General features: G+C 36.8%; 5 protein-coding genes across 7 annotated transcripts in view; 4 read left to right on the forward strand and 1 right to left on the reverse strand.

The window, feature by feature from the left end:
* Positions 1–7,898: 7,898 nt before the first annotated feature.
* Positions 7,899–36,397, reverse strand: LOC120425220 (uncharacterized). Of its 2 annotated transcripts, XM_039589652.2 has the most exons (8): positions 36,020–36,397; positions 35,196–35,960; positions 10,128–12,825; positions 9,480–9,693; positions 9,174–9,422; positions 8,811–9,110; positions 8,637–8,753; positions 7,907–8,037 (listed from the first exon to the last, which is right to left on the reverse strand). In XM_039589652.2, exons 1-8 carry the CDS (start codon positions 36,042–36,044, stop codon positions 7,909–7,911), a joined length of 4,497 nt encoding a protein of 1,498 aa, XP_039445586.1. In that variant the 5' UTR covers positions 36,045–36,397; the 3' UTR covers positions 7,907–7,908. The 2 variants fall into 2 exon arrangements, with proteins under 2 accessions (XP_039445585.1, XP_039445586.1); XM_039589651.2 differs by having other exon boundaries at positions 7,899–8,037; positions 9,174–9,693.
* LOC120425223 (aromatic-L-amino-acid decarboxylase-like) lies at positions 18,839–21,191 on the forward strand (the record flags this gene model as incomplete). Its single annotated transcript, XM_039589654.2, has 5 exons — positions 18,839–19,069; positions 19,148–20,070; positions 20,136–20,275; positions 20,400–20,592; positions 20,678–21,191. Coding segments are annotated over 5 exons (1,647 nt in total), but the record flags the coding sequence as incomplete, so codon positions are not given.
* On the forward strand, positions 25,070–26,097 carry LOC120425224 (peptidyl-prolyl cis-trans isomerase H-like). Its single transcript, XM_039589655.2, has 3 exons — positions 25,070–25,339; positions 25,409–25,585; positions 25,650–26,097. The coding sequence occupies exons 1-3, from the start codon at positions 25,256–25,258 to the stop codon at positions 25,941–25,943; spliced, it is 555 nt and encodes a 184-aa protein (XP_039445589.1). The 5' UTR covers positions 25,070–25,255; the 3' UTR covers positions 25,944–26,097.
* Positions 36,398–39,363: 2,966 nt separating the features above from the next.
* On the forward strand, positions 39,364–40,376 carry LOC120425217 (uncharacterized). Its single transcript, XM_039589648.2, has one exon. The coding sequence runs from the start codon at positions 39,481–39,483 to the stop codon at positions 40,099–40,101; it is 621 nt and encodes a 206-aa protein (XP_039445582.1). The 5' UTR covers positions 39,364–39,480; the 3' UTR covers positions 40,102–40,376.
* A 12,024-nt stretch (positions 40,377–52,400) lies between these two features.
* The window catches only part of LOC120425210 (adenylate cyclase type 6), a 283,171-nt gene continuing 263,482 nt past the window's right edge, over positions 52,401–72,089 (forward strand). Inside the window, exon 1 of one of the 2 annotated variants that reach the window (XM_052711139.1) lies at positions 52,401–52,892. The gene's annotated coding sequence lies outside the window, so the exon portion shown is untranslated. The remainder of the gene's footprint in view (positions 52,893–72,089) is intronic. The other variant, XM_052711138.1, reaches the window with a different exon arrangement.

Genomic DNA, 72,089 nt, shown 5'->3' on the forward strand with positions numbered 1-72,089 from the left:
GTTGAACAAATAACCAAAACTACTTGACAATAATTAAAATAAGTAGTGAGAAAGCTTTTTTTATGTGTTTTGGAAAAAGTTTGCTGCGGTGGAATATCACCTTAAGTGAAATCCATGACATGATTGACGTAGGACTAAATTTCAACTTTTATTGAAAATAAATCTCACTTTTTAACCAACGTTAAGCCAAAGTACCGGCGTTTGTTTATCACACACAGATACACGCACACACGCTAACATTTTTATATCCAGCAGCGAAAACGACGGTAAATGTACGTGTTTTATACGTACACAGAACGACGCTCTGACATTTGCGTGGCGGGCACACAGGCGTCGCGCGTTAGGAAGGGGTTTCGGGTTGACGAGCCCCTCGGCTAAAAATATACACGCGCAATGAAATGTCAAAGGGGAATCGGTAAATGCGGTCGAAAAGTTTCGTGTTTGAAATGTTTGACTCCTTTGAAAAAATAATATCGAATAGACAACAAATTCTCTTAATGTAAGAAATGAAAACAATGTAAATTATTATCGTTATTTTAAAATACAGTGGACTCTCTCGTTGTCGATATTGAAGGGACCGTCGAGAGCGAGGGTTATCAAATTATTGAATGAAAAATCAAAGCAATCTATTTGAAGGGACTGAAAATTTATTGACAGCTGGAGCAATATTGACATCGAGAAGATCGACAGCCAGAGAGTCCACCGTACCACTATTTTTTATCGCCACCTCAAAATTTCAACTTTTTCGCGGAAATTGGTAAAACCTCCTATTCAGTATATTTTTTAAACGATTTCGCAAATCAGTTGTTCTTTGATTTTTTTTCCAATTTGGATGACACTGACTTTGTCCATGCATTCCCTAAATCAAAAAATGCCATGAATCATTAGTTTTTCCATACATTTTTACGAGCTGGTCATACAAAATGGGCATGGGAATATTAAAAAATCTGTATCCTAAGGAGTAATTTTCCGATCTATTTGGTGTCTTTGACAATGTTTTAGGTAATGAAAAAAAGGAACCTGAAAAAGAACCATATTTTTTAATTTTACTTTTTATTACTTAAAGTTGAATTCCGAAAATATTTTTTTTTAAATTTTAGAAATAATAATTTAGGTTGATATGTTCAGGGCTGAAAAGTCATCTTTTGCGGTAGAGTTTAGGAGGATGATAAAGATTGTGAAATTTGTAAATTTCCCGGGAATTCCCGAAATTCAAGCGGAAGTTTACATTTTCTTAACTTCTTTGTCACATTATTTTTTAGATTTACAAGAAATTATTATGAAAAAACTCAATTTTATTTTATTCAATTCAATTTACCGTTCTTATAACTTCGAATTTTGTAAACCCGGGAAATTGGACGCTCTAGTTCGACCACAAAGAATTAGAAATTGATTTTTTTTCATGAATTTAAAAATTCTTTTAGGAGAACAAGATGCTGAAAAATTTCAGCATCTTAAAAAGCATTAATTTTGTGATAAATGTTTTTTTCACAGTGTCATCTATGTTATAAAATAAACCATTTATGAAATTTTCTAATCGTTTCTGTTAAAATAATTTCTTTATTTTGAATCAAATTTTGAAAAGGCTTACATTTATTTTGGACATTTTCCAATGTTGGGCTACATTTAAAAATTTAAAAATTATTTTTATTGAAAAGGTGAGAAAATTGAAAAAAATATAATACTCAAATAAGTAGTTTCCGAGAGATCGCGAGTTTAAAATGAGGGTTTATCCACGATACACTAATAAAAACTATTTTTTCACAAAAAATAAACTTTAAGATACTGTATTTGGGCTGTATATCAGCAACCAGCAGTCTCATCAACAAAGAAAAAAAAATGAAATTTCTGGAAATTTTCTCAGCCATTGAAAAACTATATTTATAAATGTTACCTCAAAATGCCTTTAACTTGAAAACAATTGCAATTTATTAAAAACTACAATCATTTTCGATTGGAAATTTGATTTTGCATCCCCTAAAACATAAAAAATATGAAAAATGCAGAAATAAATATTTTAAGAAAATAACTATTTGTGATTAAAATTAAATAAAAAAACCGGTTATTATTATACCTAGTACCTATTTTTCTAAAACTTTTCTAATAATAGCCTACAACTTTGCCGAAGATACCAAAATTCCAATACTCACACAGCCATTTTGTCTGACCAACTTAACAGAAAAAAAATGGTAATATTCATCAGGGAAAGGTGACTGTTTTGGTGTCAAAAAATGTATAAGATTACATTAGTTTCTGATGAATTTTCATCAGGTTTACATTTTTACACATTTTTTAGGTAAAATTACTCAGAAAAGCGTTGCTAATCGATGAAAATTATAGTCGATAATATTTATTTCGTTATTTCGATAATTCTATCGGCGATAATATTATAGCCGAAAATGGACGATTACTCATATTTTAAATCTATATAAAATCAACATAATCCATATTAGCATTAGCATTAGCATTAGCATTTGGAGGACGCCCCACCACCGGAAGGCTCCACAACGCTTATCCCACTGTTTGGTATGGTTGTGTAAGACCCTCATCCGGAACAATAATCCAACACGGGAGATACCATGTCTTCATCTTTTGATGAGTGTGTAATACAACCCAGGGCATAAGGGGGTCCACGCCGGGTCCAAGCTATCCTCGGGGAAATGAAGGAATGTTAGTAAACACCTATCTAAAGTGCGCAGGGACCCCTACGTCACCTTAGTGGTATAGATGTTTGTAGGGAGGTTTTGGACTCAATGTTAGTAGGAGAGGTAGAACCCTAGGATATACCCCGAAAGGTATTGCGGGCGAGTCAAGTAAATTTAGTTTTTTGGTTATTAAACTTATACAGATGATTGTACAGTGTAAAAGATGCATGATTTATATATATATTCGATTTAAAGTCACGGCAGATACAACGCGACGAAGCCGTGCATGATTAAATTGTCTGTAGTATTTCTAAATTTCCTCAGGTAAAACAATGCTGATTAAACACAGTTTTAACATGTCTGCTGTTAAACTCAAGCTATCGACTGTAAGAGTAAAGCGAAGTTTATATATTTTTCTATAAATTATTATGTGTTTAAGCGAAATTCGAGGCTAAAGATGATTTAACGCATAATTAGAATCTTGAATTTAAACTCTTACAGCGATGCGGAGGGAACATCAAATATTTATTTATTCATCTGTTTTATTTAAATGTGAGAGTTAGAACTTAAATTAAAACGACCGATTCATAAGCATTTAACTAGTTAGCATTTAATTTTTTTTGTGTAATGGGATTAATCAGCATATTTATTTTTTGTCTAATCTAATCTAGGGTGTGTCTAGTGTGCTGTTATTTAATAATACATAATGCAAATATAATAAATAATAAAATTTCATGTAATTGGAAAGTCCTCACCGAGATCCTTAAAGTTGCTGCTCTTCCAATTTGAGTCGAGTCGAGTCTCAAGAGAGGGAGACTCAAATAGATGAAGCGACGATTGCAACACCGGGCAATCAGTGTAACACCTACACACTTTGATCACTAGTTCACTTTTCTCACTCTTTTCCATTTATTGCGAAACAGTTGTCATCTTCCATTGAAAATCTCTTCTCCGGAAACCATCGCTGCCTAAACGACCGATCAACTGCCAACGTTTGCTGTGTTGCACGACAAACTCACAAGTATTGGGTGATGTTTTCACTGAGAAACAATTTCCAAAACACCGATACTTCACCGATACCGACACTTTTTCCTTTGGGAGCGAAGGGTGTAGCTAAGCTAAAATTGGACCAACTAGTTGAACACCTCTTCAGGAAGCCTTCTCCGTCTCATCACGACTCAACAACAAAACAGCTCAGAGCTCACTCAAAATTCCAAAAACCCTCCAATCAACATAATCCATATCATGTTAAATTTGCAATGCTTTTACTAAGAATATATTTTCTGAAATTGTAGTAAGTTCCAAATTATAAATACTCAATTTTTTTTTTACAAGTGTGCGTATTTTTTGGAAAGTACTCAAATTTGCAATATGAGTATCAAACCAAGCGAAATTTTGAATGCTTTTTACTTTATTAGAGTTGATTGAAAAAAAAATACTTATTTTTTTACAAAATATATTTTTTTACAAAATATATTTTTTTACCTTAATATTTTTTTTAAATACAAAAAAAATCGCAAAATACTGTATTTTTTTAGAAAATACAAAAATTTTCAAAATTTGCGCAGTGGGTGAAATTCCGTTTTTTTTTCAAAAACACAAAAAATTTCGATTTTCGAAAAAATAAAATAAATTGCAATATGGGTATCAAACGAAGCGAGATTTTGTATCCTTTTTTTATAAGAGTTGTTTGAAAAATACTGAATTTTTTTACAAAATATATATTTTTTCGAAAATTTTTAATTTTTCACATTTGAAAAATGCTTTTTACCTTAATATTTTTTTTTAAATTCAAAAATGTCACAAAATACCGTATTATTTCGAAAATACTAAAATTTTCTAAATTTGCAATATGGGTATCAAACGAAGCGAAATTTTGTATGTTTTTTCACTTTATAAGCGTTGTTTGAAAAATACTAAAACTTTCACAAAATATTTTATTTTTCCAAAATACTTGATTTTTTCTAATTTGCGATGTGCTTTATACCTTAATATTTTTTTTAAATACTAAAATTTTCGTAAAATACCGTTTTTTTTCAAAAAAAAAAAACAAAAAAAATCTAAATTTGCAATATTGGTATCTAACGTAGCGAAATTTGGTATCCTTTTTCACTTTATTAGAGTTGTTTGAAAAATACTATGTTTTTTACAAAATTCAAACTTAATTAATTTGCAATAAGCTTTTGACCTTAATTTTCTTGGAATACACCCATTTTAATTTTTTTCGAAAATACTATAATTTTCAAATTTGGATTTGCGACATTTTGTATCATTTTTCACTATATTAAAGTTTTTTTGAAAATACTTAAATTTTCACAAAATACCGTATTTTTACCAAAATACTCAAATTTTCAAAATATGCAATATGGGTATTGAACGAAGCAAAATTTCACATACTTCAAATGTACATTCAATTATTGTTTTTGAGAATGCATCCAAATTTTGCTTGAGTACATCAATAAAAACAAACTGTAATAATAAAAAGTGAAAATGCATACAAAATTTCGCTTTGTTTAATGATTGCAAATTATGGAAATTTGAGTTTTTCGAAAAAAATATGGTATGTTGTGAATAATTTTGAGTAGGTATTTATATTTTGAAACTCACTACATTTTCAAAAATTATATTCTAGGTGAAAGCATTGAAAATTTAACATGATATAATTAAGTTAACATTATCGGCGAAAATGTTATCTAGTGTTTAAAAAAATGTTTAAAATTATAATAAAAATATTAAAAATGTTAAAATTTGTTAAAATTTTATAAATTTAACAATGCAAAAAGAAACAAGATAAGGGGGTCGTTCAAAAATTACGTCCAAAGCTTTTTGGGACTTCAAAGAATTTCGGATCAGTGAAAAACGACTAAAGCATTTTCTCTTCTTCATTTGGTTGCTCTTTTATTTGTTGAGTCTTGCTTCACTTGATATATATCGTTTTTTGAGATACTTTTTTTTTGTTGTTATGCTTCTTTTGTTGACGGGTAACTTTTTGGATCTTTCATGGCTGGATAGTACTTATATTACGTGTTTCTATTTTGCTTGTAACATTGCAATTTGTGTGTTTATATGTTTTTTGTTGTTGTCCTTTACAAACTTCAATTTGTTTTATTGTTTATTTGTTTGTTATTGTTAGATATATTTGTTTACAAACATCAGAGTATAGAAATTATTGTTTCACTGTTTTTGTTTGTGTGATTTTTTTTTTTGCAAAGTAGTTTTCACAATCCAAGCGAAATTCTCCGTTTTCAAAAAGTCAGTCCTTATTGCAACGCGATTGTGCCATATCTTTTTTGTTTACGTTCTGGTTCAGGATTTTTTTAATCTTAATGGATACGACACAAATATCCTAACACCAAGATTCCATCACCGAGGAGAAGGGATAATCTGAAGCGTTTTTTGTTTTGGTGTAATTTATTTTAAAGTTAGATGCTGTTAGTGTTTGAGTTAGTGCGGAAACGAATTTAAAGTGTGACTAGTTTCGATCTCGATGGTTATAGGTTAGGATTTCGCCGTTAAAATATGGCTTTTTAAGGGTTTTCTTGTTTCCTCGTTTACAGCTTTTGCACTTAGAAAAAGAGTATTCAAAATTTCGTTCTCGAACTTTTAAATCGTAGGAAAGAGTGAGATTTTGGGTGCCAAGTAAACGCTTCCAGTACGAAAGTGAGGTTAAATATTATTATTTTTGTTTTGCCAACTGCAAAAGCAGCGATATTTGCGCTTTGTTTCAGTGTTTTGGTGGTAAGCAGCGTTACTTGCAATTTTGCCTGGTGTATTTATAATATTTGTGTGTGTGATTTTATTAGTTTTCAATCGATCTGCCACATTTTTAAGCCTTTAAGCTAAGCACATCAAGTTTTGAGTAAATATCGTTTTGCAAGATTTAACATCTTTTTTGTTGCATGATGATCTGTCAGATTTGTCAACATGGCGTACCGATTTTTGACAGCTGCCTCGCGCGCCAACTGTCAACCGTGACAGCGGCGCGCTGAGGCAAACGTCAAAGTCAAAGGCGCCATTTGTAATTTTGGAATGCCAAAGGGAATTCAAATATGAATTAGGTTTGCTTTTGCATTTTGTGTCACGATGGGAAATCTTGCTTGTAAACAGCAGCGTAAGCGAAAGACAGAAGCTCTTTAGTAGTAGTAGTGGAGTTTATAATGCTAGTGAAAAGATAAATGAAATCCAAACTGAAGGAACTGTTTTGTTTACCAAATGAGACTAAGTCCAACCCTGCGTTTGACAGTTGTTCCTCACCTTTAGGTTAGTTTGTATTGATGCGTAGCACATTAACCGAAGCACGAAGTTATTTGTTTACCTTTTTTTGGTACCTCCGCAAACGTCAAACCATACAAAATTGCTGCCGGATCTTTTCCTGGAGTGATCCGAAAAAAGATCCGGCAGCAATTTGTATTGATTTGACGTTTGCTGAGGGTGCCGAAAAGTTTGGTTATGTTCTGCTTGCACAAGACAATAACCAAGGCAAAAAAGGTAAGGTAAGCATCTGTCAAATGCAGGGCTGGGATCTCCTGCTTTCCAGGAGATGTTAATTTTTTCTAACGTAATAAATGAGATGTTATCGAAGGCAGAGAGATCAAATATTATTCGAAATTCGATAAAATGTTGAACCGATAAATGATGTGATGTTGGATGAGATTATTCCTGATCTTTGGGGTTCGGGTTTGTCCTGTGGCTTTAGCTTATTTTCCACCAAAAATATATAAATGTGTGTGTGTAAGTTAACCGTACAAAGCTACAGGTTGCTGCATATATGAATATAGCACACATTGACGAGTATATATAAAGCTAAACATTTTTGTCTTGCAAGAGTACGTTAATCATTTGAAAGTGGGCTTGGTTAATACTTTTTTAATTTTGATTATATTTCATAGTGTGTAAACATGTTTAAATTCATATTGTCTATACTTATTTCTAAAATTTGAGGATCTTAATTCATCAGTTTACGCGAAAATAACAAATAAATCACTTTATAAGCACCGAATAAAAGTAATTTTTACACAATCATAAAGTAAAAAATTGGCAAACTATAAAATTTTGCAATATACAACGTAATTTCGACATTGTCCTAAGTTTGGAACCAGCCCAAAACCAAAAAAAAAGTTTTCAATAAAGCACTTGTACAAAGACTATACTAGCTATATCTGGTATCCTATACACAATTATCACTGGTCTCCGTTTTTTTATCTACTAAGTCGTTCCTTTTGATAGTTTAGAAAAACGACACGGCGAAGAATCTCTTACTATCTTACTGCGGATAACCGAGGGCGGCCGTCAGCAGCGGTTCCCACGACCGGTTGATCTCGAGGAACAGCTTCGAACAGTGCTGGTACAGGTCGTCCCCGCTGGTCATGATGGACGCCGGGAAGGGGTCCTCCTATGTACGTAATTGACTGATTTAGATTTTTAATCAAGATTTTAGAAATTGTCATCAATTTTCCTTTTGACAGAATTTTGATCGGTTGATTGAATATTGATTTACTTTAAAAAAAACAAAACATTTAGATTTTACCCAAAAAGTGAGTAATCGCACCGTTAGCGTGTGCGCTTTTCGTGATGACAACAAAGAGCTGTCAAGAGTAAAAGTTGGAAAAATCATAGGAGGCGTTGGATTTGGCCGCATGGCAACCAAGTAAGACGTCAAAAAGTGAAGAAAAGTTAAACATTTCACATTAAATTAAGTTATTCATAAAAGTCAACACAAAATGCGTAAGTTCTACAAGAAACTCAGCAAATCCCGCAAAGGCTTAATGCCGCGAGCCGAAATGTGTCTGGATAAGGAGGGGGGAATCTTGACGGACGAACGTGGGGTGATCGAAAGGTGGAAGCATTACTGGGTGCCCTTTTAAGGGCCACTCCTCTGGCGGACAGGTCTTGCTGGAACTTTCCGGCAGTAACGGATGTGTTTTTGCACCAACTGGAAGGAGATTTGTGCGGAAGAGGTCGAAAACGCCACTTCCCGAAGGAGCCACTTACCTTCTTCGAGTGCCAGATGGACTCCAGCATCGACAGGAACCGTTCCTGCTCGGAACTGGTTGAGAAGAACACCACCAGGTCGTCCGAGTTCTCCCGCACCTCTTGGCATTCGAATTCCTGCAACAAGATTCGAAATTCGAGTCGATCCTAACCTCAATTAAGCACCCAACGTACCAGAATGCACCACCAATTCGACGAGATGGCCGGAATCTTGACGGCGCTCATCTCGTCGATGCTCGCGCACGTCAGCACCTCCACGCCCGAGTTCTTCCCGTAGAAGCTGCTCATGTTGGTGTGGCTCCGGTCGTCCCCGGCGGTCCCAATGATGGCGTCAATCGACGAGCCGGGCCGGTAGCTCCGCGCCGGGGACTGCAGGTTGGCGGCACCCCTGGTCGGCGTACTCGTCGTCGAGTTGGAGCGCCGGTCGCTGTTGAACCGCGTCGGCGTGCTGCCCGTCGAGCGGATCGAACTTATCTGAAACGACGAGTACGCGATTCGTTAGGGTTTGTGAAGGTTCAAGAAAGGCGTGGCGGTTACCTCCGACGACGTGTCCAGAACGTTGGAATTGCTGAGCTTTCTGGATGCTCCACCGGGAAGCTGCGCGTTCGGGTTGACGTTCTCCTTCGCCGGGGACAGCATCAAGCTGGAGTTGGCGCTGGAGTGACCTCCTGCGCCGGTTGACCGGCGCAGCGGAGCGCTAAAGTCCTCGCGCAGCGTGAGCAGGTGGTTCGAGGTCATGATGAGCGTGCAGCCGAGCGTCCGGCGGCGTTCCTGGAGCTCGAAGAGCTGGAAGGTTGGATGATTAGCGATTTTGAAAGGAGGGATTAAGGTTGAGGATCTTACCCCGCTTGCCGCTTGAACCAGCGCCTGGAGCCAGTCCGACGCGACGTACTCGTCGGGAGCGGCCAGCTGGAGTGCGCCGGTGCGCAGCAGCAGCTCGAAGCAGTACGGTCGGCCGGAGTTGAGCGAGCGGCGGGCGCCTTGGCACTCGGCGAGTGCGACGGCCCAGGTTGGAAGCTTCTGGCTGGCGTCCCCGAACAGGTACAGGACTCCGGCCCTAACGGGGAAGAGTTGATTGATTATTGATTTACATAAAAAAATAAAACATTAAGATTTTACCCAAAAAGTGAGTAATCGTACCTTCAGCGTGTACGCTTTTCTTAATGACAACAAAGAGCTGTCAACAGTAAAAGTTGAAAAAATCATAGGAGACGTTGAGTTTGGCTGCTTGGCGACCAAGCAAGACGTCAAAAAATAATAAAAAGTCAAATATTTCACTTCAAATAAGTCAATCATAAAAGTCAACATAAAATGCGTAAGTTCTACAAGAAACTCAGCAAATCCCGCAAAGGCATCATGCCGCGAGCCGAAAATTGTCCGGATAAAGAGGGAGGAATCTTGACGGACGCACGTGGGGTGATCGAAAGGTGGAAGCATTACTGGGTGCCCTTTTAAGGGCCATTCCCGGTGAAATATCTGAGGTGTACTTACTTGAGTAAAAAGTATCCGGCGGACCAGTGGTCCACGAAGCCGGCGTGGGACATCCGCCGGTGCATGAGAGGTCCCTTGATGTGCGGTCCCAGAGGTTCCTCCTCGCCACCAAGAGTTCCAGCGGGCACGTTGACCACGGCGTAGTACTTCCAGATGTCCTCTCGACTCACGTTGGAGTTATCCCGTACGAAGGCTTGCAGCGGGGCTAGATGGTCCAGGGTTAGTTGTCCGATAGCTGGTAAAACGGATCCTCCCCGTCGAGCGCACAGTTCCAAGCTGGAGACCAGGCCATCCGCCGGGTAGGGACCTCCGGCGAGCAGCACCTGCTGCATGTCTCGTGCAGAGTTGCTCAGCAGGACGGTATTTCCGTACGGACCAACCAGGATGACGTCCAGCTCCGAGTACGGCAGAACAAACTTGTTGCAGAGCCGGTTCTGCACCTGATCCGTCACGTAGAGCGTTTTGTCGGTTAGAAGAACCAGCACCGGCGTCATGTACCCCTCCCGGGAGTACCCGTTGTACAGCTTGAACGCCTTCATCAGCACCTCGTTCTCGTTCCGGAAGATGTGCAACCGGTTCCCGTTGAAGACGTCCACCGGAATTTCGCCTACCCCAACGCCACCCCCGTCGAACTTGATCTCCCCGAGCGACAGTCCGTACCCGCCCTGGTCCAGGTGGGCCTCGTTCAGCTGAACCCGGTCCAGCTGGCAAGCCGACGAGCTCAGCTCGATCTCCATCGCGATCTCCGCGTTCAGATCTTCAATCAGGTCCCGGTTCAGCGCCTTCACCCCCTTCGGCACGAGACTCTCAAACAGCTTCCGCTCGGTGCTCAACTTGCCCTGGAAGAAGCTGTTCTGCTTGATGGTCGCCTCCAGAATCTTCTTCTGGGTGACGTTCCGCAAGAACCGGTTGATCAACGAACTCTTCGACGTCGATGCCGAACTGGTGGACGCCGTCATCGGGTTGTACCGTCGCGACGACGGCACCACGAACGGACTGACTTTCTCCCCGGGAACCTCTCCGCCGTCAGGCGTCGGCGTGCTGCTCGTCGACGGGTAGTCCAGAATGACCAAGTCGTTCGAGCTGTCCTTGTCTGTCTCGTTGCTGGTGGTCACCGTCAAAATGTCGTCAAACTCGTCCGCCAGGGTCACCAGATGGTGGCGCCCTGCGGCCGCCGGGTTGAACAGGTCCGGACTCATGCGGGCCCGCGAGGAGTTCGGCTCGAGCCGCGTCGTGAGCGACTTCTTCCGCATCGGGGACGCCAGATGGCGGTTCTTGGAGGAACTCCGCGGCGAGCTGGGCTCGCGATTGCTGGTTTCACGCGAAGTTGTCCCACCTCCCTTGGACTCGGACAGCACCGACGAGCTGTGGTCACTTCCGCACGAAGAAATGGTGCTGCTCTCCATCCGGGTTGGCTGCTCGACCCCTTTCGGTTCTTCCAGCGCTCCATCGCCGCCGCTACGACTCAGCAGAGGAACCGGGGGCAACGGGGTCGGAGCCTGCGCCGCGGACGGCGACGGGGTCGTCGCGTTCGACCCAATTACGTTCATCTTCTGGAAAATGTTCGAAAGCTTCTTCTTGATTTGCGTTTTGCCGATGAAGGAACCGCTGGTAGATTCCCCGATCGGGAGGTCCTTCGGAGTTCCGATGCCGTCGTCGGTAGCCTGCGACTTGCCCTCTTCCTCGTCGTAGCAGTACGACACTCCGGTATGCTCAAACACGGTGCTCTCCCCGTTGATGATGTACTTGTTCCGGTACGCAGGTTTGGGCTGCTCCGCCAACGGCAACTCGCTCGGCTTCTGAACCACAACTTCCTCCTCCTCCTCCACCCGCTTCTCCTCCTCCTCAACGCTGTTCTTCCTGCTCGGCGCGTACAAATCCTCATCGTTCTTCCGACGCAGCTGCTGGTCCACGTTGTGCACGTACTTCTTGACGTTCCCCTTCGCCTTAGAACCCCCACCCCCAAACCCCCCGTCCAAACTCTTCGACAGGAAGTTCTTCGGCTTCTGCACCACGGTAAAGTCGTCAATCATCGGATCGTTCGACTCCGGAATGCACTCCCGCACCGTAGACAAATCTTCCGAACCCTCCGGAACCCCCCTCTCCGGCAGCGAAATCCCAAAGATATCCTTCAACGACCCGAAGATCATCTTGCTATTATCAATCACCGACCTATGGTGCACGTTAAACTTCTTCACCTTCTTCGTCAGATCGTACTCCGGTACCACCACGTTTGTGTACATCATGTTCCGCTTCGTCTTCTTCAAGCAGCTACTCTTCGGCTTCTTCTCCTTGCTCCAAACCGACTTGACGACCTTCTCCCCAGCCGCAGCCGCAGCCGCCCCCACCCCAACATTCCCATTAAACTCGTCCAGATGTTCAATGTTCGGCTCGCTGTAGTAGCAGTTGTCCGAAATGACATTGTTATTGTTCTGCTGACCACCCCCGCCGCCCCCAATGCACTCGCAGCTGTTGGACTTGCCCTGCTTGTAATTTGCGGCCGCTCCTTCGTTACTACTTCCCGAGTCCAAGCTGCTGTTCGAGTCCGAGCAGGCGCACTTGTAGAAATCTTTGCGCTGCTGTTGTTGTTGTTGTTGCTGCTGGCGATGTTCCGCGGCCGTTGGTGGGCCGTACTCGAACACGCCCGAGTTGTCGTACTTGACGTAGTGCTTTTCGTCCTCGATGTTCTCGAAGACGTCTGGAAAAAGGAGGTAGAGAGGAAGAGAACAGGCGAGTTAGTGAAACAAGTTCACGCTTCATAGTATCGGTGCTCGGAAGGCACGGTGACGAAATTAAACAAAAAATAAATCGGGTTCGGTTTGAGCTTGTGTGACGGCTCAAAAATTCTAAAATTAAAAACTCAGATTAAAAAAAAATAAAACCGCCATTTGAATGGTTTTTTGTTTTTTTTTTTTCATAAATTAAATTTAGTTGATGATTTCGATTATTTGTACCTCATCAACGAACAGAAACATTCTGTTTTTCACTAAGTTATAAAATCAAAATTTATTTGTTAAACCGTTAGAAATTAGGGGAAAGTGGGGCAAGTGTAACAAGCTAAGGAAATGCTCGTTATACTGCCCATGTTCGCATAAATGTCCCATATGCAAAAACAGCATGCTGAGAAAAACGCATTTGAAGTTTGTCCCATATATAAGGCTACGTGTTAAATTTTCGCGAAAAAACTGGATTTCCTCCTGATATCTAGAACAAAGTACTGGATGCATGGTGTCGATTCAAATCCCAAAATAAAATTCCCTGACTTTTCCCTGACCTCTCCAGACCACCAATTTTATTTTTATTTTCTATTTTTTACTAACATATTGTTTGGAGCGTTTTTATGGTTTCATGCATTTTTTGAATATTAGAAATTTATGATTTTAAAAAACATCAATTAATTTTTTATTTTATTTTTTTAACGACGGATTCTACAAAAACTTTAAAAAAAATTATTTTGTCAATAATTTTTTTCTTATCGAACATCCAAAATGAGCAACCATAAAGATGTCCTATGTTTTTTTATCTGGTGATGTCATTTTAAATGTTGCCCCTTACCAACAAATCTAGAGTATTTTTTTATTAGGTCCCATAAACATATTAAAACAATAGCTAACAGAACCTCTTTAAAAAAAACTCTAGAAATAATTAATAATTAAAATTGTTGCAAATTTTAAATTGCGATTAGTTAATTTAACTTCATTTTGTTGTTGCCTTTTGCCGAATTAGGCCTATGCTTTTTTTGATTGTGTTTTTATAAAAAAAAATACTAAAGGACAAAAACTTGAAAAAATGTAATTTTGCAGAACCTTAAGAAAGATAAAAAAAAACTGAAAAACTAAGAAAAATAAACAATTAAATGTGAAGTTTTCAAGCACATGTTCACGGTTTTAAAAAAGATCTAGGTCTTTTTCAACAATGTTTGCATTTAAAGTAAGACCGTTGCAAATATTTTTTGAAGTTTATGTCCCTCGACTCTGACCAAAGTCGAGGAGGGGGCAAAAAAATAAAAAAGTTTAAACATTGAATTTACGAGCCATGGTTTCAACATTTGAATGAACAAAGTGTTTAAAAATGCATTTTACACCTGCCCAGTTGTTTTGCAATCATTAGTTTCCAAAATACCTAAGTATTGACGAAAATTTATTTTTTTGCAAAAAAAAGTTTTTGCGGTGCTGTACATTGGAATTTCATAAAAAATCAAAATACTTTTAATCCAGCCCAAACATGCTAAATATGATTATAAATGCAGAAAAATGCGTTTTACATTGTTTTAAGTTGATTTGACTTCTATTTTCATTAAAATTTTGAAGATTTTAGAAAAAAAAAATGTTGTGTCCCCTGATTTTTCGGATCAATTTTGAAGGGGGGGCAACATAAACATTGAAAAATATTTGCAACACCCTAAACGGTTTCTGGATATTTTAAGAAAACATCTTCTTAAATAATTTTACAAAAAAAAATATGTTTGCTTTAAAATTTAAAAACAAAATCTACCTTGACCAGAGCATACAGACGATCATTCACACGATCAATACATTTTATAAAAATAAAACAAAATACAACCTGCTCGAAAAGTCATTAATTATCAAACTTAGATATTTAGGTGTTTTGGAATAGATTTCAAATTTAAGCTCGATCTGACCACGGGAACTCCTCCTTGTAAGCCCTTGAATGTTGTTTGTTAAAAATATGTAAGATGTAGTTGTACAATCACTATGAAATCTGGGATGCTGGATCTTAATTAAAGTTAAAACAACTTTTCCGAAGAGACCATATTTTATAAATTCTTGAACTCTCAAAATTCTTATTCAGGGTTGTTACGGAGGAATCGAAAAAAATCCGCGTCATTCTAAGAAAAATAATTTTGCGACAAATATACAAAAGGGTTTTATAATAAATTCAATTTTGTAATCTCAGAACGCAGAATCTTGAAACGCTGAAAATGTATTTTTGCTAGGATTAGGTAAACTAGAGGAAAAAGCCAAAACAAACATTTTGGCAAAAAAAATCAAAGTTTCAACACTTAGAAATTTAGATCTAAAAACTGTATCAAATCTAAAAATAGAAAAATAATAAAATTTAAAAAATGTTAAAAATACTCGATTTTGAGTTTTTAAATTTAAGATACAGTTCATACTCGATGATCTTACCAAAGCGTCACTTAGAAAAATCGAAGCAAATTTTCCTACATCTTCTTCTCAAAATTTCTCTAACCGAAAAAAATAACTCCAAAAATACTTAAAATTTTATCAAGTTTTCTGTAATCAAAGATAGTAACAAAAATGGCAGCATTCAAGATCCTAGGAATTTAAAAATTTAAAAATTTAAGAATTTATGAATTTAAGAATTTAAGAATTTAAGAATTTAGAATTTAAGAATTTAAGAATTTAAGAATTTAAGAATTTAAGAATTTAAGAATTTAAGAATTTAAGAATTTAAGAATTTAAGAATTTAAGAATTTTAGAGTTTTAGAGTTTTAGAATTTTACAATTTCAGAATTTAAAATTTTAGAATATTGAAATATTAAAATTATTTTTTTAGAATATTTGAATTTTAGCTGAGCTGAAAAATCGGAGCAGAATTCGGAAATTTGATTTTTTTTATTTTTTGAATATTTGAATTTTTAAGCTGAGGATCGCAACACTGTGAATCATGTATTTTTCAATTTTGAAATTTATGAATTCATTAATTACATAAATTTTAAATTGTATCCCACAATTTATATATTTTTAACATTCCAACGCCCAAGGCTCCAAAAAAGTTGGAACGGTAACTTCAACTCAATGGTTCTCGGGCATAACTAAACCAATCAAGATGATTCTTCTTTCCAGTGATTTGTTAGGATGTCTAGATGATTCTAGAGCTTTGCAGAACCTAATTTGATCAAATATGTAATTTTTGCGATCAAAAACATCGTTCCAATTTTTTTTTCGCGTGTAAAAAAAAATTCGCCATAAATTCCGCGGAGGCAGTCGTTTTAAAAAAGGTGGAACGATGTTTTCGGTCGCAGCAATTACAGATTTGATCAAATTAAGTTCTGCAAAGTTCTAGAATCATCTAGACATCCTAACAAATCACTGGAAACAACAATCGTCCCGATTGGTTGAGTAATGCCCGAGAACCAGCGAGTTGAAGTTACCGTTCCAACTTTTTTGGGAATTTCTACTTTTATTTTTTTTTACTTTTAAATTTTCGAACTATTAAATATCTAAATTTATTTGTTTTAGAATTTTCCCTCCGCACGGCTGGGACCTTGCCCCCATGGAAAGCATGGGACGGTCGGAGGGCTTGTAATGCACTTTACCAATACGGAAAGAGCAGGGGAGCATTTGTTCCCCATACTAGCGCCAGTCAAAGATGTTACACATTGATAGTGCGTCCATCCCGGGAATTCCCGGGACAAAATTCCCGGGATTTTTCCAAAACCGGGAATTCCCGAATCCCGGGATTTTTTGTATTTTGTCCCGGGAAATCCCGAAATTGGAAAAAATATCAAATTTTTGTCTGGAAATTCAGGTTTTGTTGTGGAAATAGATGAACAACAATAAAAAAATAAAAATAAAATATTAAGCATATATCCATGTTTTTTTTTTGTAAAGGTCCTATAAGCCTGTTTTCATATGTTTATAGGACCTATTTAAACTAGGTATCAGCATTGATTTGACTTATAAAAGAAATTTGTAAAAAAAAAATACCGATCCGTAAATTGCCTAGCGCTTTTAATATGTTTTAATAAATTTTATGTATTTTTGATAAGAGGTTTGCATATTTATGATTTTAATTTTTTTTTAAATATCATTTTAAATTATTTTTCATGAAACATTTTTACAAACCATGCGAATGTATCGAACTGAGACAGCTGTTTTAGTAATTTTTTTGCATGATGTTTTTTTTTTTTATTTCGGTTAAAACAGGAACAGAACAAAGCAAAACAAAAAAATGCTCAAGATAGTCAATTTTTTCCCTAGTTCCTAATGACCCTGAGATAATTTGTAAACTATTTTTTATGTAAAACATGAATTTCTTAACTTATCTAAAATTTAACTGGTATAATTTTATTTGTTGTTTTTTTAATTGATTATTTTACACCTTTAAACAGTTTTTTTTTGCTTTTCTAGTCATGAAATATAAAAAAATTAAAAATAAATGTATTTATAAGAGACATATTTAATTTGAATCACATTGGATTAGATATTAGATAAGAAACCAAAGCACAACAAAGAGCAAAATAAAATCTTTCAAGCTATCTTAACACTGCTATCCTTGTATAGATTAAATTGTAGATTACAACCAATCAAAGGTATTGAGCTAATTCTATGATTTTAAGCTTGAAAAACATGCTAATATAATGAAAATATAGATTTTATTACTGTTTTAAAATTTTCCCGGGATCCCGGGAATTCCCGGGATTTCAAAAATATTTTTCCCGTTTCCCGGGAAATTCAAAACCCGGGAAAATTGGACGCCCTAAACCTACCGTTTGTGACCTAGGGTGACCCGTTTTGCAAAAAATTTCAAGAATCGATTTAAGCTTGCCAAAAATACAGGCCCAAAACACAAAGCAATTTATTATTTCAAACATTTTTTTTTATTTTTTATTTCTAAAAGATGAACAGCAACCATTAGATTGTTGAGTTTTTGATAACATATTTTTCTTCAAAGTTATAAGTGTGATTTAGTGCGAAACAAAATTGATTTTAGCCTGAAATCACAATTTTTCTATAAAATCTGCTCTGCTGAATTTCCATCAGGTTATTGTTTTGATCTCCAAATGCCGTTCCCTTCAGTATCGACACAGAGAGAGTCCAATGTATAAAATAACTTTGATTGATGGTTTGATTGATTGATTGATTTTTTATTCGGTAGGAAAAGCCACCAACAGTGTATGTTGTTCACAATCATTGTTTATTTATCAAAATTGACAGTTCATTTGATGACATTTCACAGGTAGTTCACAATGTAGTAGCGATATCGAAATTTTGTCCTATAATCCTGAAGATGATTTTTTGAGTTTCTTTTAATCGATTTTAATCGATATTCGAATAACGAGAGAGAAGAGAGACATTTTCATTTGATTTTCTCTCTTTGTGAGCGTCAAAGGAAAATCTTTTGATGAGATTTTTACCATTACTGGTGCTGATAAGTCATTTTAAGAAAATACTTTAAAGCGTGTCGTTAAGTTCTTAAATAATCGTAAATTCAACAAATCATTGCATTTCACGTTTGATTTTGAAAGTGAAACACGAATTAGCTCATCAAAATTCAAACAAATTCAAGTTTACCGTTCCACAAATACCGCAAATATGATGTAACGCTGTTCAAACACCACGCGTCTCCTCCAACCACGTTTGCATAGCTGAGAAGACGTCGTGGAGTAGCTCGTGGCGATATTTACCGATTTGTGTTGTATAGTAACTTATCGCGACTCAACCAGGAGAACTTTGTCTCTTCAGATGCAGCGCGTCATCGCGGTGAGCTCGGCTGACCGGTCCGGTAGCAGAAGCGACGAACCCGGGGAATCACATAACCTTCCGAGATTTTTTTTGCTTCGTTCTGCTCTCTTTCAAACAAAGTATGACCACATTGCTGACCACGTCGACGGCTTGTCTAGTGTAAACATGAAAGTCGAACTGCGCGTTTCGGATGCTTTTGAAGTGGGATTTTGTTTCGCCGTCGGCGAAATTGTTTTCAGTTGTTTCTCGCTACAGTAATTAGCATATTTGAAACCATTTCTTTGTTTTTTTTTTTTTTTCGCAGATGAAGCACCGCAGAAGGGCGAAGACTTTAAGCGGATGCTCGAGGACGTCGAGGGCAAGATCATGCCCAATATGGTGCACTGGAACCATCCGCGGTTCTTCGCGTACTTCCCGTCTGGCAACTCGTACCCGTCGATCCTCGGAGAGATGCTGAGCAGTGCGATCGGGTCGATCGGTTTCTCATGGGTAAATATTTGCGACCACTTCAGGCGGAGTGTGTTGATTTGTGGACAGAACTCTTGATGATTTGGCTTCTTCTCACAGGCTTCATCACCGGCTGCTACCGAACTGGAGGGAATCGTAATGGATTGGTATGCCAAGGCGCTGGATTTGCCGACGTTCTTCCGGAGTGATTCGCCGGGGTCACGCGGTGGAGGGGTTTTGCAGGGATCGGCCTCGGAGTGTGCGCTGGTGTGCATGATGGCCGCGCGGTACCGGACAATCCAGAAGCTCCGTGGTTCGGATATTTCCGTGCACGAGAGTGTCTACTTGCCACAGTTGGTGGCGTACGCTTCAAAGGAGGCGCATTCATCGATTGAAAAGGCAGCCAAAATGGCCATTGTCAAGTTGAGGGTGCTGGAGACGGACTCTCGGGGTGTGTTCCGAGGGAATACCTTGCAAGAGGCTATTGAAAAGGACTTGCAGGCTGGATTGATGCCATTCTTCGTGGTGGCCACGGTTGGTACGACATCGGCTTGCGTCTTCGATAATCTGGTTGAAATTGGACAAGTTTGCAAATCGGTTCCGAGCATCTGGTTTCACGTGGACGGAGCCTACGCAGGTAACTCCTTCATTCTTCCCGAGATGCGACACTTCAAGGAAGGTTTGGAATATGCCGACTCGTTCAATACGAATCCAAACAAGTTGCTCCTCACAAACTTTGACTGTTCGGCCATGTGGGTCAAGGACACGAAGCTGCTAACCTCAGCGCTGGCCGTCGACCCGTTGTACCTGCAGCACGATCACAATGGAGCCGTTGACTACCGCCACTACAGCATACCGCTGAGCCGTCGCTTCCGGGCACTCAAGCTTTGGTTCGTATTCCGGTCGTACGGAATCGCCGGCCTGCAGAAGTACATCCGTAATCACATTACATTAGCGAAGCGATTCGAGGGACTCGTCAACAAGGATGAGCGCTTCGAAGTTCGCAACGACGTCAACCTGGGACTCGTCTGCTTCCGACTTAAGTGAGTTTCTTTACAGGGATTTCAAAAAATCTAAACATTAATACCAACACCCCCCTTCCAAACAGACACAACGACTACATCAACCGGGACCTGCTCGCTCGCATCAACAGCTCGGGCCGGTTCCACATGACCCCGGCCAAAGTGGGCGGCAAGTACATCATCCGGTTCTGCGTAACGTACGAGCATGCCACCGCCGAACACATTGGTAAGCGCGCTGATGCAACAATAACACGACACGTGTGCACGTGTCAAGCTCAATTCCTTCCACGTGGCCGCGGCCAAAATTTGCATAATCGGCTAATTAACCAACCCACCCCTTCATCTCTTAGACTACGCCTGGGAGGAAATCAAAAACTTTGCCGAAGAAACGCTCGCCGCCGAGGGACCGGCCGACGCCGACGTGGTCGTCAAGGTACCCATCATCGCCAAGAAGCCCCCGAAGAAGCTCACCCGCAGCATGTCCACCCGGTTCTCGTTCACGCGCAGCGTGTCCCGCGAGATCTACGAACGGCAAAACAGCCGGTAAGATCCACTACAAACCCTCCCCCTCCCCCAACAAGACTCGCTGGTCCTAATCCGTGTGTCCATTTCCTTTTCAAAACAAAAGGTCCCAGCTCACGGACGGTGCCACCCCGGTGGTCATCATGGACACCGACGAGATTCTGCAAAGTTTGCAGCGGGCGACGGTGTCAGCCCGGCTAAGCGGTGGCATCCAGAAGCAGCACGAGCTGTACGAAACGGATAGCACGGACGAGGCCAGCAACTGACTAGGTACGGCGCGCTTCTTTCGCCGGGGTTTGCGGCGCCACCACCAGCAGTGCAAATCCAAGAGCTGCTCCAGTATTAGACAAATGTGATTTTTATAAAACGTGCCTAGGATTTAGCTGCTCTCACTTCTCAGTGCTTTTGTACTTTATTTATTATGCTATGCCATTGAAATATATTTTATTCGCTAAATCATCAAGTATTATTAGATAATAAGGGACATTGCATGAATGTATTTAACATGTGCATTTCTAAGATTGCAGTACTATGATGACGGCTACCATGACCATCTACCCAATTGAAAAAGTAACCTACAAATGTGTATAAAGAGAATAGTTTGCAATAAAGTCATATTTATCTATAGAAATTGTTTTTATCATCAGTATGTTTCTAATTATACATAACCATAGAATAGGGACAGCTATTTTAACTATGCTTTCACTCAATAGATCATATTTTTAATTTGTTCATGTAAGAACGTAGGGGAGTTTGGGGCAATTTGGACACCCCTTCAAAAGTCATCTTGGACGATGTCTGAGATATGTTCGTATGAATATTGTGCATCTCTTGATTTTATTGTACGATCAGTACCTAGCTGGACTCGGTCACTGGAAACGACCGGCGACTCAGTGACCGACGAAATAGGCGGCGGGCCAGATGCGGGCATAAAAATGTCAAAATCTCTTCCCCCCTCACTTCGTCTCACCATCCAGCTGCAGATTTGTTGACAAACAAACGGAGCACGCGGTCGCATGATGGCGGCATCGAGCCAGAATTAGGGGTGATCATGTGATTAAAAATGAAAGTTTTTTCAAGAAAAATAATATTTTTCCGACCGATTAAAAAAATTGAGAGCATGTTCAAACAATTATTCCTGATGTCGGAGAAGTGATAAAAAAGCAAAATTTTAATCCATAATTTTTCTATAAATTGAATTTTTTCACTCCAACTGGGAACCCCTAGGTCTATCCACGACCGTTTCCAATGACCGTGAGAAGATGCCAGAAAATCCAGCTACGAGCTAAATCCACAATATTAAAAACGTTACTTAATCCACCCTAGGGTGGTTTGGTGCCTTCCTCACATTTAAAGGGTGCTATCCAAAATAGACACAAAAGGACGGTGATTTTCAGTGTTTTATTAATTTGACTCATTATTCATACCACTAGATCGGGTAGTCAGATCTTCATATTGCAAGACACTAGGGTAGTCAGATCTCCAATCCAATTCGAGCTCGTTGAAAAGGTCTTTTGATTACCTATCCAACGATAGGTTGCATGAGAGATCCGGACAACGTTTTCATCAAAATATCTGAGATCCGGCCTCCAAAAAGTGCATAAATAACACTCAAGTGCTTATAACTTTTGATAGTGTTGTCAGATTTTCAATGTCTTGGACGCGTTGGAAAGGTCTTTCGAATACCTTTCTAAAAATGTATAAAATGATGGGGTTTCTTACAAAAACCGCCCTTTTTACAATCTTCCGAACTTTAGTCAAAATCGTTTTTTTTAGCATAACTTTTGAAGTACTTAACTAAACTGCATAATTTTTCATAGCGACTTATGGGACCCCAAGACGGATCGAATGAAGCCAAAACGGACACAATCGGTTCAGCCAGTCTCGAGATAATCGAGTGACAATTTTTTGATCAACAACCCTTTACACACACAGACATTTGCTCAGAATTTGATTCTGAGTCGATAGGTATACATGAAGGTGGGTCTAGGAGGTCTAATTGAGAAGTTCTTTTTTCGAGTGATTTTATAGCCTTTCCTCAGTAAGGTGAGGAAGGCAAAAATGGTAATTTTTGTGTTTATAAAAATCACGCGTAATATGGGGGTAATTTGGACATGGCTTGTGGGGTAATTTGGACATAGCTGAAAGTCTACCTGCCAGGAAAAATAAGGAACTTTCATGGTTTAGGGGATTCAGATAAATTTAGTGGGATTTTAAATGTCAAAACACTCAAAAAGGAATGAGAGCAATGAGAACCATCACAAAAACCCTAATTTTTTCTAAATTTAGATAAATTTATTCCAATATTTGAATGGATGAAAATCTGAATACTGCACATTTGGCGTTCTAATGTTGATGGGTTTTACTTAATTTGTATGAAATTACTAATGCTGTTTTCAATTAATTTGTATGGAATTTCTTATGCTGGTCTACAATTATATTTCAATTTTAAGGGTTACGGTATGTTAAATTTAAAAAATGGATCGTTTCAGCTTAATTAGTTTTTTTTTAATAGAGATTGGTTTAGATAAATCTAAATGATACCCTAATCACTAAAAACTTTACTTGTGTCTAATCCAGAATCAATGTTTAAATCATTTCAGAATGAAAGATTATATTGTTTCTACTACACTAAACTATTTATTATCATCCTATTGTGTAGTGATTGTGGGTTGCAGGATTTAATATATAATAAATTATTAAATGAGTATTTATTATAAGATTGATATAATTCATAAATAAGAGTTTAGAGCGCAACAAAAAGTGCGCACCTTCATGAATATTGCCTTGTTAGCTGATTGCGGATTGAGTGCGAGAGCGCGCTAGCGAGCTGCGAGAGAGAACAACGAGCGAGAAAACAACGAGATGCGCGCGGCTGGCGAAAGAGAGAATGAAGATTGTCAAATCAGTTTTGTGGTTAATTTGTGTGGAATAAGACGTGTTGTTTGTTAATTGCAAAATATCTGTGTTTTTTTTATTTATAAAAATATTGTGAGCAAAATAACCCCTATCAATATATAAATCAATTATAAAACCAGGGTGAAGGATAAAAAAACATACTCAAAAAATCAAATGTTAAACTTATTCTTCAATATGTGTCCAAATTACCCCACAAAAGGTGTTAAAATTATCCCACAAGGTATGTCCATATTACCCCATAAGGGTGCCCATATTAACCCCAACAAAAAATGTGGGGATAATTTAGACATCTTTTAATTTTTGCGATACAAATGGGTTTTTTTATCATAATTTATGAATGACATTTTTCCATCTAATATAATCTCTAATATCCTCTGGTGCCATCCACATTCCTTTAAAATATCTATACAGCCCGTGGCAGAGCCATTTCCTTGGGGTGTCCAACCTACCCCACAATCCCCTACATCAACAAAAAGGTTCCTAAATTTTAAGCTTTGAAATACTCTAAAAACTAATGTCTTTACTTTGATTGTAATCTAGATTCGCCACATTTAACTGAAGAGCAATTTTCTACCAGAACCGGAAATGGATTTTTTTGTATTTTTTTATTTGGCTCAAACTTTGGGGGGGCCTTCCCTATGACCAAAGAAGCCATTTTGTGTCATTGGTTCATCCATACAAGTCTCCATACAATTTTTTCCGTAAATATTTGAAAATCTGTAATTTTTGAAGGAATTTCCTGATCAATTGGGTGTCTTTGGCAAAGTTGTAGGTATCAATGAGGAATATTCAGAAAAAAATACACGAAAAAAAAGTGTTTTATTTTTTTTTTTCAGAAAAACTAAATTTTCAAAAATCCGTATTTTTTTATTCACGAGATTTTTTTTTATATTTTTTAGGGGACCAAAACCCACAACTTTTGAGCCATAGAGAAATATGGTCAAACATTTTGCCGCTGAGTTATTTTTTTTTTAAATAGTGAGATTGACCTCATTTCCTTATTTATTATTAACATTTTTTTATTTTTGTTACTAAACTATTTCAAAATAAGCTTGTATTTTGGATTTATGAACTCGATTCAACTTTATGATAAGTAGTGATTTTAAATAGGTTTGCTGAATAAATTTGTCAGATAAATAATGCATAGTAAGGCCAAATTCAGAACATTCACTCTATGTTCTGTTAAATTTAAGAGACAAAAAAAAACGCGCTGTTTTTTATTTCAGATGAAAATTAATGTAGGGAACTCACCGTTGCCTATATGCGATTCAACGTGCTCACAGCTTTTCACTGCACTGTTTCTCAGTGATTTTTCCCTTAAAATATGCACTTTTCACTGAATTATCACAAAATATCCGCACTGTTTCACGATTTCAGAAACTATCGTCAACAAAAACACCGCCACCGTGCTCAAAATTCACACGCGCCGATCAGCTGTCACAGCAGAACGTAAACAAACTGCCAGCGGCGCCGTGCAACTTCTTCAAAAAAGTGGGAGCCTTACATCACGCGCCATTACGCACAAGCCATTACTCACTGGGCAAACCAGCAAACGTCACAACAAGCAAACAAAAAACGCAAGTTTGGCGATTTCAAACGATTCGAGGCGCGCGCGTTCCGTTCTGCATTTGTAAACAGACTTTCGTCGCGAGCGGTTGTGTTTCGGAATCGAGTCCGCGGGTTTCGGTCCAGTTCCGTCCGAGTGAATGATTGTCCGGTGTGAAGTGCAGTAGGTGAATAGATCAAAGTTAACCCCGTCGTCAAAATGCCCACCTGGAACCAGATTCAGTCACAGCTTCGGCACCCCAACAATCCGGTCGTGTTTATGGACATTACCGTCGGAACGTCGGTTAGTGGCAGCGCGGCAAGGGAAGTGTTTCGCGGGCTTGATTGTGATTAATGTTTTGTGAATTTGCAGGAAATTGGCCGGATGGTGTTTGAGTTGTTCGCCGATGTCGTTCCGAAGACGTGCGAGAACTTCCGGCAGCTTTGCACCGGCGAGCACAAGAAGGACGGAGTTCCCGTGGGTTACAAGGGGTCCTCGTTCCATCGGGTGATCAAGGACTTTATGATTCAGGGTGGTGACTTTGTGAATGTAAGGTTTTTTATTTCTGTGTAATGCCAATAGTAGAGAAAATAACGGTTCTTTCCCTCAACAGGGTGACGGAACGGGCGTGATGAGCATTTACGGTAACAACACATTCCCGGACGAGGGCTTCCTGCTGAAGCATGAGGCTCCCGGTCTGCTTTCGATGGCCAACAGTGGGAAGGACACCAACGGTTGTCAGTTTTTCATAACTTGCGCCAAATGTAACTTCCTCGATTACAAGCACGTTGTTTTCGGTCGCGTCCTTGATGGCCTGCTTATCATGCGAAAGATCGAAAACGTCCCGACGGGACCGAACAACAAGCCCAAACTTCCGGTCGTGATTTCGCAGTGCGGACAGATGTAGGTTATTTCGTAGATAAGAGTGTAAGCAGAATCGTACAATTGTTAAAAAGTCCGCACCCCAGCACCGGCCGAAATCGGTCCGGATAGTGTCCGGACTCCAGCAAGGATAACACAACACATACACATAAATACAGCCAGCCAGCACAGAATCGTAAGTTATGTTTTTTCACTTCTAATTATATCACATTTTCCCTGAGTAGGTAGCTAATATTTGCTGCCTAGGAAGAGGGTGGTGTGGAAAGAGTTAACCTTGATTTCTACGACGTTGTTGATACAAAAGGGGGAAATCGTAAAAATACAAGCATTCGTAAATCATTGCTGTATTGCCCCTTTCATATATAAATTTCTGGAGTCTTGTTTTTTCGATTAAAAAAACTTGTGTTTTTTATATATTAATCATTAAAGAATTATTCTAAAAATCTATCATTTTGAAATTCTTACATCTGTAAAAACTTAGATTTGTATAGTTAAAAATTATGAAATTCCTTAATATTAAAAATCTTGATTTCCCAAAGTCTTAACATCTATTTTTTCATAAAAAAAAATAACGATTAACAAATCAAATTCTAAAATTTCAGAATTCTAAAATTTTAAAACTTGCTTGAAAACGCCCAAGGTTTTGTCCTTTTGTAAAGTTAATTTAGAACAATTCTAAAATTCATAAATTCTCTTTAAAATAAATATTAAATCCTTGATTGTAAAATTCTCATTTTTTTTAATTCCTAAATTCTCAAATATGCAAAATCTAAAATTCTTATTGTTTTGTTTAATTATCAAATCATCAAATTCTGGAAGTCTCTAATTTTTTAAGTTCTTAAATTCTCAAAATATTTATTTTTTATATTCTTATTTTCTTTAATTTTTAAATACCTGAATTCTATCATTTTTTAATTCTAGGTTTCTTATTTTCCTACATTTTTAAAATTCTTTAAATCTAAAATTAAATGATGTTTCCATTTTCTAAAATTGTTAACAAACCAAATTTCTAAAATTTAAGGTTTCTCAAATTCCAAAACTCTAAAATGTCAAATTCATAAATTTTTCTTTGAAAAAGTCAAACCTCTAATCCTAAAAGTCTCAAATTATTTTCTTTAGTATTTAGTTTTTAAATAGGAAAATTCTTAAATTCCTAAATTCTTAAATCTACAGTTTTTTTTTATAAAAAAAGATCCTATAAACATATGAAACACAATAGCCTATAGGACCTCTTTTTTTAAACCCTAGAATTATTAAACTCTCAAAATCTAAAATTTTTAAATTCTTAAATTCTTAAATTCATAAATTCTTAAATTCTTAAATTCTTAAATTCTTAAATTCTTAAATTCTTAAATTCTTAAATTCTTAAATTCTTAAATTCTTAAATTCTTAAATTCTTAAATTCTTAAATTCTTAAATTCTTAAATTCTTAAATTCTTAAATTCTTAAATTCTTAAATTCTTAAATTCTTAAATTCTTAAATTCTTAAATTCTTAAATTCTTAAATTCTTAAATTCTTAAATTCTTAAATTCTTAAATTCTTAAATTCTTAAATTCTTAAATTCTTAAATCCTTAAATCCTTAAATTCTTAAATTCTTAAGTTCTTAAATAAATTCTTAAATTTTTATATTTTTAAATTCTTTAATTTTCAAATTTTTTAATTCTAAAATTCTTCTATTTATTTAAATTCATATTTTTTTAATGTTAATTATATAATTCTTCAATTCTTTAATTCCTGAATTCTTTAATTCCTTAATTCCTAAATTATTTATTTCTTTAATTCCAGAATTCTTTAATTCCTTAATTCTTAAATTGTTCTGTTTTTAAATTCTGACCTTTTTTTATTTTTAAATTCTTAAATTTTGAATTTCTAAATTTTTAAATACTGAAATTCTTATGATCTTAAATTGACATGTTTTTAATCCTTTAATTCTTTATTTCTTTAGTTCTTTAACTCTTACCTTCTTAAATTCCTAATTTTGCTATTTTTATTTCAATTTTTAATTTTTAATTCATTTTATTTTGGGAGTTTATGTAAATGACTTTTTAGAGCCCTTTAAGAGCAGTCCTGTTACCAAGTTATTCTTAAGTATGCTTTAAAGTTATTTTTTTTTTTTTTCATCAAGGAGAAAGGTAATTTAAAATCTCAACAGAAATTTATCAACGAACACTAACTCAGCAATTATGTTATAAATCAAATGTCCAAGTAGAGTTATAAATGATTATTACGCTCGTAGAACAAACCCTCTTCTGCCACGCTGACCTTATTTCCGTTCTTGGCTGGTTTGATTGCTGGCCACGGTCGGTCTCAGGCCTTAGATCGATTGGTCAAGTTTAGCCTGCTGACCTTGGGCAGCTAACAATTTTATTTCTTATATACCTCTGTGATTGCCGAGGTTGGAAAGACCAGCTGACCGTACAAATGGTTCCTTTGCATGGAGCCACCCGGCGTAACCGCTAATCATTCCATTTCCGGCAGGGCGGCGTTAGCTGCAGTGCTAAAACATGTGCGGCTTTTGGGGCCTCCCTTTTGATGATAATCGTGGGACCGTTTTGCCTTTGAATGGGTTGAATTTCCTTCGAATTAGTCGCCTTTTCTCAGCAGATTTGGCTTGTGAATGCGAAAGAGGCAGTCGTCTTTTTATGAACTCATCGTCGGAGCCGTCAGGCCCGAAATTGGAATGCTGATAATAATTTTTATGGACAGTTACAAGCTTTCCTGCACCGTGCGGTACACGCGGTTCACTTGTATCTCGGGTTTGCTTTGCGCCTGCTTTGTTCGGTTTACACCCGTGCCCGACTCACACGAACCGAGGGTATTTTGGTTCATCGTACCAGCGCACCACGACACTCTCGGTTCGCCGCGTAGGTTTTGTGTCTGGCACTCACCCATGGCATGAACCCGGTATATGAGCCAAGGTGCTTCACTCGTTACGAGCCGAGGTACGTGCCGTGGTACGCGCTGGCGGTACAAAACGGGTTCAATACCACGGCGCGTACCACGGCACGCTGGGTTCATGCCATGGGTGAGTGCCAGACACAAAACCGATGGGGCGAGCCGAGAGTGTCGTAGTGCGCTGGTACGATGTACCAAGATACCAATACACAAATGGGTTCAGGCACGTACCGAAGCTAGAAAACCAAACCCGCGGTGTGCGTTGGCACTGGCGCATGGGAAGCTTGGACAGTTATATGGAAATCGTGGAAAATGCCCGCGTTGTGGCGGGAGTCATCATTTTGCGCCAGCGGTCTGTTTACTTTTCTCGAGGACGGAATGTGGCACATTCCCGACACTTTTTTTTAATTATCAGCACCAACCTAGCTTTGGCGATATTTTTTTTTTTGCTGTGACGTAAACTTAGCTTAGCTAAAAATTTTCATTTTCCTTAAATGAAGGTAAGCTTCCTCACTGCTAGGAGCATTAATTCCAGATTTCCCCTTCGACAATCATTACTTACGCCGGAAAGCACCAAGCTTGCGTGCTGGGAGCGCATTACCTTCTCCCCTCCCCCCCCCCCCCCCGTCGTATTTCTAGTTTTGACTTTGACGAGGATATGCCAGAATTAAGGTGGGAGGGAGAATATTCTGACCACCACTTTGGTATGCAAAAATCGGCCTCCATCCGCCGCCGGTGCCTCGAACGAGGGTGAGGATTTCATATCTCGCCAGATGGGTGCCATGGGTGAAGGTACTTGAAGACTCATTACGCAACCGCACGAGTCCGGCGGGGATGATGAGGGTCGGCCAAAGCACTTTGGCTGTCGGAATGTGCTAATGAATTTTAGGGCAGTTTTTGCTGGCATGACTGTTAGGATAAATTAATAAAAATATAAATATCATTCTATAGAATGATGGAAAAAACTTATATTATCATTATTTTATGATTTATACATAAATGCTAATAAAGAAAATTCAAAAAAATCCAATAAAGTAAATATGTTGAGTGGTCTCTCTATCAAAAGTAATGAAAAATTTAATAGTATATTTTTTCAATCCTTTTAAAGGATGAAATGAAATGAATTTTAAAAATCCTAAAGTTTTATGTCCAAATTTGAAAAAAGTCTAAAAGTGCCCTATTTGATTTAAAATGCATAACAAAAATTTATACAATGTATTTTAAATAGTTAACAATCAATTGTATAAGTTTTTTGAACGAACTTTTTAATTTTCAGTTGAAATATTTATTTTGTCCCCTGATTTTTTAGGGCATTGTGACGAATCTTTTCGCACTCTTCGGCAAAATTGTTCCCATAATTGTTCATAAAAGAGCTCATACAAAGTGTGTACAAAGTACACGTATGTAACTGCCGGTGGGTTAACAAAGTATACTTTTGAAAAAAGAGAAATAATGCAACTATCTGTGTATCGATCACATTTAAAGTAAAATTTTTGTTATACTTTTTGGACTCTTTGAATGTATTTTGGGACCATCATTGTACCTATTTTCTGATTGGTCTGATTGATTGAAATTTTGACAGTTTAAATGGCGGTGTGTGGCAAAATGCACACATTTAAAAAGGTGGGTTGAAAATTAAAAGGGCCTATCCAAGATTAAAACTCATAAAATATACTTTTAAGACTCTAACTAATTAAAAACAGCAGGCCAAGGGTGCATGATACTGATGATACTCGTCGGTTGACACCCAGGCGAGGAACATCACGGAAGGAGCCCAACTACATCCGTAGTGCTGTTTGGACAAAACAGCATGGCTCTGGTTCCTTGCAAGTGTCCTATTTTCTTACCTCCACGTTGGCTTGGTTTAGTCATCATGATGACAAGGTGTAACCTAGCTGGTGGCCTGAGTAAACGACTCGTAAACCTTTGACCAGCGACGGTCAGAGTAGAGACGGCTAGAAGAAAGGGGCGCGTCAATGTGGGAAAGGGAAGTAATTTGTGATTGTAGACGGTATTGTTTTGATTCGCAGTATGTTGAGTCAACTGCTGTGGATGTACCTGAGCGTCGCAGAACGGGGTTTCTTTTCTTTCCATTTCAGCTAACAGCTATCTTCTGTTTATTTCGTTTCACTGATTTTCTAAAACGGCTTCTGTTTACTATCCTCCATTTGGTTTCGATTTTATTTATTTGATTCTCTTATTTCTCAACGCTAGTGCGTCCATCCCGGGAATTCCCGGGACAAAAATCCCGGGATTTTTCTAGAACCGGGAATTCCCGAATCCCGGGATTTTTTATAATTTGTCCCGGGAATTCCCGAAAAAAAAAAACAAATTTTGGTCTGGAAATTCTGATTTGGTTGTGGAAATATATGAATAGTTGAATACCTCAGAATCGATAATAATTTTAAAGCATTATAATTTATATTCGGCATATATCAGCATTAATTTAGTTTATTAGAGGAAACTGTTTAAATTTTAGTTTACCGATCTGCAAAATGCCTAGCGCTTTAAATATTTCATATTTGATTTGATATATTTTTAAAAGATTGATATATCTACTTATATTTATGATTTAAAAGTTGAAAAAAAAAAATCAAATCAAATTATGTTTCATCAAGCACTGGTATGTGGGGCAAATCAGGACAAATGAAACGAATTAAGACAGCTATTTAGTATTTTTTTTTTGCATGATGTTTTGAATTACTTTGGTTAAAACAGGAACAGAACAAAACAATTTCACAGAACACCGATTTTTTAATTTATTGTTCTAAAATCTCCTTACCTATTTAGACTGTTTTTTCCTAGTTGGCGGTAGTAACTTAAAAATAATTTGTAAAATATGTTTTTTGCAAACGTTTTTTTGTGAAAGTTAAACATTTTAGCACTTGTATCAATAAGTTAAATTTTCAAATTATTTTTTAATTTAACGGTGAATTTATTTAACACATGGATGTTTGCAAAAATTTCATTCCAAAGGCGTTTATTCGGGATTGCAAAAGATGCTGTAAGCAACTTGTTGTAAAACTTGATTTTGTCAGCACTTGTCGTATTTCTAGATAACTTTTTCAAAACAACAAATGCGTCAAGAGTTTCCTATATATAAGGACCTTTTGAAAAAGTAATCGAGATTTTTCCGATAAATGTATAACTCGTGCTGAAAAAATCTTCTTTTTGCCACTGGTTGCATACATTTTTATTATGTAAAACATGAAATTCAAAACTTATCTTAAATTTTACATTGGCTGGTGTCATTTAATTTGTTGTCGCCTCTTATTTTTTAAAGATATTTTCAAAGAAATTTTTCAAGCTTTTCTGATCATGTCAAATAAAAAAGAAATATATTTGTATAAGTTTATTTAATTTGAATCACATTGTAGTTCATTTAAAATCCAAAGCACAACAAAGAACAGAAAAACTTATTTTAATTTCATACAGGCTTTTTAAAAACTGTCGTCCTTGTATAGATTGAAGTGTAGATTATCAGCAATTTATATGATTGAGCTAATTCTATGATTTTATGCTTGAAAACATAACAAACATAATGAAAACTTAGATTTTATTTCTGTTTGAAAAATTTCCCGGGATCCCGGGAATTCCCGGGATTCCAAAAATATTTTTCCCGTTTCCCGGGAAATTCAAAACCCGGGAAATTTGGACGCCCTAACATTGATCTTTGCCGAGTGGTGTCTGGAAATATTAATAGTTCTTTATTAGTTATTTGAAGAATATTTACAGTGCCACAGTTTTGAAGAATAAATCCAGACGGAACCGAATGATCGAACTGTCGTCGGAAAATTCGGAGCAACTGGAGCGTACCTAGCGGCCGGGTTGCGTAGTGTAATGGAATTCCGATTTCGATATGATGAAACCCACCGCGGAGCTGGTCAAAGGACGACCAGGACAAACTCGTTACTGGCCAATTGCGACTTATACTAGCGAAGGTGATCGAGGACATCTGACGGCGGTTGCGGAGTCGTCCTCTTTAAAGCTAAGTACTCATGCATGATAATCGTATTACAGGCCTGCCTTTTCTGGTCATGTTGAATACGATTAACTGCAACACTAACCACTTTAATTTTCAGCAAAATTGACAAGACTTTTGACGAACGTGACAGGACAGGGGACTGTAAGACTGTAAAACATTTTATATAAGTTCCGATTTTGCCCGAGGTGTGTTTCTTTGCTTCTTTTAAATAATGACCTTTGCTAATTGAGTTTAAATCTCAACATATGAATTCATTTTAATAATTTTGCTTTTGTTGGAACAGTTAAGGGTCACGTAGTAAAAGTCCGTTGGTGTGTGGATAGTGTACCCCGTTTGCTCGAGTTCCTTGGGGCCAGTTCTGTAGGTTTTAACAGTCTCGACAGTTCAAACCTACAGCACTGATTTTGGGAAGCTTGTGCAAATGGGGTTTTTAATGAACATTGGGGGCGGCGATTGAGCACGAAGTTTCGATTTAGCTTATTTACATCATTACACGATTACATACTCTCACAAACACAATCTCATTTTAACCTACCCAATCATGTCCTCAATCCCCGCTCCCATGGAGTGCGAGCGATCCGCATGTGATTGACACGACCATTACCATTCCTTTACACAACCGGACTTGGACTGACTTGATCCTGGCTATCCCACCTCGATCCGCAAAAAAAAAAAAATATTTGTTTTAGAATTTTGAATTTGCAATTTTTAATTATTATCTTAGTGAGTTTTAGAGTGTTTAGTTTTAAATTTATTTAATTTGTATTTCTGAATTTCTAAATTTCATATTGTATATATAAAAGATATATAAAATAATAATGTCTAGAGTTTTTTTTTAAACGTCATTTTAACATATGAAACACAACAGCTTTAAAAAAAACTCTAGAAATAATTAGAATATTCATATTCTTTAATTGAAAATTTTCAAATTTTAACATTTTATTTTTTAACATTTTAATTTTTAACATTCTTATTTTTAACATTTCAATTTTACTTTTTAACATTTTAATTTTAACATTAAAAGATTATTTTTATTGCAATTTCCTTTTAGGCAGAACACAAAATCCGTCTTATAATTTTCTGCAATTCAAGATTCTGTTTAGATTCGGCCTTATGAGGCAGTTCTGAATTTCCAACAATATTTTTTTTCATGTGGTACTTTGTATTGAAATTTATCCTAGTCTGTTCCATTATCCTATTATCATAAAATGTCATTAAATGTCAATTAAATGTCAATGCAATTTTTAAATGAAGTTTTTGTCTCCCTTTTCTTCTCCAACATCTTGAATTCTTAAATGCCGCCATCTTCAAGCACAAAAAAAAGATAATTTGGAGCATTTCTGGCGTCGAAAAAAAAAACACCTAATTTCTTGATTTGATTTTCCTGAGTGATTTTTTTTTATAATCTATTGAATTTAACATTTTCCAATGATTTAAAAAATAATAATTCAGAATTGCCTTCTGAAAAACATTTTTTTTGTGGTTTGGTTGAGCTTTTTTTTCAACGATTGAAAAAAACAAATAACAAAAAAATCAATTCCTGCCAAAAAAGTTTTGAATATTTTTCAATTTTTAATACCCTAAATTTATTTTTTTTTTAATATTTATAACTTTGATTTTTTTTTAAATTTTTGTGTACTTGTTTTTCTTTTCCCTCTGTTCAGCGATGACAGAATCATCATCAAAAGAAAATCATTTGACGCTCAGCAAGAGAAAAAAAAATCAGAAGGGAACCTTGCTCTCCTCTCTCGCGCAAGAAAGATCGGTAAAAGGGGAGCAATTTTCTTTTGCGTTTTTCGCCCCTTCTCTCTTTCGCAGATGAAAAAAGGTCGCAAGCGATTTTTTTGCGATCAATCCATACTTGTCTCCTTTTATCTTCATTCTGAATTTTCAAGATTCTGCAAAGATTTTGTGTTTTCAGATTCGGCCTTATGAGGCAATTCTGGATTTTCAATATTATTATGTCAAATACAAACTTATTTAAACGATTGTAATTTCCATAAGCATTCGAATATGCATATTATTTGTTCTTTTTCATCAATACATATTGCAAACCGCGCGAAGAATTATCAGATGCCACTTAACCAGTGTTGTAAATGAGTGATAGAAATAACTATCATTCGATGATTGCTGCTCTGCAATATCAGAGAATGAGTTCTCTTCTTTTATCTGGTGATTGCCAACAAGAGCAATCTCTTTCTACCACTCCTTCTCTTTTGCTCTCACGCACACTCGCCGAAGATCATTTTGTTCTCTCAGAAAACCGCAATAAAATAATGAGAGAGGGAGGTGAGGAGATGATAACGGATAACTGAATATTTTCAATGAAATAGGTTTTAAGGAAGTTGATCCTTACTTTTTTTTGGAGTTGACTGATCAAACAAACAAGACTTACCCGTTTTGCCATAATCCAGCACGTCCGAGCACGCATTCCTGTACACGTACTGCCGGTTCTCGCCCGAGTCCTCATCCCCAAGATCGTACCCATCATCGTCACCACCAGCGCCGTACTCCGTGCACCACGAGTACCTTCCGCCCTTGCCCCCAATCTGCTGCTTGTTCTTGCTCGCACCCGATTTGTACGTAATGAACCCATGCTCAATGTGAATGTTATCCGTTTTGGTATTTTTCAAAATATCTTCATGAAACGAAACCCGCTTCTTCGGGGTCTTATTTGCCGCCGGAACCACTTTCTTCGCCCTCCGCCGGTACACGATGTTCTCCGTGTCGAACGTCGAACAGGTGCTCGACACCATCTCGTCCGGCACCTGGCTGATGGCTTGCTCAACCTCTTCGGCGGTGGCCACCGGCACCACCTCTTCCTTCTCCCCCTGCTGGATGTCAATCTCGACAAACTTCCCGAGGTCTTCCTCCTTCACCGGACTGTCCAGGGCCATTTTGTTGTTGTTCTGCAGCTCGGCAAAGTCAAACCCCCCGGCGCTGGAGATCATCGACTCGTTCAACCCGCCACTGGACTCGGAATCCAGCAGCTGGATGCCAGAATCGCTGGGAGTCGTATCGTCCAACAGGCTGGCCACGCTACTTGTCATGACGGCCGCAGCCGCCACCGGGCTCACGTCCTCCAGCAGTTTGTCACAACTGGCCATTGCACCATTGTTATTGTTGTTGTTGCCGTTTCCTCGAAGGTCTTCCGGGTTTTCTGTAAGAGGACAGATTAGTCAACAAATTCCAAACTCAAAAACTCAACCCGAATCTTACCCGGTTTCAAAACGGCCACCTCCATCCTGAACAGAGTGGCAAATTACCAAAATCCCACCCAACAGCCCAAAAATGGCCCGTTTTTCACGGCCTAGCGAAAATCGAGAAGGTATCGATTTTTCCCCACTTCCGAAACCGTAACACAACTGCGTTTTTGCCCTCCCTTTGTTTCGAGAGCACTGATTTTACCCTTTAAAGTGGGACTTCCGATGGCGAAGATTCGCGCTGCCACTTCATAATTGCCACCGAGCACTACGAGCACGCAAATTAAGCCATATTGGCGAGAAAAATTGCACTTTTTCAACACTTTTAGCAGCGAGTTAAAAACTGGACCATTTTTCTGCGTCGAGATTCGATTTTTTGATGCAAAATTTGCGAAAAAAAAACTTGACGCATGACAGTTGCGCAGGGGTGGGCGAAGGGCAACAAACATGAAATTTTTAGTACATTGTTAAGGTGATGGTGTCATGACATTAATTTCTAACTTTCCCTATTTTGATTTATCTGAAAGATTTATTAAACTTTACAGTCGTATTGTTAAACTTACAATTTTGGTGGATTCTTTTTTAATGTTTCAGCTAATATCTAAATTTTAAAATATTTGAAAATATTTGCAGCATTTTTGCGTTGACAGATACATATACCAAACTTACATTACTAAATTCATTAAAATTTACTGATACAGAGCGGATTCGTTAATTCGAATTTCGCTACTTTGAATGTCCGCTAATTGAAAAAAGCAAAGCAATCCACTTTAACGACCCCCGGGTCTTTTGTGGTCTCTGTTGCAAGTTTCTGCTAATTTCTAGGCGTCCGAAGGTTTCTGTGTGGTGAGTCACTCAAAACCACTTTTACGCTAATGGACCGACGTTTTACTTCCCCATCCGATAGAATGTAATTGGAATTCTCACTTATTTGAACGTATTCGAATTAAAAAGCACTCTACCGTCAAAACCAGTTGTCAAACTGATGTTGACATTTCAACACCTGTTTCAACACCATTTTGTTCGATAATTTCCGAACACGTGGTTTCCAAGGTATGTAGATTAGATAAGGTAAGGCGAGATTTCACAGCTGTCAAAATAGTTAGCACGAGACCCGGAATTTATATGGATATTTTCAGAACAGTGAAAATTTGACCATTTTCCGGGCAAATTTCACCGGATTTTTTTTCTTTAGGGTTGTAGGGTTAAGCACGGCGAACTGAACCAAAATACGCGTTGAGCTGAATTTATTTTTTTGAAAAAATATTTTTGTTTCAAAAGCGTATTTCGGTAAAGTTTGGCATGCAGAAAAAAAATTCTTGAATTCTAAAATTCTAAAATTCTAAAATTCTAAAATTCTAAAATTCTAAAATTCTAAAATTCTAAAATTCTAAAATTCTAAAATAGCATAGCATAGCATTGGTGTCTACCCGTAGTTGCTACTCTGTTATTGACCAGGACCTCCAAGAATTGCTCCGTGGACCACAGATGAAGAGTAGGAACCAATCATCACCACTTCGCAACTTTCAAATGTCCCTATCATGCTTGCCAATCACAGCGCCGGCCACGACCAGTGGTAAGACACGGGGGAAGTGGATAGGAATTTTAGTCCGATACTTGAGTGATGAAGACCGCTAAATCGGCTGCGTCTTCGACAAAGTATCACGTGAGTTTTGAGGGTGTTAGTAAGATGGGTGTGAAGCCAGGATTCACCGTGGTAAGTAATGCGGCCGGTCAAATCTATTTATAGTCCTTAATTCTTCGTATGTTCTTGGATTCATTTTTGGAAGCTTTCCATCCAATTCGGTTCACCAAGCTTTTTGTGGTGAATTCTGGTCGTGTTGAAAGTTCAATATTCGCCTAACAATTATGCAACCAGTGTCCTTGAATTCAACTTGCATTCAATGTTGCATTTTCCTGTTCTTAGGTTCACACAGATTCCAATCAAGTTTCTTGGATTCTTATAGTATTCTTAATCCTTCAAAGTCAACTAAGCCTCGATGGTCTGGTGGTTAGAATTTTTGTCTGCTGACCCAAAGGACGGGGGATCGAACCCCGCCGCGAGCTAATGAATTTTTCGTTCATATTCAAGTGTTCAGAATTCCTTCTTTCGATAATTTCTCGATAGGAGCAGATGGGAATCGAACCCAGAACCTTCCGCTTACAAAGCGAACAGCGTAACCATTCAGCCACGCCTACCCCTCTAAAATTCTAAAATTCTAAAATTCTAAAATTCTAAAATTCTAAAATTCTAAAATTCTAAAATTCTAAAATTCTAAAATTCTAAAATTCTAAAATTCTAAAATTCTAAAATTCTAAAATTCTAAAATTCTAAAATTCTAAAATTCTAAAATTCTAAAATTCTAAAATTCTAAAATTCTAAAATTCTAAAATTCTAAAATTCTAAAATTCTAAAATTCTAAAATTCTAAAATTCTAAAATTCTAAAATTCTAAAATTCTAAAATTCTAAAATTCTAAAATTCTAAAATTCTAAAATTCTAAAATTCTAAAATTCTAAAATTCTAAAATTCTAAAATTCTAAAATTCTAAAATTCTAAAATTCTAAAATTCTAAAATTCTAAAATTCTAAAATTCTAAAATTCTAAAATTCTAAAATTCTAAAATTCTAACATTCTAACATTCTAAAATTCTTGACTTTTTTTTTGATAAGGTCCTATAAACAAATGTAAACATTGAGTGTATCCCGCTTACTCCGATGGACTTTGACATAAGGTGTGAAAGGGATACACTCAATGTTTACATTTGTTTATAGGACCTTATCAAAAAAAAGTCAAGAATTCTAAAATTCTTTTAGCTTTTTTTTCAACGACTCCCTCTAGTTTTTTTCATTCTGAGCAAATACCAAAATTCGATTTTCAAATTATAAAGATTCTGGTTTTAGATTTTCGGGACTCTTTAATTGCAATATATTACAAACAAACACCACGCTAAGAAACGTCAAACGCTACTTTTCGTTTTAACCTTTTCTTGACCGTTTTTAAAAATTGAGTTTTGCGTTTCTTCCGAGTTTCGTACTAGCTTTTTTTCTTAAACACCTTCTTCTATTTTAGAACATATACACCCCTGAATGACACAAATTGTACTAAAAGCGTTTCAGCTGTTCAACCAAAACAAAAACATTTACTGCTGTCAACACAAAGAACAAGAAGAACGCTGAGGAAATCTAGATTAACATTTTGAAATGTTTTATTTTTCAAAATGACTTAGAAATTTATCTTGATTTTATTGCGGGCTTAAATTTTTCAAATCCTGAGATTCCGTGATTTTCTTTTCCTGAACAAAAAATTCATAAATGAAAATTAACCCTTTTCAAACTGTAGTCAGAAATCGATAGATCTTTCACCCTCTTGTGTCACGGCAACAAAGTGAAACCTCTAAAACGTAAATAAAAACAAACGTCGAGTGTGGAAGTGAAAATTTTGGTCATCGTAGCAATCCGCGATGTTCCGTTGAAAATGAGTGACCGCAATCCGGGCCAGGGCACCAGTTCCAGCACCAGCAGTAGTTCCGCCGCCATCAACAAACGTCCCCGACTGCTGTCCTTCCAAGGCCCCTCGGATCACGCCCCAGTGGACGGAGCGCCGATGGCCGCAGGGCCCTCGTCGAGTTCGCTGGAGGAAATCAACGCGCGGCCTGCGGGCCGTCATCCGGAGATGGCCCCGGATCTGGCCAGCTGGCAGGAAGCGCAAATAGCCGCCTGCATCGAGGACAACACAATCAATCTGGTGCTGGAGCAGTATCTGAGCTTTTTCGAGGCTCGGCACAACGGCGTCGAGGAGGCGGAAATGATGGTCCAGGCCCAGGCGGCCGAGCTGGAACACGAGCAGGAGGTGGAGAACCGTGCAATAATGGCGGCGATAAACGAGCGGGGTCTGCAGCCAGCGGCCGTGGCCATCGAGGAGGACGTGGCGGAGCCGGAGCTGGTTCCGGTGCCGGCGATGGACGTTGATCCCCAGCAGCAGCAGGGTCAGGGTATCGATCTGCTCGAGTCGGCCGTTGTGGCGGCGATCCAGGAGAAGGGTCTCCAGATTGGTGGCCAGATGGAGGAAGACGACGGCGATATTGACGGAAGCTAGTGGGTTTATGACGTCCCGTCGTAGCTCAAGCATCCTATTGTGAGTTGTGTAGAAAGAGGCGTTTTGCGGCACTCAACAACACCCGGCGTAGTTTGTAGTTTCTCAAATGCATTATCTATTTGTATTGTGTAAGTTCCCAACCCCCATCTCACCTGGTAAGAGCGCTGCTTGACTTTTACGAGGTCTCTGAAATATAATGAATAATATATGAAACCCAATGAAAAGTATGAACGTTAGATTTAGTATCAAATAAAAGTCGTACTAAAAGCAATAAATTGGAGTTTGTTTCATTTGTCCAAAATAATTTTACAGTCATCCCACATATTCGGAACACCCACGAATTAAGAACACTTTTGTGATAATTTGTCAATAGCATGCACTGAGCAAAACTTACACAGCTCAACGAAGTGTTCTACACATGATCTGGCCCTGCTGTACAGAGCACTCAAATATCAATCGCAAAACACTTGAAATTTCGGTGATTGGCCATGAAATAATGTCAATAGCCAAACACTTGAATTTTAAATGGTGTTGAAAAATAAAAATACGTACAAGCGAAAACAGGTTCTCGCTTGCTAGTCGTGCACGCTACCACTGCGCCGGCTGGCCAGTTGAAGACGGGTGAGTTTTTTGCGCTATTCGTTCTAGCCTAGCTTCTAGCCTTCGATGAAAATCGCTTCAAAATCAATCAGTGAAACACATTGAATACATGTGGACTTCACGTTGACTTTGAATAGTGCCTGTTTTGGGTAGATCTTAAGATCAATTTCAAGTGTTTTGCTCTTCACTTTGAATGGTTACAGGCAGTGGGACAAATTCATGAGCAAAACACTTGAAAAGCTTGAGCCACCCGAATGACAATAACATGTCAAAAAATACCAAAAATTCAATCGCCCAAACACTTGCATTTGATAATGGTTTGGAATGATGTTGAAACACAAACCAATTAAATCTATGATGTGGCTTTATTCAATCATTCAAGTGTTCGGGCACTTGAACAAAACGTGTGGCGTATTTTCAGTGTGCCAAATGCAGCTTTTTTGTCGACCCTACTATTTTTAGGACCTTTATTTGGACATTCTCTTGCTATTTTACTAGTAAGTACTTTTTGAACAAAAACTTCATTTCAAGATTATTTTATCCTGAGCAGCAAAATACTGCCTCCAAATTGCCTGTCCCATAATTGTGGGATGTTATTGTGCCTCCCACAATTGTGGAACACCTGAATTTAACTGATATTTTCACAAAAAAAATTTCAGACCATGGATAAAACATCACTAAGCTTGAGTTTTGTTGCTTTCAGTGTGTGAAGTCATTATTTTGCTACAAATATGTACTCCTGGTGAGATCCAAAGTTTGTTTGCATCTGTAAGAAAAGTGTTCCGAATTTGTGGATTTCAAGGGTCAATGTTTGGTTAATGTGGGATGACTGTAGATGGTTTTTCAAGATTTTTCAGGTTTATTTTTTTATTTTTTTGGTATTTTAAAAAGAAGTCAGGCTTGATGGATGGTCCCTAATACTAAACCCAGTGTTGCGTTCCTCACGCGCTCGTGAGCGCTCACCTTTCGCTCATTCGTGAGGAGGAGTGCTGCGCGAGCTAGCTCACGTTTGCCCGCGCTCACGTTTGCTCCGATTTTTTCAGCTCACGTTTGCTCCACGCTCGCGCGCATTTTGCGCTCAAGAAGCGGTCATTTTGGACGTATCGCTAATCATTTAACGTTTTTGAGAGAGTTTTTTTTCAATTCTAGATGGATTTTTTGCTTAAGGTGCAGCAGGGCTGCGGAAATATCACTTTGTGAACAAATTTTATGATATATGAATTGGAGTAGCTTATTTTCACCAACCATGTTTTAGAATATTAGGTTGGATTCGCAAGGGTTAAATCATTTTGGAGACATACAGTTGAATGTATCAAAATTTTCGAATTAATATGTCTTATTGTCTAAGAAGAGAGGTGCGGGGGGAGGGGTATAGACGCCTAAATAAAAGGGCCTGTAAATCTTAGAAAAAATTACAGCACAATGAATTGATTCAAGAGGATTTATGCTTTGGTAAGTTCAATTCAATGTTATGTCCTTGGTTCATTAAAATATAACATTAAACTGTTTTATGCACCTATTCTGGGTTCGATTCCCATCTGCTCCAACCTTCCTTCGGATGAGGAAGTCAAATGTCGGTCCCGGCCTAGGTTGTTGTTAGGCCGAACCAAGCCTACTCCGGTGGAATCGCTGGCGGCGGTTGGACTCGCAATCCAAAGGTCGTCAGTTCAAACACTGGGGTGGAAGGTTCCTTGGAGTAGAAAGAGGTTTGGGTGCGATCCCCATAGAAGCCTTCGGACTCCTAGGTTCGAGCAGAAACTTGCAATAGAGACCACAAAAGACCCGGGGGTCGTTAATGTGTATGGTTTGATTTTTTTTGCACCTAATCAGTGTTTTGTCTACATTTCCAGAGTGTGGGTCAGAAAGAGCTTCCATTAAAAAAAAAAATGATCGGGGACTTTCTTTTATAATAAAAACACAGATATTTTGCAATTAACAAACAACACGTCTTATTCCACACAAATTAACCACAAAACTGATTTGACAATCTTCATTTTCTCTTTCGCCGGCCGCGCGCATCTCGTTGTTTTCTCGCTCGTTGTTCTCTCTCGCAGCTCGCTAGCACGCTCTCGCACTCTATCCATAATCTGTCTGCTAACAAGGCAATATTCATGAAGGTGCGCACTTTTTGTTGCGCTCTAAACTCTTATTTATGAATTGGGTACTAAAGCCCTATGCCAATTTTTATGTACAACGGTAAAAAACACGCTTAAAAACCATTTCTGATCACTTTTTTTCATTTTAATGCAAATTTTTTTTTTTGACAAGACAACATTTTTTTGATGGATCAACTATGGTCCCCTTGGAACGAGCTGTCAAGTAGGAGCTTTTCTGTCAAGAAGGATCGCGAGGTAATTTTTTTTAAAATTGATTTAAAAATCCATTTGAAACTCTTTGTGGTCGTACAAAGGGTCCTTGTACTCAGAAAAATAAGCTTTATTGCTATAAACAATAATGTCAGCAATCTAAGCTTCATTTTAGGACCCAATTATATCAATCTTATAATAAATACTCATTTAATAATTTATTACATATTCAATCCTGCAACCCATAATCCCTTCAATTCAGGGATTAGAAACGGCTGATCATTGCCATAAAGTTAGTCTTTATTTGCTTTATTTGGACAATTATTTTAGAAAATAACAATTGTTGAAGCAATTCCATTTTTTTAAATAATCCTCAAAATTGCTAAGGGTTGAAATAACCCTTTTTGACTCAAATCATATAAATTGTCAATATTTTTAACCACGAAAAGAGTGGCTCTTCTTCCCCCAAGTGGATTTGATTCAACACTTCCGCAACCAAGCCTCTGAAAATATTCAATTACAAGTTATATATGATTTTTTAAACATGGATGATTGTAACTGTTTCAAAGGTTATTTTAAATGCTTTATATATGCAGAAATTGTCAATATATAACAAGCAATACAATTTAATTGGTCCAATATGGATTTGATTTGTAAACAAACAGTGCATCTCTTCACGTCAATTAATGTTTACATTATGCATTTAGTTTTTTGTTCCCTATTTGAAAAATGTCTAAATAGAACGTAAATTTCGGTTCGCTGACCAAATCCATTTCATTGCTTGCTTTTGTTTGTTTGACCACTTTCTTGTTTGTTTTTGCTGCCTGTGCTAGGATAGTTCTAGAAACTTCGTTTCAAACAGGCAGATGCTTCAACAGGAAAAATGTATTACCTACTTTGGCTCACCAGCTCACGTGAGCGCAAAACGCTCCGGTGAGTGTGAGCGAGCACGAGCTACCTGATAAAAACTCACGCTCCAGCTGGAGCGAGCGCGCCTTCCGAAAGCGCTCGCTCATTCGCAACCCTGTCTAAACCAATAAATTCAAATTTTCTAAGTGCCATATCTGGATTAAATAATTTTTAGGGTGAGATTGTAATAGCAACAAATTTAGGATTATTTTGCGATACTTTTAGCTTTAGTTATTTAAAATTAGTTTTGTACTCTATTAGTAACCACACAGAATTTTAAGGAAAAACACACAAAAATTGAGGAAATTATATTTAAAGAAACTGTGTAAGTCATTTTGATGCTTTGTTGGGTTCGGTGTTTGTTTGCAGATTAAAAGTTGCTCAAAATGACTTCTTAAACTTCCTAAACTTCTTAAAAGAAAATTGAAGTTCCAAAAAAATACCAAAAATATTTTTTCTCAGTGTCTATTTAAAAATCACCTCCGCTAAAATTTCGCTTGAACTCGTTATCATTTATCAACAAAAGCAAATCTCGCGAGAATCGTGAATTCCGATGCATACGCACACAATATTACAAACGCACACACCCCCCCACAATTCTAGATTAAATTTTCAAAACAACCTATCCCTCATGGGTTTCCTATGCAGATAGGGCCTTTTGAAAATTTAATCGAGAATTCATCGCTTTTAACGAGAGAGATAATCGAGAGTTTGGCGCAAACGCGTGCGCCCGGCCTGCTGCTGATAAGCATCTTTGTTGTTCGGGTGGGAGGGAAAACTCACCGCGCGAAGAAAGAGAGAAAACATCGCGAGCGCCGAATTTCAAACTGTTGATTCTGACTGCGGGTTCTGGAAACATTGCAATTACATGATGTACTACACGGGGTTTGAGAATAACAACAGGTTGCTGCTGATGATGCACTCGTTGTTACAGATGTTGCTGGGTCTATAGTTAGGTGGTTGACCGTGGAGCGAAAATAAACTTAATCGTGGGAACCCGGATTATTAGCAAAACGCATTATTTACGAGCGAAAGGCGGTGGAATTTGGTGCGATCGGCGTTAGATTGATTGATGTGGTTGAAGTTAAACCCTGCTCATTTTGGAAAATAAATTTTATAGAAGCTTTTGAAAATATGGGGGTGCGTGGTATTGCTCGTGTTGTTTGAACTACCGTGCGTCTCCGTCAAACTTTATTTTTGAATATTTTGAAAACTTGCAGGTTTTAATTCCAACCAAGTTTTGTCTGATTTCATTGCACATTGATATTTTAAAGCGAAAATCTAAACGTGTTATATCGAGATAAAGTTAAATAGAAATTGGACTTTTCGGCGCAACGCGTGGGGGAATAAAATGGTAAAACGAGAAAACATGAATCTTTTTTTAACCTTTATTAGCTTACAAATTTAAAGCTATGGCTGAATATATTTTATGAAGTCAAAATTGTCCATGTTGAAGGACGAATCTTTAAATGTGATAACCATACTTTAAATACATAAAAATTATATATTTTAAAAGAGTTACAACTATAAGTAATATCAAATTTTAACATTTTTCGAGGAATCAGGAAATTGGTCAAAAGTTTTTTTTTGCATTTAAGGCAAATTATTAGAAAGTATAAAAGGTTAATATTTATTGACTTTTTTTTGTTTTCTTAGAAGATACTTAAGCTAATATTTTTTTTGAAAATATTTTTCTCCAGGGAGATCATTTCTTCTTTAATAATCTTTAATTAATAATCTTTAAAAAAAGTTGCTTTTTTCACGGTGCCTAGCATCTGGCATGCTGGCTTTGTCACATCTTTGATTTATTTAATACTTCTAATTGGGTCCTGAAATTAAGCTTAAATTGCTAATATTATTGTTCACAACGATAAAGCTTATTTTTCTGAAAACAATGACCCTTTGTACGGCCACAAAAAGTTTGAAATGGAATTTAAAATCAATTTTGAAAAAATAACTTCGTGGTCTTTCTTGACATAAATTATCCTAGGGGACCAGAGTTGATTCATCGTAAATTGTTGTCTTGTAATTTTTTATATATAAAACTGATAATAGAACAGAATGATTTTAAGCATGGTTTTTAACCGTTGTACATCAAAAATGTTTTTTTTCAATGTATTATTTAGAGTCAATGTTACGTCTCAAGAGTGGAGTTTTACTAATTTTATGGTGTAGCAGTTTTTCAATTTATTAATGATATAAGCTAATTATAGTAAAACCGTGATAAATGGATTTGTTGCGACGGAGAGCGTCCGAAGCAGTCCCTTGTTCTGCGTCAGTGTCAGTGTTTGTGTATTGTTTGACTGGTGCCCGTGCTGTCGCTTGGAATTGAATAAAGAAATCAAAACAATCTGAGCAAGCGGGAGCACGGGCGCAGCTGGACAGGTCAGCTGCGTAAAAACACCAAATCTGTGAGTAAATGTAATATTGTGAACTGTTGAATGTTATTAATTAGGAAATAAACATTTTCAGTTTTGTAGCATGTGGAAAATAAAAGAGTTTTATTTTGCCCTGCTTACGAAAACGGTGCCCGGAGGAGCATCTTCCCGCCTGTCTCAACACTACAAAAAGATTTGACACGGCGTGTCGAAGTCCGGGGACCTGTGACCACGGCCGGCAGCTGAAAAAGGCGCGGTGAGAGTGGCATAAGGGCGTTCATTTAGCCGGAGCGTTAGCCGGAGAACTGAAGCGCAGAGTCGGGGGCAATGGCGGTGAGAAGGTGCAACAAAATGGAGTCGGTGAGGAAGTGACTTGCCAAGGAGGTTGCGCTCGCGACAAAGTGATCACCCGTGGCCCATAAATCGAGCCAAAAGTGGTCGGGCACGGGTGTGAGACGGAGGTCAACAGGCAACCTCGCAACAAAGAATTCTCATCGGCTCCAAGTAGCAGTCGTCGTCAGCAGCACCAAGAGTCAGCGAAGAATCTTCGGGACGCACCGCGATCAAGAAAACGTAAAACTCCGGATTCGACAATGCAGCAGTTTTACGGGGGGAAGTGTTGCGACGGAGCGCGTCCGAAGCAGTCCCTTGTTCTGCGTCAGTGTCAGTGTTTGTGTATTGTTTGACTGGTGCCCGTGCTGTCGCTTGGAATTGAATAAAGAAATCAAAACAATCTGAGCAAGCGGGAGCACGGGCGCAGCTGGACAGGTCAGCTGCGTAAAAACACCAAATCTGTGAGTAAATGTAATATTGTGAACTGTTGAATGTTATTAATTAGGAAATAAACATTTTCAGTTTTGTAGCATGTGGAAAATAAAAGAGTTTTATTTTGCCCTGCTTACGAAAACGGTGCCCGGAGGAGCATTTTCCCGCCTGTCTCAACAGGATTGTTTTAAATAATATCATCAAATATTGAGTGTGAATTTTATTTAACATTTTCATGCATTTTTGTACCTATTTCACAATCTTTTCACATCTTTTCGTAAATTTGTTCATTCTCAGAATCAATATGGTTTACACTTGGCCTATTTGAATAAGATTGATTGAAAGCAAACCGAACTCTTAGCCTTAAATTAAGCTTTCCAAATTTTATAAGAAAACCGTGGTTTGGTGCCAAAATAGGTTATTAAACCTAGCGTATCATGGCGTTTACGTCATGTTGGTGACTTTTTCGTGGTAGAATCAATTAATTGCATTGCTAGCAACCATTCCTCATACTGGATATCTCAAAATTGTTATTGATCAATGATCATATTACTACTTTTCCGTTGTAATTTTACATCAATTTATGTGTAATATATGAAATTACTGATAATAAGGTGTAAATTCACACATTTGTAGAAGTATTTTTACAGTGACAGTAATCGAAATCTCTCTTTGAATGTGTGATCGCACATTTCCAAATTGATTGAGGTTAAATTACATCGAAAAAGAAGAATTGTTCACCCATATTATTTTTAACCATCCATGATTTAACTTTTATGGCTTTTTTATTATATTTTTTCAATTTATTTTTTTCCGCTGTGTTGTTTATATTCGAATAGATATGAGATATGTATCTAAATATTTGCTGAAATTTGTTATCTCAGCATTTCCGAAAAAATATATTGCATTAAAATAAACATTAAGCACTTAATTTTTAGTCTCTTCGACTAATTGCCCGATTCCCTAGTAACATTTCAGGCCATAAAGCCAATATAGGCCGTATGAAGGTTTCCAGAACCATGATAAAACCTGTGAAATTTTGCCAAGGCCTTCGGATAATCGAGGCTAGACTGTAATCGGATCACAAACTACACTGAAGTAAATTAGATTTTTTTAAACCAGGATGGTGGCCAAAATGGCGATGATGAAATATTGAAAAAATGCATTTTGAACTTTAATAGGCAATCAACTATTCAAATTTGACTAAAATGGGGTCGCTGGATTCGAGTTTAATGTTAAAAGTAAGAAACCCAAAATAGGGTTTTTTTTATCGTGATTCGATTATACGAAGTCCCATACAAACATTCGGATAATCTAAACTTAGAATAATCGAGGTCCGATAATCGAGTCTGTAAATCAAAAAAGTGATCAGAATTGGTTTTTGAGCGTTTTTTTACTGTTGTATATTTATATAAAAATTTACATAGGGCTTTAGGACCCAGGAGCGGCCGTGGCTGACTGGTACCGGTGTTCGCTTTGTAAGCGAATGGTTCTGGGTTCGATTCCCATCTGCTCCCAACGAAAAAGTTAAGAACACATAAATTTGAAATGATGAATATGAACGAAAAATTAAAGTCGCTCGAGGCGGGGTTCGAACCTCCGTCCTTTGGATTGGTAAGCAAAAATGCTAACCACTAGGCCATGACGACTTGGTGAGCGTGGACTGGAATTAGGAATACTGTTACACAGAGAGCGAGTTGTGGCGCTATAACCACGGCAAATAGTGTCCAGGGCATTCGTGGAAATACAATGTCCCATCCCAGAGGGTCCAGGAGTACCAAACCTTCTTAGCATGGTGCTCCCAACGAATACAACCAAATCTCGGAACGTATGGTGGTGTGTCCCCACGCTTCTTCCTCCCCTGTCGATTCAGAATTGTGTTGTTGTTCGAACACTCAGTGCTCAAACTCAACCCAATTGCGAGTCATCTCTGCGATACGGCTTTACGCAGTAGGCCTGGCCGCTTTAACGCTTGTGATGTTTCAATGCATTCTAATGCAATGGCGCACTACAAATGTTAATAAATGACAAGAAGAGTGCTAGGCGTCATCTAACCTAAGGCACTCTCCAGGATCCCTTCGAAAGATTTGCTGCGCTAGGGTCTGATTAGATTAGATTAGATTAGATTTACATAGGGCTTTAGGACCCAATGCTCCCCGAATTCCGGAAATGTTTTTTTTTTTATTTGGCTCTAACTATTTGGGAGACTTCTCTATGACCAAAGAAGCCTTTTTGTTTCATTGGTTCGCCCATACAAGTCTCCATACAAATTAGAGGTGGGCAAAACCGCTCTTTTTTAGGAGCCGCTCATTTTCGTTCGCTCATTAAAAAGAGCCGCTCTTTTGAAAGGTTCTTTCGCTCTTTTTCAAAAAATGGTGAAAATGATATTTTGTAACTATGGTGCGATTTTTAAAGCTATTTAACATTGGAATTATATAAATCATTTGTTAAAAAAATAACTAAAAACGAGAAGATGCCCTTGAAAACCAAAGGTCTTAGCGGTCTCTATGTCAACATTTCTACTCGAACCTAAACGTTCGAATTGAATTGAATGGCATCCAAAATTAAATTTGGAGAAATTGCTATTAATTGCGTTTATCTCTGCCAAAATTGAACTAATGCTGATATTTTATTCAGAGAAAATATTCTGTTATCTCTTTTCTACATTTTGATTTGAACTATAAAGTCTATGAGTTTATTCGATTTACTTTATTTCCAAAATCTATAAGCTATTTAGTAGATTTTTGGTAATAATTTACATTGTATTCGGGTAATACTTTAATGTACGATCACTAAAATCAAAATTTTCTTCATTTTGTTTAGAAAAACATTTATTTTTGGAATTTAAAAAAAAATAGGAGACTGAAAATATGAGCTTGAAAACTATTCAGTTGTTTTCAAATATTGTCTTCAATGCTATTGATAGTCTTCAATTATATATTGATGAGAAAGTTGCTATCGACCTCCAATGAAATATGACGATTCAGCTCTGAAAATGTCGGGAAATAGCCCCTCTTTAACCTGCCGATTTTTATCCTAAAGTACCGTCATCAGGGGTGATATTTTGTCTGGGGGATGAGATTGAGTCATACAAAAATGCCGAAATTTGTATGACCCAATTGCACCCCCCAGGCCCAATATCACCCCTAATGACGGTACTCGAAAAAGTACACCAAGGACCAATGTTGGGATATTTTTTATTAGCATTGAAATATTTGAAATTATATTTTCAATTCTCAAAAACAAATTTAACACTACAATTTGTTGAAAATTCAATCAACGGAACGGTTCTTTCAAAAGACCGGAGTTTAAAAAAGAACCGCGGTTCTTTTTTTGTGAGCCGTGGTTCGTTCGCTCTTTTTAATGAACCGGCTCTTTGAGCGGCTCACTCTTTTTTTCCCACCTCTAATACAAATATTCGAAAATATGTTGCTTTTGAAGGAATTTTCTTATCAATTTGGTGTCTTCGTCAAAGTTGTAGGTATTGATGAGGACTGTTCAGAAAGAATAGGTACACGGAAAGAAAAATCTTGCCAATTTTTTTTATCAACTTTTTTTTAACAAAAACTCATTTTTCCAAAATAAAAAAAAAGAAATCTTGCCCAAGTTTTTTTATTGTTGTTTTTAATGTAAAAAAAGTTTTCGAAAAGAACTTCACAGACAAGTGTACCGTTTTCGATATTTGTCCACTTAATGTTTTATTTTAACAAAAAAATGCAGTGTTTCGTTTTTTTTCGAGTTAAAAAAATACATTTCCGAAAATCTCAGGAAATTTCGTCTAAGAACCATTAAAGATTGGACCTCTGTGATAAGATACAGCGGGCAAAAGAAAACCAAACAGAAAAATTGTTTCCCCCAAAAATTTAGCAAAACAAATTGTTTAAATGGTTAAAATAATCAAATTTGATGCAATTTGAACCGAGTTCTTTTACCTGTCCAACATATAAAGAATTTATCTCTATTTTTCAAACAATGGAGACGCATAGTCTTTGACGTTAGAAAAAAAGAGGCTTGCAACACCTGTCTTGCCCAACCTTACCCAACCCACCACCGCAACCTAGCACGCATACGTACGCACGTGTCTTTGAATTTTTTTTCCGCGCGGAAAAACCACGCCGCGTGTCGCAGTCAAAGCACAGCCAAATGACAGCTTGTTTGTAGCCACAAATCGATTCCGAGGGTGCGAAGACGCAAGAATATTTTGGTAAACAAATCCGAGCTAGCGCGATGACGGATTTTCCACCCAGGTGGGGGAGGGTGGTGGGGAAAAATGTAAACAAATTTTCCCCCGCATGCTTCGATCACTGGAAAATTGAGAGAGAGATTTGTGTGGAGAGTGGGAGAGAGAGAGGAAGCACGAGAGCACGCGGTCGGACGAGAGCGAAACATGTTTCAGCTGTTGAATGCGGCTTGCGATGTTTTCCGACGTTCCGAGATTTTCCGAACCGGGAACCGATTGACGATGAGGTTGCAGCCTCACTTGGTCGGTAGACGTCGTGCTCGGTGGACGCGTTTTTTGGAAGTTGTTTCTCCGGTTCGGAGCTTCCGGACCTCTGTGAAGAGCTGTGGAGGCAAGTTCCGGCTGGGAGTGGTTCCGGGAAATTACGGTTCCTTTTTCGCTGAAGGTCTAACTTGTGCTCCGAGAATAGACCAACTTTAATGGGAAGCGTCCCGGACGGGCGGACCATTGCCAGCGGTTTCTTTGATGGGGGTGAGAACTTTGCCGAAGACATCGAAACGATCCGTGTGCTTAGAAAGGATACAATCGCAGCAGGTGTCAACTGTGATTGCGCGCGGGTTTGTGTGAGTGTGTGTGAGCGTGATGAGAAAGTTTATTTACAGTGGAAATTCATCGCGGAAAAGCGCGCCAAACAGTGAATAAAGTTCGCGCTGGGAGTTTTCCGTTCAAATAAATATATACGGTTAATGTTTAGAATTTAAAGTAAATATTGTCTGTGCAAACTCAGTGTCTGATCGTGGCAGCTGTATTTGTGTGCTTAAGTTTGTGTGAATCTCACAAGAGATGGCGAAAAATGTTAAAATGTCTATCACAGGAAAATTAAAGTAAATTAACCAGCGTCTAAATCTCGATGTAAAAATTAAGTAATCAGCGAAGCTCAGCCTACACAGAAAAAAAAAGTTGAATTTTGGAATGTTGAAAATTTGGTAGGTTGAATATTACCTCTTTTTTTGAGTAATATTACATAAAAACTGTGTAAAAATGTGAACCTGATGAATATTCATCAAAAACTGATGAAAATTCATCATTTTCTGGGGTAAAATTTATCATTTATTTTGCCACAAAATCTGTCACCATTTCCTGATGAATATTACCATCATTTTTTTTTCTGTGTACACGTGCTTGTGTGTATTGGTGTATGTACACCAACGAGTATTGAATTGTTATCAGTGTTTTGTCCACCGATTAAACCCCGCCGCTAAAAGTTAAACAGAACGTGTAAAAAGTGAATATTGCGGAAGATGTTGTGTACAAACACTTTAATGATTCATCTGCGCTAATTACCATTGTTGTTGTGCGGTAAAGTAAATAAATCGCAGCAGGCGGTGCGTGTGTGTGTGGGCGCAGCACCGCATTACACTAAGTGTGTGTGCTTTGTTCCGGAGCTGGAACGTGAAACCCAAAGTGTGCTGTGGTTTTGCTCCGGCCATATCTGCGTTCTTGTAAACAAGAGCAAAACGAAGGGGAGGAGGGAGGAGGAAAAACATAATCCGACTTTTATTCTGTGGGAGGAAGGAAACTTTGGAAGATTACACCCGTTGTCAAGGTGCGCTCGCTGCTGGCCGGACGATCAAGGAGAAACTGATAAAACAGGTTGGTTGATAATTTTAAATAGATTTAATTTGTACTTCTACTGATGCCTATTTTTCTATCATAAATATGTATTTTTGTCCCACGACCCTGAACAAGGATGAAGAAATAAACATTTCAGTGTAAAAAGTTTTAAACAGTTGTGGAACAATCATTGATTTAAAAAATAATCAAAGATTTAACAAAAAACATCTTTTAAAATATTTTTGCTGAAAAAAATTACGTTTTCATCTCATATTTTAATTTAATTTGTTCAATATCGAATGCCTTCAGTTACAAAAGTATCAATCATCCATCAATCTTAACCCTCTACTGCCCAAATTTTCCCAAAGTTTAAAAATTGAATTTACGAGCCATGGTTTCACCATCTGAATGAAAAAATTGTTTTAAAATGCAATATAAGGGAAAGTGGGGCAAGTGTAACAAGCTAAGGAAATGCTCGTTATAACCCATTAAAAACGTTAAAAAATCTGTCGGATTTTTAAAAATCATCTTATTCCAGGTCTTGACTGAGACTTTGATAGAACAAGTTTTAAAAAATTCTGTTTTTTAATGTAAAAAATTGATTTTAAATTTTTTTATTTTTCGTACGTTCTTCTCAACTAGTGGGGCAAGACGAACAACCCGTTGGGGCAAGAGGAACAATGCATGAAAAAACATGCTAATTTACTAACAATTGAACTATTATCACTTAGATACATCAGATTAGGATGTATTTGAAACGTTTCTTTCATTTTTAGATTAAAAAATAATATTTTACTAGACATTTAACCGTTTTACGAAAAAAAATATTACTTAGATGATATATAGTAAATTTTCATGATATTATTATATTGTATATGGACAATTTTTTAAACAATTGTTTATCAGTTTTAAAGAACTTTTATGTATTTTTTTCACAATAAAATATGTTGCTGCAGCAATTCGTATATTTTTCCATACTAAAAATCCATATGGTACACTTGCCCCACCTAACCAAGATTTTTTAAAAGCTCTCTACAAAAATAACCAAAACAAAAATCATACTTTATTATACGTGCAAGTCATTGGTAGGGACACTACTGATCTAGGAAAAATAGCATTTTGATAAAATGAGCCTTAAAACGAACCCTAAGCCTTATTTTGTACTTTCCAAATATTATAAGGAAACAAAGGTTTTGAAAAAAAAAACATCATTCAATCTTATGCCTCGTGGCGTTTACGTCGTTTTGGCGGTTATGTGGTAGTAAAATCAGCTAATTGCATTGCTAGCAACAATTCCTCATACTGGAAATTATCAAAATTGTAAAAATTACGGCCTCACGAGCGATTGTTCCTCTTGCCCCATATGGTCGTCTTGCCCCACCTTCCCCTACACCTGTTCAGTTGCTTTGCAATCATTAGTTTCCAAAATATCTATGTATTGAGGAAAATATTATTTTTTCCGAAACAAAAATGTTTTTGCGGTGCTGTACATTGAAATATCAAAAAAATTCTAAATATTTTTAATCCAGCCCAAACATGCTAAATATGATTATCAATGCAGAATAGGGCATTTTGGATTGGTTTCAGTTGATTTGTCTTCTTTTTTCATTAAAATTTTGAAGTTTTTTTTTAAATATTGTTTGCCCCTGATTTTTCGGACCAACTTTAAAGGGGTTTGGGCGACATAAAAAAAAAACAAAGTTGACTTTATAGCTGTCGGCCACCATTGCTAGTACCAACCACTTGTGTCTTCCTTTTAACTACAAGGACTTCGCCGCCCTGGGCTCCTAAGTGTTTGAGTATGGCACGGAGCGACGGCGCTGGATACCCATATTTACACTTAGAATTTTAGAGCGCTCGCCGCGGGATTCGAACCAGCAACCGCTGGATTGTGAGTCCAGTGCGCGGTCCGATTGATCCACATGGGCGACATAAACTTTGAAAAATATTTGCAACGGCTTTATTGTATAACCTGATCTGATGGTTGAGGCATGAAAATTGCAAAAAAAAAAAAAAATTCTCTAATATTTAAAAATATATATAAATTTTCAAAATACTTTTAAATTTAATGAAAATAGAAGTCAAATCAACTGATAACAATTTTAAATGCATTTCCCTGCCTTAAAATCATGTTTTAAATTTTGGTGAAACTTTAATGTTCAATACCGAAAAAAGTTTATTTTTTGCAAAAAATAAAATTTTCACCGAAGCTAGATATTGTTTAAACAAATGATTGCAAAATAACTGAGCTGGAGTAATATAAATTTTAAATCACTTTTTCATACCATTACATGTAATTTAAATTTTTATATTTTTATTTTTTGCTCATTCCTCGACTTTGGTCAAAGTCGAGAGACATAAACTTCAAAAAATATTTGCAGCTGCCTTAGATGATGAAAATGTTTCAAAAATATATTTAAAATTTCATTCATTATTTAAAATACACATTTTTTTACATTTGGCCCACAAGTTTATGTGAGCTTCAAATTCGGCCCGCAACTCAAAAACTTTGAGCACCCCTTGTAAAATAGTAGTTTATACAACAAGTTGCAAAAAGAGGATTTTTTCAGCACGTACATTTATCCAACGAGGTGGATAAATACGAAGAGTGCTGAAAAAATCAAGTTTTGCAACGAGTTCCATACAACATTTTTTGCAATTCCGAAAAACATCCGTTGAGTAAAATTTTAAGTCAAATTTTTATGTATTTTGTCAATAAATCGTTTGAATAAAAAAAAAAAATAATTGAAAAGTATTACTTTTCGAAACAAGTGCTGAAAAGTTCAACTTTTCGAAACAAGTGCAGAAAAGTGTTGCTAGTCGATTCTGTTTTTTTTTTTTGGTACAGAAAAGTAGGCTATTTCGTCGTTCAAGAATGACAGGAAAAGTAAGTAGTTTCACGACGGAATTGCAAAAATGTTTATTTTAATTGTTTTTTTTGTTCCTGTTACAAAATTTGAACGTTTATACGAGTCGCTTCGATTTTATCTCTTGTAAAGTTTATTGAATCAAAATGGAAACATGATTTAATAGTCTTGTCTTGGGAAAATGTATAATATAGCTCGATTTTTTCTTCATTTGCAATACAGCTCAAACACCAATCACAAAAAAACTACTATCAAACTTCGTGAAAATCGTGAAATCATTGACTTATTGCCTTGACCGCTATGATTGAGTTAAATGAACGTAACTTGCAGAATAAATATTTCCAAATCATTTTAACGACACTTTACAGTAAACCATGAACTGAAAATACAGGAACAACTTAAATGTGAACTGATTTAAACATATTTACTGTCGTAAGTTAATTGTTAGCAGTCAAACCTTTTTAAAAGAAGATTCAGGTTGCCGATCGAAAAATATGGTCAACATTTTATTTAATGAATTCTGGCTTTACTGAATGCATAAATGATTAGTGAACTGAATCATGTCGTATTTTTCATAATTGTCAACCCCTTTTTTTATTTTTTTTTGCATTTTTTGTGGGATTGTTTTTCAGTGTATAATTATTTTTTTTAATTTCTGCTAGGATTTTTATTCAAATGTTATCCATTATTGGTTCTGACTTCCAGTACCCTTTGGGGTGGCTAGTGTACACAGTAAAAAATAATGTAAATTTGGAAGGTTGAATATTACCTCTTTTATGATGTAATTTTACCTCAATTTAGACTGAAAAAGTGACATTACACCAGAAAAGTGGTAAAATTACACATTTCCAGAGGTAAAATTACACCTTTTTTCTGACATAAAAGATGTACCCCTTCCCAGATGTAATATTACCATGATTTTTTTTCTGTGTACCTAAGGTTAAGATCCGCTGGTCTAAGAATTGATTTACAACAAAGTTTTACAGTTTTCACATTTAAATTGTCACAGGTATGGGTTCATAAGACAAAGCAATTTTCGAAAAAGACAACAACTGCTCTGGTCGCGATTCCGTTAAAAAACACAAATCGGTTTAAAGTGGCTGTATCTTTCGACACGGTTGCCAAATTTCCAAAATTGAAAAACTTTCCACGAAATTTGAACACTTTGTTCGTGGTTCCCAATTTCATGAACTCTTGTTCACGATTTTTGGGAACTCGCTGAAAACTTCAACCTTTTCTTCAAGCTCATCTGGCAGCACTTGCTGCTATTGCAGAAGATATTGAGGTAGGCGTCGCGACGCTCATGCAATCAAGCAAGCTGATAGTGCTGCCAGAAGATCTTGAAGAAAAAGTTGGAGTTTTGAGAGTCGTTGGTGTAAATTCTGTAACATTCTTAATAGTGAGCGAACTTTTTTCGCACTTTTGGGCAAAGTTTTTCTCTGGAACACGAACTATGAGCTTGTGAGGTTTTTGAAAAATGCAAAAATAGTTAAGGGTCTCAAAACTGACAGAAATCAAAATGCACCGATTTTATGGATTAAATCCCATTCAAACTTCAAAGTCAAAACACCAGGTCCTGTCGCAACCAATCAAGCTCATATTGGAATTTTGGTTTAGTACACCTAGGGCATCATACCATGAAATGCCTTTAAAATAGACTCATTTTGATACATTCTAAATGTAAACCTCCTATACATCCTGAATATCTCAATCCGGCGGAAATCCATCTAAATTGACTATCAAACAATCATCTAAATTGCTACAGCACCCCTCCTCCTCCTTCACCACACAACTTCACCACAAACCATCCAGAAAAACAACTCCCCTCTACCCCTCCCCTTCAAACAATAGACACTGCTAGACCATCCCTCCCCCCCTCCAAAAAAGCTGCGCCCAATTTGTCAACAAAAGTGGAAATGCTTTTGCCCAGCAAAGTGACGGTAATATTTTATTCAGCACCGTTCAATGTCAAGCCTTCCCTCGGCGGAACAGGATTTACGATGCAACCTCGCGGAACAAATTGTAAATGGAACCTTAGCAGGGAGTGGGCGGAAGTTTTATTTATAAAGTCGAATTGAGCCGCCACGCCACAATTGAAGGTGTAATGTGAGTGTGAGAGTGAAAAGGGGCGAGAAGAAATGTCATTTCCTGCTTTGTTGTGCGAGGAAGTTAGACAACAAGGAAATGGATGAGAGAATTGTCGTGGGGGGAATGGGGTAAGCTAGTTGGTTCAAGTTTGATTTATTAATTTAAGTAAAAAAAACTTTTTTATTTTTTTTTTCTTGGAGGGCAGCATAAATGATTGAAAAAATTATAATTTCAAACCAAATATAAAAAAATTCATTAAATTTAAAAGTATTTGTTTCTCAAATGTTTTTAAACAAATTTTGTCTAAGGAGGGATGTCAAGGGATATTTTTTTGGTAAAATTAAAAAAGGTTGGTGACCAATTTGCCCCATTTCACCCCACCACGAAAAAAGTTTCAACCAGCAGAACCGACCATGAAACTCACAGCTGGCTGGCACATTGAGGGTCGGTATTGTGTGTTTTGTTGATGTTTGTATGGCACACGATGTGGTGGATTCGGGGACTTGGAATTCTTCGAAAAGATTCAACGACAGCGAGCATTGTCAAGCTGAAATCAATAAGACTCAATCGGAGAAAGTGCTTTCAACACAAGAAAAAAATGTCAAGAATTTAAAAGACATTGCAAAATTTAACATTTTTTGACATTTTCCAAAAAAAAAATAACTAAATATTTGATAGAAAATGAAAAATTCCTAAAATTACAGTTGAAGCAGATACATGAAAAAATACATCCGATTGATTGAAATAGACGACCAAGCCCAGCTCAATATCCATTTATCACACTTGACAACGTGGCAGTAAAATTGATTATACCTGTGGGCAATACAATTTGTCATTTTGGAGAACAGAAAGCAGTCATCGTGGTTGCCCTTAAAAAGGTCGTAATAAAATATTTATGTTATTTTTCTGACTAAAAATGCAAAAATAAATTTAAAAAAACGTAACAAAAGTTAGCATTTTCAACTTATGCAATACTTACAACTAAAAATAATAGTTTAAAAAAACAATAAAACGTCATTGCACAACTTTCCGAATGAGTTCACCCGCTGAAGTGATCCTTTGCACAAACAAAAAACACTCACTGGGAAAAGGTAAAATAAAACAAACAAAAGCCGCACGTCATACGGGGAAGTGGCAATTTACTGCAAATAAAAACAATAATAGTCAAGAGAGGGGAAAAAATTGCAAAAAATGATTTATTCACGGAATGGCGAAATTGCTGTTGTTTTGATTGCATAAACCGGTTCATTACGCAATTGTTTGCTTTACATTTCAGCGAAATAGCCGGGGAGAAGTCTATTTTGTTTTTTTGTGATGAATTTAAAACTTTTTTTTATGTCCAGGGAATACAAACCTCCCTCGAAAAAGTTGGCATCGTTAATCCAAATTTGAGTGCTGTCCTGATTGCTTAGAATTGCTATGCAAAATTGCCAATTCAATCAACGCTGCTCTTTTTCGACAATAAAATCAAAACAAAAAAACGAGGTTAACGTTGTCCCGAGCAGACGGAAATAACTTGGGAATAACATTTTTTGATATTTGAAAATACTAAGCCAATAACATTTTATGTTATTTATAACAAGATTTGTTATTCATCGTTATGATTTTTTTGTTATTGGATTGTTATTGTAATTACAGACTAATAACACTTTTAGTTATTCTTTGAACAATTTATTATTATTATTTTTTGTTATTTTAACAACTAATCCGATCATCCCAATAACAGTTGGAGTTATTCTTCCATAACAAAAAAATGTTATTCCAAAGTTGTTTTGGCTTTCAACCAATATCAGACCAATAACAAATTTTGTTATGATAACATAAACTGTTATTAAACCCTTATGCAAGAATGGATTTTTCAAGAAGATTCCATAACGCTTTCTGTTATTTTAACAGTATTTGTTATTGAAATGGCATGAATTTTGTTATTACCGTCTGCCCGGGGTAGCTTTCGGCCACTTTTGCTAGTTCCAATCACAAATCAATTATAATTTTTTTTAAATTTCATATTTGTTTTTTTTAAGACTAAGTAAACTCACTTCCCTCCAAAAAAATATATTTTTTTGAAAATTTACACTTAAACACCACACCTAACTGGTTCGGAGCGTATGGTACGGTATGCCCACGCGTCCGTCCTACCCTGTTGATTCTGTGAATATGATCCGTTCGCAGAATATGTCTCTGCGTTTAATGCAACGCAGTAGGCCTGGCCGCTTACTTTTTTGCTGTACATTTTTGGGAGTAACTCGGATGTACTGCTATTATGAATACAGTCCAGACTCGATTATCCAAATTTGTATAGGATTTGTATTGGACTTCGAATAATTGAATCATGAACAAAAAATATGTTTTTTTTCGTTTTTTTTTATTTTCTTACTTTTGACATTAAAGTTGAGTTCTGCGACCCCATTTTAGTCAAACTTGAATGTTTAAGGAGCGTTCTTTTATTACGTAACCCAAAAAAAAGATTTATAGAACCCCTCCCCCCTCGTAACATAATTTCCAAGCAAATTTCAAAAAAAATGTATGGAACGTAACACGGCCTTCGACCCCCCTCCCCCGACTGCGTTACGTAATAAAAGAATGTTCCCTTATTGCCCAGTAAATTAGAAATGCATTTTTTCAATATTTCATCACCGCCATTTTGGCCGCCATCTCGTCAATCTAAATTAGACAAAAAAAAAAATGTTTTGTGATTCGATTATCCAAAGTGAATTTTTTCCAAAGCCTTCTGATAATCGAATTTTGTTTTGTATTGACAAGAAAGGACTTGAGGCGTAATGCTTTTTTTCGGACTGGCTACGCTTGCGTTCGTTTAGAATAAATACGATTATGTTAGATTAGATTAGATTAGATTAGCTTAGATTAGATTAGATTAGATTAGATTAGATTAGATTAGATTAGATTAGATTAGATTAGATTAGATTAGATTAGATTAGATTAGATTAGATTAGATTAGATTAGATTAGATTAGATTAGATTAGATTAGATTAGATTAGATTAGATTAAATTAGATTAGATTAGATTAGATTAGATTAGATTAGATTAGATTAGATTAGATTAGATTAGATTAGATTAGATTAGATTAGATTAGATTAGATTAGATTAGATTAGATTAGATTAGATTAGATTAGATTATATTAGATTAGAGCATGAGCATGAACATGAGCATGCTGAGCATGAGCATGAGCATGAGCATGAGCATGAGCATGAGCATGAGCATGAGCATGAGCATGAGCATGAGCATGAGCATGAGCATGAGCATGAGCATGAGCATGAGCATGAGCATGAGCATGAGCATGAGCATGAGCATGAGCATGAGCATGAGCATGAGCATGAGCATGAGCATGAGCATGAGCATGAGCATGAGCATGAGCATGAGCATGAGCATGAGCATGAGCATGAGCATGAGCATGAGCATGAGCATGAGCATGAGCATGAGCATGAGCATGAGCATGAGCATGAGCATGAGCATGAGCATGAGCATGAGCATGAGCATGAGCATGAGCATGAGCATGAGCATAATAATAAAAAATAACCTTGCCCAAAATAATATTACCTGTAATTTTTTGTTTGACGATTTGTGTCTAACTATTCAATAAATGGTGGTCAAAAAATAGCGTTTTTTAACGATTTGCGCAAAATCTACATTGTTCAACAAAAAATCCATATCTCAAGAACAGAAAACTAAAATCTCAAGCCAAATTTGAGCCAAATCGGATCATTTTGATCTGAATCGCTGTTATTGCCTTTAAATTTATCAAAAAATCTACTCACCCTAAAGTTTAGGCAATAAATTTACCATTAAGAAACTGAGATCCACACAAAACCTGACATCACTCCTTCACGAAATCACAAAGTTTTAATCCAAACGGAAAATCTTTTTCCCATTTCGAGCAACTTTAAACGGCCAAATTGGGGGACGGCAATCTTGGGAAACAACAGACAAATTGAGGCAAACCTATAAAGGGAGGTCGTAAACGCACACGTGGGGCGTTAGCTAGGTTAACCCTCAACTGTCAATGTTATTTAAACTTTTGCTGGTTTCAAAATTCATGAAAACGTGAATAAAATTACGAACTATCAATTTGAAGATTCCTGAAAAATATTTATTTACCTTTTTTTTCTAAAAAAAAATTTTCAACAAGGTCAAATATGTGACAAAACGTTGCGTCAGCAACGTCGTCATCACGTCCAGATCGAACGCTTCCCCCAAAAAAAGGGCCCAAACCAGTGAGGAAACTCACGCAATGAGCTTTTGATTACAGCTTTTTTGTTCCGACATAGGTAATCACACTGATCACGTTTCGATGAGAAACTCTCGCATTTTCCGTTTAAATAATTAATAGAGGGCACGGGACAACGCACGGTATTTTTACACACCCTGGTCTATTTTCTGACCTGATTTACATTTACCCGACATCACCAGAGAGCACCCCACCTGAACAAAACCCCTGGGAAATTTGGTGCGGCTTTTTCATTGTTAATGAAGGGCGCGCGTGAGGTTACAAAACAAATCCTCCCGGTGAAGCCTGCTAAAAAGTACTATCATCATGGATGCATTTACAGCCTTTGAATGGATGTTCACCGCGATAATGAAGTGCAGTGTGAGGTTTTAATTTGATGGGTGGCACCTTCGTGTTTGGATTAATTAATGAGGGTCAATTGCACGATTTTCGAGAGCTGCTGGAATTGTTCCAATTGATACCTGTTGTTTTTCAAGTGGTATAATTTTGATTTTTATGTGTAAAAAAACACAATTTAATTTCAAACTTCAAACCAGTTTTTAAAAATTAAGAAATAAATAGTATGGCAAATTGCTTTAATCATCATTACAGTTGTGCTACCATCGAAAATTGGCAAAATAACTATGAATTCTTTAAACTATTGAATAGTCTTTTTTCGATTGAAAAACATAAATCTAGATTAAATTTTCAAAACAACCTATCCCTCATGGGTTTCCTATGCAGATAGGGCCTTTTGAAAATTTCATCGAGAAATAAGCAATCAGATTTTGTGAGGAAATTTTGAAATAGTGTCCATGACTGTTTTGTAGGCTGACAATAACAAAAACTCAACATTAAGGACACCTCCTGACTCCTGATTCCGTATGCAAAAATAAGTAACTGTGCCAATTTTGAGCCTGGTCCGGTGGTGTAGTGGCTAGCGTGGTAGTCTCTCACCCCACCCCAAGGCCTGGGTTCTATCCCAGACGGACTCGGTAGCATTTTTCGAGACGAGATTTGCCTGATCACGCCTTCTATCGGATGGGGAAGAAAAACGTCGGTCCATTTGCGTAAAAAAGGTATTGGGTGACTCACCACTCATAACCTGGCAGTGGCAGTGCGTGGCCGAATGGTTACGCTGTCCGCTTTGTAAGCGGATGATTCTGGGTTCGATTCCCATCTGCTCCAACCTTCCATCGGATGAGGAAGTAAAATGTCGGTCCCGGCCTTGGTTGTTAGGCCGTTAAGTCATTCCAGGTGTAGGAGTCGTCTCCATGCCATAAGTACAAACAACACACCAAACCAAGCCTACTCCGGTGGAATCGCTGGCGGCGGTTGGACTCGCAATCCAAAGGTCGTCAGTTCAAACACTGGGGTGGAAGGTTCCTTGGAGTAGAAAGAGGTTTGGGTGCTCTCCCCATTCAAGCCTTCGGACTCCTAGGTTCGAGCAGAAACTTGCAATAGAGACCACAAAAGACCCGGGGGTCGTTAATGTGGATGGTTTGATTTTTTTTTTTCACTCATAACCTTCGGTCGCCTAAAAATTATCAGAAACTTGCAACAGAGACCACAAAAGACCCGGGGGTCGTTAATGTGGATTGCTTTGATTTTTTGCATTTTTTTGCCAATTTTGAGCCAAATCCGTTAAGGAAAATTCGCAAAAATGTATGAAGAAAAACATCGCTTCAAAATTTTGCCAGCAGGTGGCGTCCAAGTGTGAGATTTTATAGGAAGTTCAATTCCCTACAACTTTGTCGAAGGGTGCAAAACTTTTTATTAAAAAAAAAATCATCGAAATCAAGATCAACTCGGAGCGTTTTGCATCCTTCGGCAAAGTTGTAGGGCATTGAATTTCCTATGAAATCTGCCGGCAAATTTTGAAGCGATGTTTTTCCTCATACATTTTTGCGAATTTTCCTTAACCGATCTGTTTCATTTGTTTATTTTTGCCTAAATAGAATCAGGGGCTTTCTCTTGAGATTTTCCATCATTTTCTTTTTTTCTTGTCACCCTACTGCCCAAGTAACATTTTAGGCTTTATCAAAGCTGTCACAATCGCTATAAAACCTATCAGCCAAAACCAACATTAAAAACCACTAAGTCGTAACAGCCTCCGCAGTACCCCAATAAACCTCACTTAAAACCCAAAAGGACCTCCGCAGAAGATTGTGATGGCCTATTTATAAAACCTGCATAGGAGTTCAAGGCTTTACAACTGAATCCTAACAACATCCTCAAAGCCTTGATAAATCCTTTGTTAAAACCTAGTCAGGAGTTAAGGAAAAATGACATTTCATACGTCTTCAAACGTCTTATGCCAAATAGGTTTTTGTCTTGCCAAATGATAAAATGGAGATTGTTTGCAAAAATGGCGATGATAAATAATAGATATTAGAGGTCATCAACACAAGATCCTCTGTAATTACTCTTAGCTTTAAGAAAAATGTAATTACAAAAGCCAACTCGGTCCTAACCAGGTCCCAGTACCGAAATGGACCTAATAAAAATAATTTTATGAAAAAAAAGAGGTAATCAAAATAATTTGAAAGCTTATTTCTCGCAATTGGTGGCTCAAATTCAGTTGCGGTTGAAATTTTGTTGATAAATGTAGGGGAGATAGAGCCAAAAAAAGCAACTCGCTTCATAAAAAATCATTATTTGAAATCATAGTTTTTAATGTTAAAAAATATTTACTGCAATTCTTTGAAAAAAATGTTCAAATTATTTATAAACCTCTATCGCTATTGAAATTATATCAGAAATTCAGCATTAATAAGTGTTTTCGTCAAATTTAAATCAAATTTCTCAGTTCTCTATTTTTTCAACCAAGATGGCGGTCAATGACATTCAATCAGAACACGCGTTTAGCGCCATAGTTATGAACTGCTAATTGGCCGCGTTAAAAGCTTTTTCAGGAGCTTGTGGTTTTAATTAAGCTTTTTGCATGCCTAATCGCACTTGACAGCTAAAACACCCTTGGTTTTAAATAAGCATGCGATAAAACCGTTTGGCATGACATTGCCACTGGGTTTTCAAGACTCTCTTAAAACTTTCATAAAACCTTATTGAAAGCCATTTAGCTTTTATTGTCACAGGTTTTATGTCCTGTTAGAACCTTTTGATCAGCTCTTGCTTATTGGTTGCGGTGAATGCCCAAATAAAACTATTAAGCAATCAAGATGCTACCATAAAACCTTAGTAAAACTAGGTGGTGGCTAGTTGGTTTAAAAATATTACTTGGGTGTTCATTCTTTTCTTTTCTAGAACTAATGTCTCAGAAACTAATGTTCCTGTTTTCAATGTTAAAAAACGAAACATTTGTGAAATTGTCTAATCTTTTCGACTTTTTTTTTAATTTTGCAATCAGCTCAAATTTTTCAAAAAGGCGTTATATTGAATATTTGACCTTTCTTAAATGTGAATCTATCACAAAAAAATGGCTTTTTTGGGCAAAGGGATGAACTCCAAAATTTTTGAATCAATTCAAAAATAATAAATAAAATCTATTTCCGGTTTTGGTAAAGAATTGCTCCCGTACAATTTTGGCAGCCGCAAAAAAAAAAACATTCTGATCGATTTGGTGCCTTCGGCAAAGTTGAAAGAATTGATGTAGACTATTCAGAAATCATTAGGTACTTGGAAAAATGCTGATATTTTAAGCCAAACAAAAACTCAAAAATGTTGATCCATAAGAAGTATTAGAAGTACTATACGGGTTAAATAATCAAAAACGAAACATTTGTGAAATATTCAGATCTGTCGTTTTTATTTACTTAAATTTCGAAAATGCAGTTTAAAAAATAATACAATTATGGAAAATTGTTTTTAGTAAAAAAAAGTTGATTTTAAAGTCGCCATTTTTTCCTTGTGCTTTTTTCTGAAAAGTTCTCATCAATATTTACAATTTTGTCCAAAACACTTGCTTCTTTGGTTACAGAGAATGTCCCCACAAAGTTTGAGTGGAAGTAAAAAAGGTACACCCAAACGGCGGTCGCATGATTGTGATGCATGGCGGCATGAAAGTTTATCAGAATCTGCATGAAAACTGTCCTCATGCATTTTTTGCGATATAGGGGTATGACATTTTTGCCCGTTACCGACAATTATCGACATTACCGACAGCTTTTTGGTTGTATTTCACAAAAAAAAACCCTTAACAGAACGAGGATTGAACCACCAACTTCTTGGTTATATATCCGACTCGCTACCACCGCGCCATGGATGATTGATGAAGTGTGAGAGACAGAGCACCAACATATCCTTCTTTCTGGAGTGTTGCTCGAGGACGCACCAGCTTTATATGTGTTGGTGAGAACTGCAGATCGCTGAAATGTTTACACGCGGGCAAAAATGATCTACGGGCTTGCTGCAAAAAATGTTATAAATTATGACATTTTCTGCAGCAAATCCACTGTTGCAGATTTTGAGATATATTTTTGCTTTGGGTGGATATCAAATTTCCGTGTAACGTTGTTATAATCACACCTGGGTTCTTATGCCCTTTCTCTTCAAAGTAAAACTTCTTTCTCAGATGATCTCATTTCATTTGCATTCTGAAAATGAGATTTATTCTTTCTCAAATAGCTCTGATCTACTTTCCACGAAGTTGAAACAATTTCAAAACTATACAAAGCAAACTTCCCGAAAGAAACAAACAAAAAAAGCAACAAAATAAACTTAAATCCAACTCCGCAGAAAGAAACCCCCGGGCAAAGTTTTCGCAAAGCGTTCGTAATTGGAGAAGAAACAGCTCGAAACCACTTTTATATACAAATTGCACATAAAAAGCATACCTTTTCTGCAACAGTTATTGAAAGGCAACGGCAAAACCACTTCGTTGGCGGATCAGGATCTAAATAAAACTAAAAAAAAAAAACAACAGCGACTACAAATCTCAAGACGACCACTTTAATCTTTATTGCTTCCAGCAACGCCAACGGTCCTGTTCACCTCCCCCCCTTGAGACCCGCGTTGTATCCTGTTTCCTGCCTTTTTCTCTGTTCAGGAACAGGAAATGAAATAAAACCAAAGCGCTTCGCGCGACAAAGACGCCAACGCCAACGACGAGGACGATTGAAATCCAGCAGCGAAAGCTTGTGACAAAACAGTTTTCTCAGCATAATGAAACACTAGAGTCCAGCACTGATAAAAATGTTAACTTATTAGCATCATAGCTCGGAAGGCACGTCGACTGATGTTAGATAGTAAATGAAAATAAAACATTTTTTAACGAAATTCGTTGTTGAAAAATTGTTTTAATTGAAAAATATATAATTGACATATAATTGACATATTAGTCAGCACTAAACACCAAGGCTTGGATGGCATGTAGACGGGCGGTAACTAGCAAATAAATTGATAAAATCAATTTTAAAAATATTGTCTCATTTATTGTAGAACTAACCAAAAATGAAATATGTTAATAAGACCCTCTTCGTATCAACATAGCTTGGATGGCACGTCGCCAGGCCAAATCAAGCAAAAAAATATTTTCAACAACAATATCTCTTTTTTGCATTTGAAAAAAAAATCCAATAATTTACAAAGTTGGTCAACCCTTTCCATAACATCAAGACTTGGTAGGCATGTCGACTTAAGTCAGTTTGCAAATTATTTGATAAAGTCAAAACTAAAATGACTTTATTCTTAATTAAACTAGAATTCTTCAATCTTTTCACCAGTGTTCCACCCAGATCGACTCCGTTTTCTCCAGCCGAGGAGGAACTTCTTCATTAAAATCTACAAAAGTGTATATTCTCTTCTCGGGTTGCAGGCTGCTGAGCTTGCAACATGAATCCCTTACCCGGTTCAAATTGGAAATGCAATCAGGGAAAAAGGTAGCTAGCTGACTGGGTGTGGGTGCAGAACAAGTCACCGACAAGGTGAAGGCTAAAGGTTCGCCCGAGAGGAAATAGTATCACCCTTAGCACTCCTCTCTAGGGCCGTCCCCGCAGAGGAAGTTGATGCTTTCAGCGGGGGCAAAGGGGTGCTATTAATGGAGAAAAGATTCTCGGATCTCAGTTTCCAACTGTTTATCAACTGTTTTATACTGCAATGTAGGTTGGCCTGATGGTGTCAGTTCACGAAGGAATCGGAATCGATGATGATAGCTTGCGAAAGAATGGCTCTTGGGAAATTGTAGTTAAGAGGTTGATTTGAATGGATTCATTTGAATGGAAATTCCTATTTTTGCATCTTTAAATATTGGAAAATATATTTTTGTATCAGAGATAGCAGGATTTGGATGATAAAATCATTCATAACAACCATTGCACAGTGGGGCGAGGTGGCAATCTAGCGGGACAAAATTAATAGCGCTCTGGGGTAACGTGCTACATTTTGGAACTAAAATGTAGTTTCAATTTTGGCCGCATAGGTGGCGCTGAAATCAAACTTTTTTCCAGTGACCTCCTAGCAAGTTGGTGTCTTGGACAAAGTTGTAGATCTCGCCAAATTACGTATAGTCACCCAACATGTAGTTTTCCCCGAATCTTACACTTTTTTGAAAATAATGATTGAAAATCAACTGTACGCGTGTATAATACTTATTTTTAGTAATTTTTCCATTGAAATATTCAAATTCTGGCTTGTAATTTCACCTTTTTATATTTCTTTTATTTTTTTTGCCTCCCCTATACCATGGCCAGGGTCTAATTGTTGGAAACTAACGTCCAAAACGTTACAATTGATCGAAAAATAAAATTTCGCCATTACATAAATTGTTCAGATTTCATGTCACCATTTCCAAAATATAAAAAATATAAAATTTCAATGAAAACACAAGAACATTTAACTAAAAACCTTTTTTCAAATACCTCTAACAATAAAATCAACAAAACTGATAAACAACTGTCATTTTCTGTTTTCTATTATCTTAAAGTAACAGAAATTAAAAAAAAAATCAAGTGAAAGATGATTTTTTTAGTCTTTTCAATTAAAATAACATAATTAAATTTTTATGTAACCAATTTTGTACATTTGGCCCGCAAGCTCATTTGTGTATTTTTTAAACTAACTGTAAATTAGCACAGTTATGTTTGGGAATTTTGCATGTTCCGTGACTATACGTAATTTAGCGAGATCTACAACTTTGTCCAATACACCAACTTGCTAGGAGGTTACTGGAAAAAGTTAGATTTCAGCGCCACCTATGCGGCCAAAATTGGAACTACATTTCAGTTTAAAAATGAAGCCCTAATTTTTCTGAGCAACTTTGCTGAAGACACCGAAGCTCTAGGACGTAACCCCAGAGCGCTATTAATTTTGTCCCGCTAGATTGCCACCTCGCCCCACTGTGCAGTGTTGAAATAAGCTTTGACTACATTACTACTGAATTTTCATACATTAAAATTAAAATTAAAAAAAATAAACACAGAAAAATCTAATGACCGAAATCTCAGGGAATTGCTCAAATAGAAAAATCTCTTTCATATTTTAATAAAAGGAAGGGGTCGTACCGTCCCTCCGTCACGAGATATCGAAATTTGGTGATCGTGAGAATCGTAATTAGAGCGTCCAATTTCCCGTCCCGGGAAAAAAATTCCCGGGAATTCCCGGGATTTCCCGAAAAAAAATATTTCCCGTTTCCCGGGAAATTTGAAGATTTCCCGGGAAATCCCGAAATTTAAACGGAAGTATAAATTTTCTTAAATTTTTGGAACTATTTTTTTAAAATGCTCTGAATAAATAATAAATGAACAAACTCAACATGATTTTGTTCAATTAAATGTATTGTTTGGTTTATATATAATTAATCAGATTATCAGAAATATTAATTTTTGAAGCAACTGGGAATAGATCTTGCTTAATGAGATATAAATTATTACAATTAGGTAAGCTTTTAACAGATTGATGTTATTTCATCAAAACAATATTAGCTCCTTACCTCCAAATTAAAATTGAGATTTTTTTACGTTTTTCTTTACCATGATCAAATGAGATGAAAATCGAATTTGTGCAAAAAGAATTAATTCAATTGGTTGAATACCTAGTACTAAAGAAATTACAATTTGAAGTAAAAGAATTATGGAGCACTGGTGGAAGACTTTTTGTGGAATAATGTTGATTTATCGTATAATTTAAATCATGTTGCATAATAATACAAAAATCATTGAAAATCTACTTTCTATTGTTTGTTCTAAAAAAATGCAAAAATATATTCAAAGCTTGCTTCAAATATTTGAAAACATTGGGTTGTTTGGAGTAAAACCAACTCTAAAAAGTTTAACCATTTGTTCAAGAGCTGAAACCAGTATTTGTCATGAATAACATAATTTTTGTATGTTTTTTTCTCATTTCAATAAATTGGTCACATAGGCAAGTTTAAAATTTCTCATAAAAAATACCAAAATACATTTTCTTGTAGTTGAATGATTTTTTTACATGTAGTCAAGCTGTTAATTGATCTTCACACTTATTTAAACCATTAATGTTGATGTGCTATACAAATTTATTGCATAATATTAATTAAAAACAAGATCATAACAATTTTCAATAAATTTAAAATTTCCCGGGAATTCCCGGGATTTCCCGGGAAATTGGCTGAAAATTTCCCGTTTCCCGGGAAATTTCTAACCTCGGGAAATTGGATGCTCTAATCGTAATCTTGGATCAAAGACGATCCTAATGGCTAAGTTTTTTAAATTCTTATAAAATTTTAGAATTAGCATGAAGCCAATTCTTTTTACGACGAGAGCAATTCTTTACCAAGACCGGACACGGATTTTATTTGTATTTTTCAATTTGGCTCAAACTTTGTGGGAGCTTTTCCTATGACCAAAGAAGCTATTTTGTGTCATTGGACACCCATACAAGTCTCCATACAATTTTGGCATCTGTCCATACAAAAATGGTACGTAAATATTCAAAAATCTGTTACTTTTCAAGGAATTTTATGATCAATTTGATGTCTTCGGCAAAGTTGTCGGTATTGTTGAAGACTATTCAGAAAAATAGGTACATGGAAATAAGTTTGCAGATTTTTTAAATTATTGTTTTTTTCACTAAAACTCAATACTATCTCGAAATGCGTATTTTTTTTATTTTCGAGTTTTTTTATATGTTTTAGGGGACAAAACCTGCAACTTTTGAGCCATAGAGAAGTATGGTTAAAAATTCTGCCGCCGAGTTATGAATTTTTGAAAAAAATAATGAATTTTGGAAAAAATCGAAATTTTATACATAAAATTTTGTTGACCTACTTTTTTTTAATGTGAAATTGAATTTGCAATCGAAAAGAACTTTACTGATTTTGTGATAAAGTGCCCAATTTTCAAGATAGCTCGGATGAGTTTTCAAAAGCTGTAAGAGCCACCGTGACCTTTGACACTAATTTACGTTTTTCTCCTAAATGAAACAAAATTTGATTTATTTTTAGTTTGAGGCACTTGAAGGACGTGTAGATTAACAATCTCAAGCATTTTTGATATTGGTTTTTCGTAAGTAGGTCGAATACCGATGCAAAAAGGACTTTGTTTACCAATGGCTCTTACGGCTTTTTGAAAACTTATCCTATCCTATCCTATCCTATTAGCCTCCTCCCCCTTCTCCCATTCATGGACGAACCCTGTCGATATCTCAGATTTTCTATGTTAAAAAATGAAACATTCGTGAAATTTTCCGATTTTTTCAAAACAATATTTTAAATTTTTTTGAATCAAGACTAACATTTTAAAAGGGCCAAACTTTAAATATTACGCAACATTATTTAAAAAAAATGTTTTGGAAATTCTCTCTTGTAGTATTTAAATACTTTCCAAAAATCACCCCCTCTTCAAAATCGGTCCGATAAATCAAGCGACAAATTTTTTTTTTCAAAAAACTTGAACATTTTTATGGAAATATAAGTCTAATCGACTGAAAACTAATTGAAATGCATTTTCCTGCTTTTAAAATCATATTCAGCATGTCTGGGATCGATCAAACATATTTTGATTTTTGTGAAATTCCGTTGTACAGCAGCGCAAAAAATTTTTTGGTGAAAAAACAAAATCGTCAAAAGTTAGATATTTTGTAAACTTATGGTTGCAAAACAACTGGGCAGGTGCAACATGCAT

The sequence above is a fragment of the Culex pipiens genome, chromosome 3, assembly GCF_016801865.2.
Source record: "Culex pipiens pallens isolate TS chromosome 3, TS_CPP_V2, whole genome shotgun sequence".
Lineage (NCBI taxonomy): Eukaryota > Metazoa > Arthropoda > Insecta > Diptera > Culicidae > Culex > Culex pipiens.

Coding starts and splice junctions, on each gene's coding strand:
- LOC120425224 (XM_039589655.2), top strand. CDS start 25,256: ATGCCCACCTGGAACCAGATTCAGTCACAGCTTCGGCACCCCAACAAT. Junction 25,340..25,408: donor ACATTACCGTCGGAACGTCG/GTTAGTGGCAGC, acceptor GTGAATTTGCAG/GAAATTGGCCGGATGGTGTT. Junction 25,586..25,649: donor AGGGTGGTGACTTTGTGAAT/GTAAGGTTTTTT, acceptor TTCCCTCAACAG/GGTGACGGAACGGGCGTGAT.
- LOC120425220 (XM_039589651.2), bottom strand. CDS start 36,044: ATGGAGGTGGCCGTTTTGAAACCGG. Junction 35,961..36,019: donor GGTGGCCGTTTTGAAACCGG/GTAAGATTCGGG, acceptor GTCCTCTTACAG/AAAACCCGGAAGACCTTCGA. Junction 12,826..35,195: donor GCTGGATTATGGCAAAACGG/GTAAGTCTTGTT, acceptor TCCTTTTTCCAG/ACGTCTTCGAGAACATCGAG.
- LOC120425217 (XM_039589648.2), top strand. CDS start 39,481: ATGAGTGACCGCAATCCGGGCCAGGGCACCAGTTCCAGCACCAGCAGT.